Source organism: Gopherus evgoodei, chromosome 1 (genome assembly GCF_007399415.2).
Source record: "Gopherus evgoodei ecotype Sinaloan lineage chromosome 1, rGopEvg1_v1.p, whole genome shotgun sequence".
NCBI classification, from domain to species: Eukaryota; Metazoa; Chordata; order Testudines; family Testudinidae; genus Gopherus; species Gopherus evgoodei.
Window position 1 is genome coordinate 313,869,881 of NC_044322.1, and position 72,089 is coordinate 313,941,969.

The window sequence follows — 72,089 nt, forward strand, 5'->3', positions numbered from 1 at the left end:
CGGTCGATGATCAGAACCTCTAGTATCTCTTCCGGATTCTGGGACTCCGTTCGCAACCACTTGCATGCGAGATGGATGAGGTCATACAATTGGGACAGTGGGGTTTTGTTTTCCTGGTACCTCCACTTGTGATACCGCTGGGCCGGCACTGCGGTTGTTATCCCAGATCTGGCCAGGATCTCTGCTTTCAGCTGGGGGTTGTCTGCTGTAGCCTCTTCAGGCAGATCATAGTAAGCCTTCTGGACCTCCCCACACAGGAATGGGGCAAGGATGCCAGACCACTCATCTTGAGGCCAGGCATCCCGTAGGGCTGTCCTCTCAAAGGCCAGAAGGTATGCCTCTACATCATCCTCCCGTGTCATTGTCTGCAGCCAATGGCTGGCCCATATGATCTGCATCCCATCATGGCCGCGGTTCAGCTCTGTAAGGATCTTTACCTGATTTACCAGTTCCCGCAACATAGCTCGGTCTTGAGAAGCCTGGTCCATCAGCAGGCAATTAGTCTCTTGCTGCAGCCACACTGCCTCCTGTTCGGTGGCTTCCTGGACACAGGTAGCCTCCTGCTGGGCCGCTGTAGCTTGTATCAATGCCTGTACTGTTATATCCTTGGGGGCAGCCGGTTTAGGAAGAAATCACTTGAGGCCAGACAGCAGACAGCTAACAAAAACTACCATTTATTTACAGAGCTCGCCTAACCGGCCGAAGCTGTCTGGGCTATCCCCTAACAATCTAACTCAGTTGCCATAGGAACAAAAACCATGACAACCAAATACATAACATATTCCTCCCCCCCCATAAGAACATCCCCTAAATAAAACACACACTAGACTAGAGAAGGAGGGTAGACCTGGGGATTATTTTGCCCCATAACTGTGGGTTCGCCCTAGCTAAAGATTCAGCCGATGAGGAGGCCTTCTGTCTCTAGGTGGATTACGGCGAACTTCAGGTGTTATTGCACCCGAAAGTACCATGGGCTTAGGGTCCGCAGCACGAACAGGTGAGGAGGTGGTATCAGCTCGTGCTGGGCAAAGGGGTATCTCAGCTGCCAGCAGTAATGGAGGAGAACAGTCAGGAACAGGTGATTCGTGAGTTGGTGTCTCACCGGAAGAGGTGAAGTCAGACCACTCAACTGCAGATGTGTCCTGAGGACTGGCATGACCTGGCAACAGCTGATCTACATGTTGCCACCAGGTAAAATTCTCTGCAGTCCGGACTGTGTAGGAAACAGGTCCTGTTTGAGTGATGATCGTGGCAGGGACCCGTTTACCTCTGGAAGTATAATTCCGAGCCAAAACTGGCTGTCCTGGGCTAAAGGTTCGGTCTTTTGCTCTGGGTGCCCGTCTGATGACTTGATATTGCTGCTGATGTTGCACAATTTGTCGGAGTTCAGAAGGTTTCAGCAGATCAAAGCAAGTGTGCAGCTGTCGTCCCATTATTAGAAAGGCCGAGGAAGCCTGGGTCGTAGCATGAGGTGTGTTTCTGTAGGAAAGTTAGAAGCTATCCAGATGCTTTTGAATGGAGTGTTGTCCCCTTGCTGATTTCAAAGCGTGTTTCATTGTCTGCACAAATCTTTCAGCTAATCCATTGGTGGATGGATGATATGGTGCTGACGTGATGTGGTGTATCCCATTTGCCTTCATAAAATTTTGAAACTCCTGGGAGACGAACTGTGGTCCGTTGTCGCTGGCAGACCGAAACGACTAAAGAGTCCCCGTAGTTTTTGGATAGTACTCTCTGCAGTAGTGGACTGCATTATAGAGACTTCTGGCCATTTAGAATGGGCATCTACTGCCACCAAGAACATGCTTCCTTCAAGGGGGCCAGCGAAGTCAATGTGAATAAGTTGCCACGGGTTTTCAGGCCAGTCCCATGGGTGTAGGGGTGCCCACTGGGGTGCATTCCTCACACCCTGACATGACATACAAGCTTTTGCCTTCTCATCAATAGCACTGTCCAATCCAGGCCACCAAAAATAGCTTCATGCAATTTCCTTCATGCACACTATTCCACAGTGACCAGAATGTAGCTGTTCTAACATCTGTGATCTCAGTGGTGGTGGAATAATGACACGTCTCCCTCACAACAAACAACCAGATTGGACCGATAGCTCCGTCCTCCTGGACATGTAGGTAACAAGGTCGGGTGAGACCGGAGAGGTTTGTCGAGATTTTCCATGCATCACCAGGTCCATAACTTGGGACAATACTGGATCAACGCAAGTCACCTTCTTTATTTGAGTAGCAGTGATGGGTGTATTCTCTACCTGTTCAAAGTAGAAGATTTCCTTTTGGGCACTATCTTGATGTTTGACCAGCAAAGGCAACCTTGAGAGGCCATCTGCATTGCCGTGCAGAGTGGATTTCCGATATTTGATTTCATATGTGTGTGCTGAAAGTAACAATGCCCAGCGTTGCATACGACTAGCAGCTAATGGGGGGAATGCTGTGTAGGGTCCAAAAACTGATGTCAGAGGTCGATGGTCTGTGAGAAGAGTAAACTTTCGCCCAAACAGGTACTGATGAAACTGCCGAATTCAAAAAACAATTCCTAATGCCTCACGTTCGATTTGGGCATAGTTAGTTTCTGCTTTGCTTAGAGAGGCAAAAGCAATAGGTCTCTCTTCTCCCGAAGGCATAATGTGTGACACGACTGCTCCCACTCTATAGCAGGAGGCATTACGGCCAATTGTAGGGGTAAGGATGGATCAAAGTGCATTAGAACTTCAGAATTTAGCAATGCATCCTTAGCGTTGTTAAATGCAACATCACAGGCTTCAGTCCACTTTCAGGCCTTGTTCTGCCCCAGGAGCTCATGAAGTGGTTTTAGCAGTGTGGCTAACTGTGAGATGAACTTTCCATAATAGTTCAGTAGTCCTAGAAACGAGCGCAGCTGGCTTACATTTTGAGGTGGGGGAGCCTCCACAATAGCTTAACTTTTGCAGGGGCCTTATGAAGACCTGCAGAATCAATGATGTGTCCCAAATATTCAACAGAGGGCTTGAAGAATTCACACTTGTCTTTGCAAACTCGTAGGCCATACTCTTCCAGTCTTTGTAGGGTAGCTTCTAAATTCTTTAAGTGATCCTCTTCATTCCTTCCAGTGACCAGGATATCATCCAGATAGCACTGAACTCCTGACAAGCCACACAAGATCTGGTCCATAGCCCTCTGGAACAGGGTGGGAGCAGACATTATTCCGAAGGGTAGGCGACAGTATCGATAAAGTCCCTTATGAGTCACAATAGTAAACAGCTCTTGGGACTTTTCATTAACGTGCATCTGTAAATATGCTTGACTCAGATCAATCTTACTGAACTTTTGTCTCCCAGCCAGGCCTGCGAAGAGGTCATCGATGCAGGGAAGCGGGTATTGCTCTGCACACAACACTGGGTTGACAGTGACTTTAAAATCACTGCAAATCTGGAGAGAGCCATCTTTCTTCGCTATTGGAACGATAGGAGTGGCCCATGAGCTATGGGTAACTGGTATTAGGACTCCATTGGTGACCAGGCGCTCCAGGTCTGCTTCAACTTTTGGCCTGTTGGCATATGACACAGTTCGGGCTTTCAGATATTTTGGTGGACTGTCAGATTTAATGTTCAATGTCACAGTGATTCCCTTCATACTTCCCAAATCATCTCCAAAAACAGCAGCATGTTTCCTTAGTATAGGGGTTAGACTGGTTTCTTCTTTAGTCATCCGGTGCACTTCTGCCCAGTTCAGCTGAATCTTCTCAAGCCAAGACCTACCCATTAAGGCTGGGTAGTTACCTCTCACCACAAACAGTGGCAATTTAGCAGCCTGTCCATTGAGCTCCACCGTAACATCAATAGTGCCTAACATGGGCAAAGCTTCTCCCGTATACGTCTTCAGAACAGTTTTTGTTGCCTTAAGAGGAAGATGCTGTAGCTTTTCTTTATACACAGTCTCGGAGACCAGCGAGACAGCTGCACTGGTGTCCAGTTCCATGTGTATAGGTTTGCCATCCAACAACGGGGTTACCCAGTATTCATGTGAGCCCACCGCCAAAGGCAAAACATGCAGTGGCACTTCCTCTTGGGATGAGGTGTCACCTTGATCATCCTGGGTCTGCTCTAGGGTATGCAGGGTTCCTCTTTTTGTCAGCCAGATCACAGGCCTCTTTTTCTCTTGTTTACAGGCACACTCAATGTGTCCCTTTTTGCCACAGTGTCGACACACCAGGTCCTTACACCAGCATCCTGATGCCTGGTGACCTGGCTTACCACAGTGGTAACATTCTTGACTCTGCACAGTTTTGTGGGTAGGTTCTTGTGACACCTTTTGCACCCTAGGGGATGCACCGATGTATTGCGTCTCCCTTGTAGCCAGTTCCATGGAGACAGCAATATCAACAGCCTTCTGTAATGTAAGCTGAACCTCTTGTCAGTAGGCGCTTCTGTATAGCTTCACTGTACAGGCCACACACTAAGCTGTCACGCAGGGCATCATTTAACATCTCTTTAAATTCACAGTGTTCTGCTAGCTTTTTTAAAATTGCTACAAATTGTAGAACTGTTTCATCTTCTTTTTGGTCTCTTTTGTGGAACAGATATCTTTCAGCAATTACCAGTGGTTTTGGGGAAAAATGGGACCCCAGGATTTCCACAATGTCACTGTAAGATTTAGTCTCAGGCTTAACAGGGTGTAGTAAGCTGCGTAACAGGGAGTAGGTTTTAGCCCCTACAACACTTAAGAATATTGGCACCTTCTTCGCTTCTGTAATGTCATTTGCAATAACAAAAAGCTCAAAATGCTCAGTATACATATGCCATTGCATTAGATTCTCATCAAAAGGTTCCAGTGGCTCGGTCAGAGCAGCCATGATTTTTAGTTTCACTTTCACAGTTAGTGCAGAAAAGCATTTTTGTTTGTTTGTTTGTTCTTTACCTTGACTTCTACTTCCTTCTTTTACTGGAGTAGCACCCGAATCCCACCTTTGTCGCCACTGTTATATCCTTGGGGGCAGCCAGTTTAGGAAGAAATCACTTGAGGCCAGACAGCAGACAGCTAACAAAACTACCATTTATTTACAGACATAGAGCTCACCTAACCAGCCGAAGCTGGCTGGGCTATCCCCTAATAATCTATATTAGGAACCATAGGAACAAAAACCATGACAACCAAATACATAACATGTACTAAGTCATCCTTTGTGGTGGAAGAAAAAAATCAACCCTCTACCTTTTTTTTTTCTTTTAAATCACCCTCCTTCTTCTGCCGTGCTGTGCACACCAAATCCCACCTCTGAGACCAGTTGTGACAAAGTTCCTCCTCTACCTTGGTGGGTCTTGCGCTTATTTGGCAGATTTGCTCACCTCAGTGATCTTCCCCACACTCTGGGTCAACTTCTCCTGTGTCTGATCAGGAGTTGGGAGGTTTGGGGGGAACCGGGCCCACCCTCTACTCTGGGTTCCAGCCCAGGGCCCTGTGGATTGCAGCTGTCTATAGTGCCGCCTGTAACAGCTGCATGACAGCTACAACTCCCTAGGCTACTTCCCCATGGCCTCCTCCAAACACCTTCTGTATCCTCACCACAGGACCTTCCTCCTGGTGTCTGATAACGCTTGTACTCCTTAGTCCTCCAGCAGCACAGCCTCTTACTCTGAGCTCCTTGCACCTCTTGCTCCCAGCTCCTCACACACACTTCCTCTCCTCTGGCTCCCCCTCGCCTGACTGGAGTGAGCTCCTTTTTAAACCCGGGTGCCCTGATTAGCCTGCCTTGATTGGCTGCAGGTGTTCTAATCAGCCTGTCTGCCTTAACTGGTTCTAGCCAGTTCCTGATTACTCTATTGCAACCCCTGCTCTGGTCACTCAGGGAACAGAAAACTAGTCATCCAGTGACCAGTATATTTGCCCTCTACCAGACTCCTGTACCCCACTGGTTTGGATCTGTCACAATGGAGACAGAGAAATATATCACCTTCACAATATCCTTTGCATAGCTGTAATTTCCCAAACCAGATAGCTCAAAAATAGCTTTGAAAGGAAGCATTGATTGTACGTGAGTCAAAACAAATCACTGGAGAACACCACAGGAAGGGTATGTCTGCACTACGGGATTATTCCGATTTTACAGAAACCAGTTTTTTAAAACAGATTGTATAAAGTCGAGTGCACGTGGCCACACTAAGCACATTAATTCGGCGGTGTGTGTCCATGTACCGAGGCTACTGTCGATTTCCGGAGCGTTGCATTGTGGGTAGCTATCCCAAAGTTCCCGCAGTCTCCCCTGCCCATTGGAATTCTGGGTTGAGATCCCAGTGCCTGATGGGGCAAAAAACATTGTCGCCGGTGGTTCTGGGTACAGCCTCACCCCTCCCTCCATGCAAGTAGCAGACAACTGTTTCGCGCCTTTTTCCCTGGGTGAACTGCGCAGTCGCCATAGCACAGCAAGCATGGACCCTGCTCTGCTCAAGACAGCACTCATGGATGTTGTCAACACCTCGCGCATTCTCGTGCAGTCAATGCTGAACCAGGACCTGCAAAACCAGTCGAGGAGGAGGTGGCTACGGCAGCGCGGCGACAAGAGTGATGAGGGCATGGACACAGACTTCTCTCAAAGTGCGGGCCCCTGCGCTTTGGAGATCATGCTGGTAATGGGGCAGGTTCTAGCCACTGAACACCGATTTTGGGCCCGGGAAACAAGCACAGACTGATGGGACCGCATAGTGTTGCAGGTGTGGGACGATTCCCAGTGGCTGCAAAACTTTCGCATGCATAAGGGCACTTTCATGGAACTTTGTGACTTGCTTTCCCCTTCCCTGAAACGCCAGAATACCAAGATGAGAGCAGCCCTCACAGTTGAGAAGTGAGTGGCGATAGCCCTCTGGAAGCTTGCAATGCTAGACAGCTACCAGTCAGTCGGGAATCAATTTGGAGTGGGAAAATCTACTGTGGGGGCTGCTGTGATGCAAGTAGCCAAAGCAATCGTTAAGCTGCTGCTACGAAAGGTTGGGACTCTGGGAAATGTGCAGGTCATAGTGGATGGCTTTGCTGCAATGGGATTCCCTAACTGTGGTGGGGCAATAGATGGAACCCATATCCCTATCTTGGCACCGGAGCACCAGGGTACCCAGTACATAAACCGCAATGGGGTACTTTTCCATGGTGCTGCCAGCACTGGTGGATCACAAGGGATGTTTCACCAACATCCACGTGGGATGGCCGGGAAGGGTTCATGACGCTCGCGTCTTCAGGAACAGTACTCTGTTTAAACGGCTGCAGCAAGGGAATTACTTCCCAGACCAGAAAATAACAGTTGGGGATGTTGAAATGCCTGTAGTTATCCTGGGGGACCCAGCCTACCCCTTGATGCCATGGCTCATGAAGTCATGCACAGGCAGCCTGGACAGTAGTCAGGAGTTGTTCAACTACAGGCTGAGCAAGTGCAGAATGGTGGTAGAATGTGCATTTGGCTGTTTAAAGGTGCGCTGGCGCACATTCCTGACTCACTCAGACCTCAGCCAAAGCAATGTCCCCTTTGTTATTGCTGCTTGCTGTGTGCTCCACAATCTCTGTGAGAGTAAGAGGGAGACCTTTATGGCGGGGTGGGAGGCTGAGGCAAATCACCTGGCTGCTGATTACGCGCAGCCAGACACCAGAGCGATTAGAAGAGCACACTACGAAGTGGTGCGCATCAGAGAAGCTTTGAAAACCAGTTTCATCACAGGCCAGGGTACAGTGTGACTGTTGTGTTTGTTTCTCCTTGATGAAGCCCCTCTCCCCCTTGATTGACTCATTCTCTGTAAGCCACCCACTCTCCCCCTTCGATTACTGCTTGCTTCCTAAGGAAATAAAATCACTCTTGTTTAAAAATCATGTATTCTTTATTAATTAATTATAAAAAGAGGGCGAGAACTCGACAAGGTAGTCCAGGTGGAGTTTGGGAGGAGGATAGAAGGGAAGGAAAAGGCCACTAAAAAAAATTCAAAATAATGACAGACTTTTGGTTGGGCTGTCCACTGGGGTGGAATGGGCGGGTGTACGGAGCCTCCCCCCACGCGTTCTTAGTCGTCTGGCGGGTGAGAAGGCTAAGGAACATGGTGATGGGGGAGGGCGGTTATACAGGGGCTGCAGCGGCACTCTGTGATCCTGATGCCATTCCTGAAGCTCCACCAGATTCTGGAGCATGTCCGTTTGATCACGCAGCAGCCCCAGAGTTGCATCCCGACACCTCAGATCTTCCTGCCACCTCTCATCTCGAGCAGTCTCTTCTCTCCTCACGTTGGTCCCTCCTATCCTCACGTTGGTCCCTCCTGTCCTCATGGTCACTGGCATCTTTCCTGTACTTGATACTACGTCCTTCCACTCATTCAGATGAGCTCTTTCATTGTGGGTCACTTCCATGATTTCTGAGAACATTTAGTCTCGCGTCTTTTTTTTCTGCCGCCTTATCTGAGATAGCCTTTGGGACGGAGGAGGGAGACTTGAAAAATTTGCAGCTGCAGGAGGGAGGGAAAAAAGGGAGAGAAGTATTTAAAAGATACATTTTACAGAACAATGGTTATACTCTTTCACGGTGAACAACACTATTCACCTTACATAGCACATGTGATCTCACTACAAGGTCGCATTTTGCATCTTAATATTGAGTGCCTGCGACTTTGGTGTTAGAGATCACAGACACAGGTCCGGGCATCAGAATTCGGCTTGCGTTGAGTGCTGCTTCTTTCCCGTTAACATGCAGCACCAGAAACACCCCCATCCAATTCTCTGGGATGATCACTTTACCCCTCCTCCCACCGTGTGGCTGGTAGCAGGGAAGATCCCAGCTAGCCAAACATGAAAAAGCTCAGTGCCGGTCTCCCCCCCGACCTTGGCTTAATGCAGGGAACGATTTCCTTTAAGCCACAGGCAAACAGCCCAACCATCTCTGTCCCCTTAATTACATTCCTGAATTTCAACCAGGTTACCATGAACGGTATCACTCTCCTGAGGATAACACAGCGAGATAAAGAACAGATGTTGCTTGAATGCCAGCAAACACCGGGACCATACGCAGCTACACTTTGTCATGCAATGATACCAGATTACTTGCTACATGCATGGCGTAGTCAAGTATCCTACCATGGAGGACGGAATAAGGCTGCCCTGCTCAGAAATCTTCAGCAAAGACTTTTGGAATACCTCCAGGAGAGCTTCATGGAGATGTCCCTGGAGGATTTCTGCTCCATCCCCAGACATGTTAACAGACTTTTCCAGTAACTTTTCTGGCCGCGAAAGAATCCCAAGTCCTCAGGGCAAATTAATCATTAAAAAATGCTTGCTTTTAAACCATGATTTATATTTACAAAGGTACACTCACCAGAGGTCCCTTCCATGGCTTCATTGTCTGGGATAGTGGCTTGGGAGGGCTGGGAGGGTAATTCCGTCAGGGTGAGAAAAAGCTCCTGGCTGTTGGGGAGAACGCAGTGCTGTGTGCTCTCTGCAAGCTCGTCCTCCTTTTCCTCCTCCTCATCTTCCCCATCCGCAGAATCCTCAGGCATGGCTGAGATTACCACCCCCACCTTGGAAACCATGGACAGGGGTGGGGTAGTGGTGGCGGACCCCTTTAGAATTGCATGCAGCTCAGCGCAGAAGCGGCATGTTTTTGGCCCTGTCCCAGACTTTCCGTTTGCTTCTTTGGTTTTCTGGTAGGCTTGTCTGAGCTCCTTAACTTTCGCATAGCACTGTACTGAGTCCCTGGTGTGACCTTTCTGCATCATGGCCTTGGACATTTTTTCAAATGTTTTTTCATTTTGTCTTTTGGAACGGAGTTCTGTTAGCATGGAATCCTCTTCCCCATACGTGATCAGGTCCAATACCTCCCATGCGGTCCATGCTGGAGCTCTTTTTTGATTCTCAGGAGACTGCATTCTTACCTGTGCTGATGAGCTCTGCGTGGTCACCTGTGCTGGTGAGCTCTCCAGGATGGCCAAACAGGAAGTGAAATTCAAAAGTTCACTTTTCCTGTCTACCTGGCCAGTGCATCCGAGTTCAGATGGCTTTCCAGAGCAGTCACAATAGTGCACTGTGAGATAGCCCCCAGAGGCCAATACCATCGAATTGTGGCCACACTAACCCTAATCCAACATGACAATACTGATTTCAGCGCTACTCCCCTCGTCAGGAAGGAGTACAGAAATCGGTTTTAAGAGCCCTTTATATCGATATAAAGGGCTTCGTTGTGTGGACGGGTGCAGGGTTAAATCGGTTTAATGCTTCTGAATTCGGTATAAACGCGTAGTGTAGACCAGGCTTAAATCACTGTAGAAGCTGATGGGAATTCACCCACCATTATTAGTTGAAACTGCTTTGTTGAGTATAACCAGAGCTATGATCCTAATTACAGCCAAATAGCCAACAGTTCTCTAGGTAATTTAGCAGAGACCAATGATCCATTTTGTTAAATACTACAGAGATCTCAACTCATCCCCTAAGATTCATGGTGGCTAGCAGATCACTGAGTCTGATCGGGATAGTCTCCGTAGAGGAATTTATCAGACAAAAATGAGGGCCTGGATGTTTGGCAACTTTTATCCCCAATAGTAATTTTGGTAATTTTAAATGAGTGCAAAGAAGAATATTTTATTTATATTTAACAATTTCAGAGCATCTTTTAACCCTGCAGTATAACTACACGGCTCAAACACTGATAAGGCTTATAGAATGTGAGCTGAAGAATTAACAGCAAGAACAAGATTATCTATAATTAACTGTGCTGTTAGGGTTCAGTCCTTGAAAACGCTATACGCTAGATCCCCGGCTGATGTAAATTAGCTTCATTGGCATTACATGGCTTCAAGCCAGCTGAAGCTCAAGTCTTAAATTAGCCAAAAACCTCAAGTTAAATACAGGAGAGCAAAATTACTAAGGCAAAGTCTGCTGCCGCTCCTTCTTTATACTGAACAGACAGTTACAAAATCCAAGAAAAGATCCTTTATTTTAGTGGAAAATGCAAAAGCAACCTTTTCTACACTTAATCAAACCCTGCTGCTCCATCTTTGGTTACATGCCATTAAATTTTCACTCACAGCACATTTATTGTGCTGCATTTTGAGCTACAGATGGCTTTGTTAATGATAAAGGAAGCCTACTCACTGCAAGAAATACGGAGCTATAAATTTTTTTACTGTTCTTAATTTCCTCCAATGATGTAAATCTTAAATTATCCTGATGAACAATAATAATATTAATAGCATACTAAGCCATTGCTAATTGAGATGTGCACATAATAAAATATCCACTGAGAGCCACCAGCAAATCTCTTTCACTTGACTGAAATTCAAGGCACAAATAACTGACTTTGTGAGAGGCACTAAGCAGGGGCAGGAGAGATGGAATTTACCTACACAATTTGCTGTTATACCAATACATGCCCCCTGTGGGTGCTTCACCAGCCCAGAGGTTGGAATGGCAACTGGAGCCACTCCATTACCCCCTTCATGGTACTGGAGCCACTGGATTTTCATAGTCATTATTCCATGACATTTTTGCTGCCCTACTCAGCATCAGGGTTCATCTTGTCATATTGTGGAGTGTATTTCTTAGCAGCAAGCTGTATTCTTACAGCATAATACACAGCAACTATGTCTGTCTACAGATAGCAAAAGATAACCACATCATCGTCAAAAAAAATCATGTAGAACTGCTTATTTTGCTTTCTCCTGTTTTTCCCTCACAAACATTTGGCTGCATTCATGTGATGCTGCTTGAAATAATTGCTTTGAATTAACTTTGCCTTTTTTTCCCCTTCACATGGCTGAATGGAGAAGTAATTTACAGCAAATATTTCCATTGCCACTATACGTCATCTGATCCTACCCACTTTTTTTGCATTTTATAATCCATTTTATAATCCATTTAAGTAGCAAACTAAGTAACCATGGTTACCAAAACATCTATGGGAAGGCAGCTGGGAAAACCCACCTGATGAGCATGATGGATGCTGCTTTAATTTTTTTTTTGTAGCATTCCAAGAGTGATTTGGTTTTTATTCACATATGTAACTATCGTGTCCTCATGGCCAAAATGGAGACTCCTCTGCAGGTGGCTCAGGCCAAGAAAAAGAGTGCAGCGGGGAAACTCCCTTGCAAGAGCACCTGTTCCCCTTCCCCCCCCCCCCCCGGCATAAACATACACACATACATACATTGGACTAGTACAACAAATATAGGAAAGGAAAATATTTATTCAGAGAGGGATGAGTGGAGGAAAAACAAGAGAGGGAGAATCTGGAGCGAGCAGTAAAACATGGTTACATATACAAAGATCCACAGGCCAAGTAGTACCACAATACAATAGAGCAGACACAGAACACTGTTTAGGAATCCTGGGCAGAGTTCCAGTTCGGCAGGGAGTCGTGGGTGCTCCTGGTCATCTTTGGCACTAGTAAACTTTCCCCAACAAACTCCTCTGGTGCTCTCTTCTGCCACTTTCTGCAAACCTACACAGTGTGACAACCTCCTACTTAACTAGCTACAGCCTCCCTCCATATTCCCATTGCAAAGTCACAAGCTCCAGTACTCACTCCCCAGACAGCTCTGGATGACACTGATTCCTTCCTGGCATGGTACTTCTCCTGCCTCCCATTCTGGGATGTCCTTGGTTGGCTGCTCTATCCCTCCCAGGCTTCAGGCTGGTTCTCGGTTGCTCCACTTTGTGAGGATCTGAGTGCTGTAGGCACTTGTCTGGAGTGCCAGATACACACCCTATTGCTCTTAACTCTCTTCACCATAGGTGCTGGAACTAGGGGTGCTGGGGGGGCTGCAGCGCCTGTTGGCTTGAAGTGGATGTCATTATAAACAGGGTTTCCAGTTTGCTTCAATGGCTCTCAGCACACCCACTATACAAATAGTTCCAGCGCCCCTGCTCTCCTTTCCCCTGGAACAATCAGCACTTCCTCTACCTCAGAATGAAGCATTAAAGGGCCATGCTCTCTTAAATCCAGGGAGATTTCATGCACTTAAGTTTAATAGAGAAAGCTACATGGAAATGCTGCTTTGTGTCACCCTTTTTTATTTCCTGTCACAGTTCAGTATCTTCAAAGGTGAAAAAAGCATTTGTGCTCACTCTTTTCTGTTTACTACTCTGAGGACTTGTCCACACTAGCACTTACCTCAGTATAAATTAAGTGGCTCAGGGGTGTGGAAAAGCCACCTCCTGGAGCAACATAACTTACACCGAACTAAGCACCTTTGTGCAAAGTGTTGTCAGGAGGAGAAGCTTTCCTGTGGACATAGCTACTGCTGCTTGGGGAGGTAGAGTAATTATGTTGATGGGAGAGCTCTCCCTCATTGACGTAGAGCGTCTGCAATAGCTGTGCTACAGCAGTGAAGCTACATCAGTACAGCTGCACCACTATAGTGATTCTAGTGTAGACTAGCTCTGAGTCTTGATCCTTTTTGGATACAGCAAGGAATGCAAATGATTGCTTAATTATTCACTCCAAAATTTTTTGGGGTACTGAAGTTAAGCTGACTGGTCTGTAATTCCCTGGGTAGTCCTTATTCCCCTTTTTATAGATTGACACTATATTTATATTTATATATATATGGGAAAATCAAGGAACAGGTCCTTAAGGAATCCGTTTTGAAGCACTTGGAGGAGAGAAAGTATCAGAAACAGTCAACATGGATTCCTCAAGGGCAAGTCATGCCTGACCTACCTGATTGCCTTCTATGATGAGATAACTAGCTCTGTGGATATGAGGAAATTGGTGGACATGATATATCTTGACTTTAGCAAAGCTTTTGATATGGTCTCCCATAGTATTCTTGCCAGCAAATTAAAGAAGCATGGATTGGATGAATGGACTATATGGTGGATAGAAAGCTGGCAAGATCATCGGGCTCAACAGGTAGTGATCAATGGCTCGATGTCTAGTTGGCATCTGGTATCAAACAGAGTGCCCTAGGGGTTGGTCCTGGGGCCGGTTTTGTTCGACATAGAATTGTAGATTATTAGGGTTGGACGAGACCTCAGGAGGTCATCGAGTCCAGTCCCCTGCCCAAAGCAAGACCAGCACCAACTCAATCATCCCAACCAGGGCTTTGTCAAACTGGGCCTTAAAAACCTCTAAGAATGGAGATTCCTCCACCTCCCTAGGTAACCCATTCCAGTGCTGCACCACCCTCCTAGTGAAATAGTGTTTTCTAATATCCAACCTAGACCTCCACCACTGCAACTTGAGACTACTGATTCTTGTTCTGTCATCTGCCACTGCTGAGAACAGCCGAGCTCCATCCTCTTTGGAACGCCTCTTTCAGGTAGTTGAAGGCTGCTATCAAATTCCCCATCACTCTTCTCTTCTGTAGACTAAATAAACCCAGTTCCCTAAGCCTCTCTTCATAAGTCATGAGCCCTAGCCATCTGATCACTTCTGTTGCCTTCTGCTGGACTCTCTCTAATTTGTTCACTTCCCTGCTGTAATGGGGGGACCAAAACTGGATGCAGTACTCCAGGTGTGGCCTCACCAGTGCTGAATAGAGATGAATAATCATTTCCTTGATCTGCTGGCAATGCTCATACTTATGCAGTCCAATATTGGTTGGCCTTCTTGGCAATGAGGGCACACTGCTGACTTATATCCAGCTTCTTGTCCACTGTAATCCTCAGGTCCTTTTCTGCAGAACTGCTGCTTAGCCAGTCGGTCCCCAGCCTGTAGCAGTGCATGAGATTCTTCCTGCCTAAGTGTAGGACTCTGCACTTGTTCTTGTTGAACTGCATCAGATTTCTTTTGGCTCAATCCTCCAATTTGTCTAGGTCACTCTGGACCCTATCCCTGCCCTCCAGTGTATCTACCTCTCCCCCCAGCTTAGTGTCATCTGAAAACTTGACAAGGGTGCAATTAATCCCATCATCCAGATCATTAATAAAGATGTTGAACAAAACCGGCTCCAGGACTGACCCTTGGGACACTCCACTTGGTACCAGCTGCCAACTAGACATCGATCTGTTGAGCACTACCTGTTGAGTCCGACAATCTAGCCAGCTTTCTATCCACCTTACAGTCCATTCATCCAATCCATACTTTTTTAACTTGCTGGCAAGAATACTTTGGGGACTGTATCAAAAGCTTTGCTAAAGTCAAGCTATATCACATCCACTGCTTTCCCCATATCTACAGAGCCAGTTATCTCATCATAGAAGGCAATCAGCTCGATCAGGCATGACGTGCCCTTGGTGACTCCATGTTGACTGTTTTTGACCACCTTCCTCTCCTCCAAGTGCTTCAAAATGAATTCCCTGAGTACCATGATTTGGCCAGGGACTGAAGTGAGGCTGACTGGTCTGTAGTTCCCCAGGTTCTCTTTCTTCCTTTTTTTTAAAAATATGGGCACTATATCTGCCTTTTTCCAATTGTCTGGGACCTCCCCCGATCACCATGAGTTTTCAAAGATAATGGCCAATGGCTCTTCAATCACATCAGCCAACTCCTTCAGCACGCTCGGATGCATTAGATCTGGACCCATGGACTTGTGCATGTCCAGCTTTTCTAAATAGTCCTTAACCTGTTCTTTTACTACTGAGGGCTGCTCACCTCCTCCCCATACTGTGTTGCCCATTGCATTAATGATCTGGATGATGGGATGGATTACACCCTCAGCAAGTTCGCAGATGACACTAACCTGGGGGGAGAGGTAGATATGCTAGTGAGGTAGTGACCTAGACAAATTGGAGGATTGGGCCAAAATAACTCTGAGGTTAAACAAGGACAAGTGCAGATTCCTGCACTTAGGATGGAAGAATCCCATGCACTGTTACAGGCTGGGAACTGACTGGCTAAGCAGCAGTTCTGCAGAAAAGGACCTGAGGATTACAGTGGATGAGAAGCTGGATTTGAGTCAACAGTGTGCCCTTATTGCCAAGAAGACTAATGGCATATTGGGCTGCATTAGTAGAAGCATTGTCAGCAGATCGAGAGAAGTGATTATTCCCCTCCACTCAGCACTGCTGATGCCACATCTGGAGTATTGCGTCCAGTTTTGCCCCCCACACACACTACAGAAAAGATGTGAACAAATTGGAGAGAGTCCAGTGGAGGGAAATGAAAATGATGAGGGGGCTGGGTCATACGACTTATGAGGAGAGGCTGAGGGAACTGGGTTTATTTAATCTGAAGAAGAGAAGAGTGATGGGGGATCTGATAGCAGCCTTCAACTGCCTCAAGGGGGGTTCCAAAGAGGATGGAGCTCAGCTGTTCTCAGTGGTGGCAGATAACAGACCAAGAAGCAATGGTCTCAAGTTGCAGTGGTGGACATCTTGGTTGAATATTAGGAAAAACTATTTCACTAGGAGGGCGGTAAAGCACTGGAATGGGTAACCTAGGGAGGTGGTGGTATCTCCATTCTTAGAGGTTTTTAAGGCCAGTTTGACAAAGCCCTGGCTGGGATGATTTAGTTGGGGTTGGTCCTGCTTTGAGCAGGGGGTTGGACTAGATGACCTCCTGAGGTCTCTTCCAACAGTAATCTTCTATGATTTGCCCTTTTCCAGAACTCTGGAATCTCACCCATTTTCCATGACTTTTCAAAGATAATCGCTAATAGCTCAGATATCTCCTCCTTAGGTCCTTAATTTCTTTTTTAAGCACCTAAACATGGTTCAGGAGTCTCAATTTAGGTTACTGTTTTTTAAAGTCTTGCCCATAGTACCCACCCCCATAGCAGCTAGGTGCTGTTATTGTCTTCTCACTGTCTTGCTCTCTGATACCTAATACTTTTTCATGCTCTAGGGAAAAAAAAACCCTATGTATTTTGCAACATTGCATTAATCAATTAAATCTCTACCCATTGAAACCAGTTGTTCCCTCTTTTGGAGACCTTGTGTGCCTTGGCCACTAAGCAAATCATTCAATCACACTGTGTCCAAGTTTTCTCATCTGTAAAACAGAGGTATTATTATCTGCTTAAATATCCACAGTCACACAATCCTGTTGCTCAGTGTGAAGCTAGCACATCTGTTGATTTAGGGAATTGTGGGGGAAAGCTAGCCCATCTCATAATGAATATGCTGACCAGGTGTCAGACCACTAACTCTATATCCTGCACTTTCAAAAGTGTCCACTAATTTTCAGAGCTCAACTTGGGATTTTTAGGGCCTGATTATCAGATGTGCAGAACAGACATGTGACCCTTCCTTTGCTCCACCCCCTCTTAGATCAGGCTGATTTTTAAAAAGGGATGCAGAGATTATCCTGGCAGAAAAAGGCTAATGGACCTAATATCAGTACTAGGCAAATTGGTAGAAAATATAGTCAAGAACAGAATTATCAGACACACACATGAACATGATTTGTTGGGGAAAACTCAACATGGTTTATATAAAAGGAAGGCGTGCCTCACCAATCTATTAGAATTCTCTGAGGGTGTCTACAAACAGATGGATAAAGGTGATCCAGTCAACATAGTGCACTTGGATTTTTAGAAAGCCTTTGACAAGGTTTCTTATCAAAGTCTCTTAAGCAAGCTAAGCAATCATGGGATAAGGGGGAAGGTCCTCTCATGGATCAGTAATTGGTTAAAAGACAGGAAGCAAAGGGTAGGAATAAATGGTCCATTTTCACAATGGAGAGAGGTGAACAGTGGCGTCCTCCAAGAATCTGTATTGGTACCTTCGCTGTTCAACATATTCATTAGTAATCTGGAAAAGGGAGCAAAAAATGAAGTAGCAAAGTTTGCAGATGATACAAAATTATTCAAGTTAGTTAAGTCCAAAGATGACTACGATATATTAAAGGGGGATTCCACAAAGCTGGGTGACTAGGCAACAAAATGGTAGATGAAATTCAACATTGATAAATGCAAAGTAATGTACATTAGAAAAAATAACCTCAATTCCACATGTAGAATGATGAGTTCTAAATTAGCTGTTACCACTCAAGAAAGAGATCTTGGAATCATCATGGATAGTTTTCTGAAAAACTCCAGCTCAATGTACTGCAGTGGTCAAAAAAGGTTAAAAGAACATTAGGAACTATTAGGAACGGGATAGAAAATAACACAGAAAATACCATAATATCATTATATAAATCCATGGTGCAATCACATGTTGAATACTGCATCTAGTTCTGGTTTCTCCATCTCAAAAAGGATATAATGGAAGTAGAAAAGTTTCAGAGAAGGGCAGCAAAGATGTTCAGTGATATGGAAGAGCTTCAATACAAGGAGAGACTAAAAAGATTAGGGTTGTTCAGCTTAGAAAAGAGATGATTAAAGGGTGATATGATAGATATATATAAAATCATGAATAATGTGGACAAACATGTTATCTACCCTTTTCCACAATACAAAGACCAGGGGTCACTTGATTAAATTAATAGGCAGCAAGTTTAATACAAACAAAAGGAAGTTCTTTTCCAGACAACTAAAATTACCTGTGGAACTCATTTAAATGGGATGTTTTGATGGCAAAAAAACATAACTGGGTTCAAGGAAGAACTAGAATAGGTCAATCAATGACTATTAGCCAGGATGGTCAGGATGTAACCCCATACTCAGGGTGACCCTAAACCTCTGACTGACAGAAGTTGGAAGGGAAAGACAGGATAGGATCTCCTCAAAATTGCCTTGTTCTGTAAACTCCTCCTGAAGCTCTGATACTTGCCATTGTCAGAGACATGATTCTGGACCAGAAGGACGATATGTCTGACCCAGCATGTCAGTTCTTATGTTCTTAAATATATAATTCAATCTACAATGTCTTTTACAACTATACAGAGTATATCCAGACATTGCCTTAATTTATGTTTGAATCAATCTATAAAACAAGCCATTTTTTAGGAAAATCAGTCTGAAAGATTTAAAATTCTGAACATTTAAAAAGTCCAGAGTTTTAGACAGTCTAAGTTTGAGATTGAAAAGAAGTAAAATCTTTATTGTTTGTGGCACCAATATTTTGGTGACTGCTTAATCTTGAAAACCAATTCTAAATGATTAATTATCTTACCATGTTTGTTGGACAATTTCTTTCCTTGGAATAATTTATTGTCCAGGTGTGTGTCCAGGAGATATCTTTTGAACAGTACAATAAAGGTTAGATCAAACAGAAAACCTAAACATATTTTCTTAGAGTATCTGTTGGAAAGAGTGTCACAATTTTCCATTAAAAAGTTGTCTGGTTAGGTCTATAAAGAGTTCCAGCTATCTGAAGTTAAGATGATAGTCATAAATGTGGCAGTCCTAATTGAAAATGTCATCTGTCTTTTAGGTAATGTGAATATTGACTGACAAATATAACAGTGGCTTTATGTAAGGAATAGTGCCTATGAAGCACTGCTAGCACGTACTGAAAGCATCTGTCTGTAACAATAATAGTGCTTTTATGTATGGTAATAATGAAAATTTAAAGTACAGTACTGCAGTGACAGAATAAGATAAGGAAGAAATGTTCCTTCTATTCCCTCATTTTTGTCCAGTGAAAATGAGTCATGTTTCCAGATACCACAGAATATCTTGCTGCAAAATCTTCATTACATGGGATGCATATCTTGCTGCAAGATACAACAGTACTGTATACTTCTACACATTAATTGTAAATAAACGAAGAATAAGAGAAGAAATAACTGCTTGATTTTACTCCAGAGTAGATAGTAAAGCACCGCCAAGAACAAAATTACAGCACATTTACCAGTAATATTCTTTTTGAGGTGTTACATGGAACTATTCTGAGCTCCTTTGATCACTAGAATTGAAGTAAACCCTAAGGCCACTTTTTACCTTGAATTGTGGAATTTCGCATAGTGAGTTCGAGCTGCTAAATTGCCTTGCAGAGCAAGGAATCTTGAGAAATGCAGACTGGGGAGACAAACCATGCAGTAAATGAACAAAAAATAAAATGCTGCAGATCCAGAAGTGGTTAGATAGGTGCAGAAAGAACATTGCTGAATAACACTTTGGTGTGCATCAGCACTAATGATAATATGCCTCCAATTTAACAGAGCAGCCTGGAGACCTTAAAATGTTAAACAGCCAAGTCAGTACTGCTCCATAATCCATTTTGAATGAGACACTATCTGTACAATATATAGAACCTGCTTTTCAGCCTGTGCAGTGCAAAACAGCTGGAGTGAGTGCTGAGGATCTGGTTCCCTACCTTTTTCATGTGGTTCTCAGTCAGGAGCACAGGTGACCAAGCGATCGCACCATTATTTTTCTGGGTTAAGTGGAGTATCCCTTCCTTTCCTTCCATCCTGTCTGTGTAAGGACAGTAGCTTGGGAGAAAACAAAAGGGACTCACAATTCTCCCTTGTGGGGGAAAGACAAACAAAATAATGGACATAGAGCAACAGGAATAGAAGAGAGACTAGCACTGGATTATTTTTTTTAAATGAGGGATGAATTTTGAAATATTCATTAATTTTGCAAACAGGATAACTAACCTGTCATTGCATGTCTGGGTGGATCTTGAGTACTGGGCAGATGGAGATGGTGTCATGTTTTGGAGAGAACAAATAAAACAGTGGCTATTTTGAAGCAAAGTACAACTGTTGGTGACTTTGTGATACTCAAGGGGCCTTGACTATTCAGACCCCAGTCAGAGTAGCATTTCAGTGCTGGAAGTCTGAAGATGAAACTAAAGCTGCAGAAAGATCTGAACTCTGTTGAATAAGCCTTTTTGGTTCTGTTGAAATAATATGCAAACTTGCTGTCTTTGCACCCAGTTGGCTCAGGATGAAAAGGCAAAGCTGATAGCTATGGGTAGGTATACATGTCCAGTGGGACATCAGTTGTTTTCAGACCATGTCAAAGGAAAAAAAGTCTTTGTAAACCCCGGATAAAGATACCTTTATAAAAGCAGTTATTTTCCTTTGAGATTCCTTCACTGACTTCAGTTAAACTTTTTCTAGGCTCACAAATTTGGAGAGCTTTTTAAACCAAAAGAAGTTGTATGCCTAATTTCCCCAAGATTTTGTAAATTCTGCTGTGTTAAAAGGAAACTGTAGTACAACTCATGCCCTGAGTTTTAAATTTTGTTTCCATGTTTTGGAAGATTTTTTTCTTGACTTATGTTTGTGTTAAGATCTCCTATGGGTCTTTTCTGATTCTCTAAATATCGTGCATTATTTAGCAATGTTGTTAACTTTAGACTAGCTGAGTTACAGAATCTGTTATTTAACACCGATACTGCAGTAGAATCCAGAGATCTCAGTCAGGATTTTTGTAGGGACCATATTAAGATATGGTCTTTGTCTGGGTGATCTTACACTTTAAGATGACAATTAAAATATAAAGTGGGAATATATTCAGTTTTTATATATTGTGTTTTGTCTGAATGTAAACAAAATAGATAAAGCAAGTATTGGCCATCCTTATTTGCCCTTCAACCAAGCTGTCATTACTTTGCTGATTTTTTACATAGATTGTGGCTGTATCAGTCTCGAGGAGGGATATGATGGAGGGTAGTAGTTTTACAGATTAGTTGGTGAGCTGGGTTGAACAGTAACACCCCAAGTAAGGTTCTACTGGGATAGGTTTAATCCCTTATCTAAAAAAGTGTATCTGCTGAAGCTGCCAGTATTACAGTAGAATGGAACCATCAGAAAACATAGACATCTGTAATTGTCTACTAAGGATTAGTCAAACAGCATGCTTTCCTTTCAGGAATGAGAAAAAAAAACACCTCCTTGTCCTACAAGATTATAAACCAGAGCAGGATGTTCAGAGTTATTATTTGGATGAGAATGATGTATTAGTTACTCTTGTTCTCTGAATAAGTAGGTCTAAAACTAACAAAGCTAATATTCTCCAGGCTTTGAGTTTGGACTTCAGTTAGCACAAGCCTTAACGTTTTTATGTTGGACTATGGCTGAGAAATGCCTTTTGCATTGGATACTTTGGGCAGAGAGGCAGGATATTTGTTTTATCATATATATTGTCACTTCCCAGTGCCTGGACTCCACCCTATCACACAGAATCCTTTATTTAGCCACAGTGAGTCTAGTCGGCCTGTCATTGTGAGTCTGAGGGGCAAAACACCTAGATACAGCATTATGATTTCAATTCACACATATGAATTACAATTTTGACTGAATGCATCCAAAGAAACATTTTCATATGGAAATATCCCATACATAACAGACAGTGGACTGAAATTGCTGCTTTTATTCATTAATTCTTTTTTGCAGTATTTTAAAGCTGTAATATTTGCCTATCTGAAAGATCTATTGTGAGGTTTCACTCACTAATGCCAGTAAATCACTGGCAGAGCCTCGTATCAGAGGAGGTATATCAGTACAAAGTATTATTAATTAGTGTGCTTAATACACACAGATTGTGAATAATGCCTGCAAACCCACTTCCAGAGTTGCTAATAGCCATTGGAAGCTGGAAAGAGTCCATAAGGTTGCAGAAAGTCACTTTCTTTTAAATGTTGGTCTTGTCAGTTTTTCTTCACTGACATTTTCACATGTACTTTTCATGTTTGCTTGATGACTTTCTAAATTACGAAATATTGATAACATTTCATCTTATGCATTTTATTGAAAGCAGAAAGGCATATGACACTAACTACAGCTGCTGACAATTGGCTTATTAGTGTATTATTTCTAGAGTGCTAGCACCCAAAGGCCCCAGTGAGGATTAGTGCCTCATTTTACAGAGAGCTGTGCAAACATATAGAAAGAAATGGCCCCCACCTTAGACAGCTTACAAATAAAGGGAAGAAATTAAATTTATACTTTCTAACAGTCAAAGTTGTTTTGCTTTTCAAATACAAAATAAACATTACAAGGAAGTAAATCTAGAAATAAACTATAGAACAAGTGACAGTCAGCTAACAGTTTCACAATTGCAGCTAAGATATTTTTAAACCGCTTTGAATCATAGAATCATGGAATATTAGGATTGGAGGAGACCTCAGGAGGTCATCTAGTCCAATCCCCTGCACAAAACTGGACCAACACCAACTCAATCACCTCAGCCAAGGCTTTATCAAGCCAGGTCTTAAAAACCTCTAAGAATGGAGATTCCACCACCTCCCTAGGTAACCCATTTCAGTGCTTCACCATCCTCCTAGTGAAAGTGTTTCCTAATATCCAATTTAGACCTCCCCCACTGCAATTTGAGACCATTGCTTCTTGTTCTGTCATCTGCCACAACTGAGAACAGCCTATCACTAGCCTTGGCTATCAAGGCTAGTACCGACAATTACAGTGTGGGTTTGTGGGGAAATACTCTTAATTAATAGGTGTGAGGCTTTGTATTCCCTTGAAAAGTCACCTCCTTAGATGCTGAAGCCTGAAGTTGAAATCATGTGTTGGGGGATTCATTATATTTTTTTTATTTCTTCTTTAAGCCTGGCAATTGGACTTCTATAAATGATATTTCAAAGGCACTCTTTACGTGGACAATTAAAAATGCATTGCAAATGAGAGCACAGTTTAAAAGTCAGTTCAGATAAATATGTCTTAAGTGCATTTAAATTCTAGTAATGATCTCTGAGGACCAAATTGTTTTATGCCTCATAGTACACTCAAATCCATCTGCACTAAAGTCTGTTTTTGCAAGCAAGTTGGATAATTGCACATAGAAGTGGATACTTAGGTGTCTCTTTATTTACACATGCCGTTTCTCAATTTTCTCTCTTTGATGTGTGTTGTATATGCACCAATAGATGCATCTATTATTATTTATCGTTTGTATTACTGTAGCACCTAGAAGCCCTAGCCATGGACCTCTATGAATCAGGGCTCCCCAGAGGATTCAGGGGGCTTGGGGCAAAGCAATTTCAGGGCCCCTTCCATAAAATAAAATTGCAATACGATACAATACTATATTCTCGTGGGGGCCCCTGCAGGGCCCGGCGCAAATTGCCACACTTGCTCCCCTTCCACAGGCAGCCGTAGGAAAAATAAACCTTCTGCATCTTGGCACAAACCCAGTTTTGAGAAAACTTCTTTACAAGGTATCACCGGTTCTCAGCATCAGATAGTGCTAAAAGGCACTAAAGCTCATTAAAAGGGTTGGACAAATTGTGGAAGTACAGAAAGAACTGACATGGATTTGTAGAGAATCTTAATGCATGACAGTCTCTGTTAGCCAGAGTTAGGCTAGCTGTAACCCTAATAATGGGAGATTTGTAAAAACAGGGATTGTGTGAGACAAGTGGAAAAGAACTGTGTGAGAAGTTGTTTTTCGACTTTGTGTAGATAATACAATATGTAGACTGGCATCTCTTAAGTCAGAAAAACAAGATATCAGGATGACCTATGTATAAACAAAATGCAGCTGTTGCTTATTATTGTCTATAACAAAAGAATAAATGTTTGCTGTAATTGTTTACCTGTTGAGAGACCTGTCTAGGAAGGGGAGACCTTATGTCCTAGTGCACTCTCGTCCTGTTGTAGCTGCTAAACAGAATAAAGTATCTGACTCTGCTGCACCCAAACAAAAAGCGAGCACTGAGTTTTTCTCCGACAAAATATTTCCGTCAAAACTTTTTTTGGATCGAAAACTAAGGGTTTTTGAAAAGCAGAAAAAAATCACAGACAATGTCTGCTTTCCTTCAAAATTTGTTGTGGTTTTTTTAATTGAAAAGCTGAAATTAGTCTGCCAAAACCTGAATATGGTTTGGGGTTTCAGAAGTGTGCATCCAAATATTTGCTGATTGCTGTGTTTGATTGTTTAAAGAAACAATAAAAAAATTCTGCTTAAAAACGCCTGAAACCATCCAGTCAGAGATTTCTCCAGGTTTCTGATACTCTGCTGGCTTCCTTGACTCATATCTGTCTCCATAACTTTGGGTTCATTTAGGTTAGAACATAAGAACAGCTATACTGGGTCAAACCAAAGGTCCATCCAGCCCCGTTTCATGTCTACCGCCAATGGCCAATGCCAAGTACCCCAGAGGGAGTAAACCTAACAGGTAATGATCAAGTGATCTCTCTCCTGCCATCCATCTCCACCCTCGGACAAACAGAGGCTAGGGACACCATTCCTTACCCATCCTGGCTAATAGCCATTAATGGACTTAACCTCCATGCATTTATCTGTTTCCTAGAGACTGGCTCCATGGGGTCCCTCACAAACTGGAGACGGTTACTGTGGGTTTTCTTTAGTATAGACTATATACATACTCCACGAACTGAGCATTTGAGCTTGTTCCAGAATCTGGGATGAGCCTATGTTGTGAAAACTGAAATGCTCAAAATAGCACATGCATGTGAATGGACACAAGGTGCTAAAATTAAATTAACTCAGGGGTTCTCAAACTAGGGGTTGGCACCCCTCAGGGGGTCACGAGGTTATTACTGGGGCTCGCGAGCTGTCAGCCTCCACCTCAAACCCTGCTTTGCCTCCAGCATTTATAATAGTGTTAAATATATAAAAAAGTGCTTTTAATTTATGGGGGGGAGTCACACTCAGAGGTTTGCTGTGTGAAAGGGATCACCAGTATCAAAGTTTGAGAACCACTGAATTAACCCCTCTGGAGCCTCAGGGAATGCAGGGGAGAGAGGTCTCCCTTGGTAGGGTTGGGCAGGATATTGCTCTTCTCATGTGATCCCTCCCCTAGTGGCTAATTTTAAATGAAGCTACCCTTCCCTGACATGAATCTCCCTATGGCACTGAAATTAAATATAGACTAGAATTTGGCATTTGAGAAGTGAAAGGGATGGTAGCCCTAATGGAAAAGCTAACAGCTTGGCTCTTCTGCAAGCCTCAAACTGCTGAATAAGCTTTAGGGTAGGGAAGGCTGTGCCTCCCAGACAGCCTGGCCCTGCCCCCATCTGACCCTCACCACTTCCTGCCCCCCGACTGCCTCCCCCCTCAGACTCCCTGACCCATCCTGCTCCTTGTCCCCTCACCGTCCCCCAGAGATCCCACCCTCCACCACCCCCCCGGAACCCTACCCCTGCTCCCTGTCCCGACTGCCCCGACCCCTATCCACCCTGACAAACCCCTGGAACACCCACAAGCCAGCCTCCCCATTCTCTGTCCCCTGACCGCCCGCTAACCTCTGCCCCCTCTCTGTCCCTGGGACTTCCTGCCCTGCAGCCAACACCCCGTGTTCCCTGGCCACCCCCCCAACCTCTTCCCCCTCCCTTCCCTGGGACTTCCTGCCCTGCAGCCAACACCCCGTGTTCCCTGGCCACCCCCTAACCTCTTCCCCCTCCCTTCCCTGGGACTTCCTGCCCCGTAGCCAACACCCCTGGCCCCTTACCCCTGGCTCCCCCTCACCTGGAACTTCCGCGCATCAAGGACCTTCCCTCGACAGAGGCAGCGTGGCTCCAGTGGAGCCCCTGAGCTCCGCCCCGCTCAGAGCCGCATGGTAAGGGGGCGGGGCTGAGAGCTCCAGGCCGAGTGGAGGGAGCTCAGGCCCCGCTGGAGCTCGCAGCCCCGCCCCCTTATCATGCGGCTCTGAGTGGGGCGGAGCTCAGGGGCCCTGTCGGAGCCACGCTGCGCCACTGTCCAGGGACGCTGCTGGATGCACTAAGGCTCTGGGAGGGGGCAGAGACTGGGTCGGGCTGGGGCCGGGGATTGAGCCTCAGCCATTCTCATGGGGGCCTATGCGGAGCCCAGGGCCTGGGGAAAATTGCCCCACTTGCCTCCCCTCCCCCCCGGCAGCCCTACTATGAATGAAAGTCCAGTCAAAATTTGTACTAGGGAGCCTAATCCTTTTAAGACAAGAATTCCACAGTTTGGAAAGAATGTAAAAAGAGTGTTCTAAAAATGACGCAGTTCTATCTTCTGGAATGATACAGAAGCTCTTAGGAATAGAGAAGAGTCTATGGGCTTGTCTACACAGTGTTGCAATGTGTGCTATAAGGTTGTGATTTCTAAAGTGCACTAATATGTTGCACACTGATCCATGTGGATCTTTCACTTGTGCACTAAAAGTTGCTATGTGAAAGTGCACTAGGGAACTTTTAGTGCAACCTGCAGGGTCAGTGTGGACCAATTAGTGTGCAACACTTTAAAGATCACACCCACATAGTGCGCATTGCAGCACTCTGTAGATAAGCCCCATGTAGTGTAATGTAGTGTGCAGTAAACAAGTCATAAAGTGAAAAAGATCAAGACAGTAAGAAAAACAATATCATGCTCATAGGAAAGGAAAATTACCTCATATATCACATATATTTCTAGTGGGTCTGAGAAGTTTAGGAATTTGTGATTTGAATATTTATTGGTGGGGGGCATTCATATCTGAACCTCTAAAACTTGTTTGCAGAGATAAAGAAGACCATCTTATCAAGCGATTATGGTGTTATGCAGAAACTTTAACATGCTATTCAGTTTCTCAATCTCTTCAATTCAAGAGCTGATCAGACCCTATTGGAGTTCCTTATGCTTTAAGAAGAAACATGAAAACTTGCTGCCTAATTGCTCAATGGCTCCATACATGTAAAGCTTACAGTAAGATCCTCCCACCAGTGACTCACTTACAAAGGGCATATAAATTGATAGTTACAGCAGGTTTTCTATTAGCTCAAGTGTAAGAGACCTATGGTTGCTGATGCAAAAGGTTATGAGTTCTGTTCCCTGTGCTCATTAACTAGCAAATGCAGTGACTGTTTCTGAACTGCGTTAAATATGGCCCTGAATTCATTACATGGAAAGAAGCAATATATTACAGAAATATGTAAAGCTGGTAACTGTGAGGGGTACATGCTGGAAGTATGATATGAGCAATTCTTGGGTACTATCTGATTTGCTGTATACCTACCAATAGTGGAAGTTGTTCACTGCTTTCGCTGAAGCATTGATTAAGGTAAAGTGTTACAAAGGAATCTTACAAAAGTGGATGACTGGGCAACAACATGGAAGATGAAATTCAGTTGCTGATAAGTGCAAAGTAATGCATATCGGAAAACATAATTCCAATTATACATACAAAATGATGGGGTCTACTGTAGCTGTTACCACTCAAGAAAGAGATCTTGGAGTCATTATGGACAGTTCTCTGAAAACATCTGCTCAATGTGCAGTGGCAGTCAAAAAAGCTAACAGAATGTTAGCAACCTTTAGGGAAGGGATAGTTAAGACAGAAAATATCATAATACCACTATATAAATCCATGGTATGCCCACACTTGGTGCTGTTCGGTTACCCCATCTCAAAAATTATATTTTCGAATTAGAAAAGATACAAAGGGCAAAAAAAAAATGATTACGGGTATGAAACAGCTTCCGTATGAGGAGAAATTAAGAAGACTGAGGCTTTTCGTCTTGGAAAAAAGATGACTAAGAAGGGATATGCTAGAAGTCTATAAAATTGTGACTGGTGTGCAGAAAGTGAATAAGGAAGTGGTATTTACTCCTTCACATAATACAAGAACCAGGGTCAACCAATTAAATTAATAGGCAGAAGATTTTAAACAAACAAAAGTATGTACTTCTTCACGCAGCTTGTGGAACTCATTGCCAAGGGATGTTGTGAAGGCAAAAACTATATCAGGGTTCAAAATTTAAAATTTTGCATGAATAAATCTAACTTATCTTTAAATATTATTTCTCATTTCTTAGTTTCCTTTTTCCCCTTCTTCCTCCTTCCCCCCTGTCGCTCTCTGTGGTATTTTCTCTCCTTGCTTCCCTCTCACCCCTTTCCTTGATGTTCACATATCTGAGAAAAGAAGTGTTAGAAAATATAACTAGAATATAAATCTGCCATGGGGTTTTCACAAGATCCTAAAAGACTTAAGTACACAAATCTCATTGGGATTCAATAGGGCTTGGGCACTTAACTGTCCTTTGAAAATCCCAGCTGCAGTTAATAGGAATTTCAAGTCTTAACATGTCCAAATTAAAATGCATATAATTTTTTACATCAGTTGGTGTCTCCATAATTAATGTAAAGTAAAAGACGAGAGACCCCTTTAAAGCTCTGCTTGATGAGCAACATTAATGATATTTTCTTAATACGTGTAATTAAAACTGATATTAGCCAAGATGGTCAGGGATGCACCTCCCCATACTCTGGGTGTCCCTAGCCTCTGATTGCCAGAAGCTGGGAGTGGACAACAGGGGATGGATTACTTGATTGCATTTTCTGTTCATTTCCTCTGAAGCACCTGGCATTGGAAGACAGGGTACTGGGCTAGATGGACCATTGGTCTGATTCACTGTGGACATTCTCATATTCTTAAGGATTTTTTCCATTTTGCAAAACTTGTGTACGTGTCTTTTGGATGAGAAATTAAAGCTGGAGACAGCTTGTTCAGGAGAGAGCATGATGAAAAGGTAATTTTTGGATATTTTAATGTGAATGGTGTAATCTGGGTTTCAAAATAGGAGCAGACTGTTTGGTATTCAAAGGGTAGTTTGAGGCGAGTTGTGCTACATCACTTTAAAAAAAAGCTATGGCTCTAAAATATAATGAATGTATAACATGGGATTCTGTTCTGTGAAGAAGGTTTATTGGGAAGAGACGGGGGTCCCCCTGACCAAGAAGGAGCAGAGCATCTTTGAGCACTGACTCACCAGCCTAGAAGGGAAACTAGGTTCAAAAGGGGCAGGTAACAAAAGCAGACCTTAGCAGAGGGTGGATGTTGGGGAGGGACATGGAAATGTCTAGTAGGGCCACAAGAACAACAGGAGGGAAATCAGTGCAGGAATCTGCTCAATGTCTTAGATGTCTATGCATGGATGCAAGGAGTATGGAGAATAAATATGAAGAACTACATGTATTAGTCCATAAGCAAATTATGACTTAATTGGCATCACAGAGATTTGGTGGAATAAGCCTCATGACTAAAATATTGATATAGAGGGCTATAACTTGTTCAGGAAGGACAGGCAGGATAAAAAGAGAGGAGGTGTTGCATTATACATCAAGAATATACACACTATATTCTGAGTCCCAGAAGGAAGTCAGAAGCACACCAGTTGAAAATCTCAGAGTAACAATAAAAGCGGTAAAAAATATAGGGTCAACATCCTGGTATGGGTGTACTATAGACAGCCAAATCAGAAAGATGAGGTGGATGAGGCACGTCTAGAACAAATAGCAGAAATATCCAAAAAGACAAGACCTGGTAGTAATAGGATACTTTAGTAATGGGTGCTGTTAGTCTTTAAGGTGCCACCAGACTCCTTGTTGTTTTTGTGGATACAGACTAACATGGCTACCCACTGATACTTTAACTAATTAGACACCTGTTAGAAAACTAATATGTCAAAACACAAAATTTCCAATAAATTCTTGGAATGTTTTAGGGACGACTTTTGTTTAAAAAAATAGATAAAGTAACCAGTGGGACAGCCATTTTAGACTTAATTCTGACCGACAGGAAGGAATTGGTTGTGAATTTGAAGGTTGAAGGGAATTTGTGTGATAATTTTCATGATTCTAAGGAAAGGAAGGAGTGGTAGAAGTAGAATGAAGATAATAGTTAATCAGGTCAGAGAACTAGTAAGTATTGTCCTATGAGAAGAAAATCTAAGAGGAAAAAGGTGTTCAGGAAAGCTGGTAGTTTTTCAAAGGGATAATATTAATGGCAAAACTGCAAACTACCTAACGAGAAGGAAAGATAGGAAGAACAGAAGGAAGTCAATATGGCTCCATCAGAAGCTAATTAATGAACTGGGTGCCACAGTTTAAGAAATATGTGGATAAACTGGAGAAAATCCAGAAAAAGAAACAAAAAAGATAAAACATTTAGGAAACCTGACCTGTGGAAAAAGGTTTAAAGTATTAGGCATGTTTAGTCTTGAGAAAAGAAGACTGAGGGAGGATCTGACGATAGTCTTCAAATATGTTAAGGGCTATTATAAAGAAAACTGTGATCAAAATGTTCTCCATGTCCATTGAAAGTAGGACAGGAAAGAATGGACTTAATGTGCAGCAAGAGAGACTTAAGTTAGCTTTTTTTTTCCCCAATATCTTTCTAATTATCAGGGTATTTAAGGAATAGGCTTTCGATGGAGATTGTGGAAATCCCTTCACTGGAGGTTTTTAAGAACAAGTTGGACAAACATCTGTCAGGGATGCTGTAGGTTTACTTGGTCCTACCCCTGCGCAGGAGGCTGGACTTGGTGATTTTTTGAGGTCCCTTCCAGCTGTACATTTCTATGATTCTACCAATTTTAATTAAATGTCTTAAGAAGAAGTCATTGATAGTGTTCATTAAGCAGAGCTTCTGAAGATGCAATAGTCAGAAGGCTCTCTCTCTCTGTGTCTATATTACATTAATTCTGGAGACACTAACTGACGTAAAAATATATATTTTAATTTGGACATGACAAGGCTTGGAATTCCTATTAACTGAGGCTGGGCTTTTCAAAGAACAGTTAAGTGTCCAACTCCTATTAAAACCCAATAGGATTTGTGAACTTAAGTCTTTTAGGATCTTGTGAAAAACCCAGAGTGGGTTTTTTAAAAAAGGGTTTATACTGTAGTTATATTTACTCCCTCTTTTTTTCTCAGATATGTCAACATCAAGGAAAAGTGTGGGAAGGAAGTAAGGAGAGAAAATGCCAGAGACAGTGTGTTTGTGTGGAAACAGGAAGAAGAAGAAAAATATAGGAAACTAAGAAATGAGAAATAATAATAATAAAATAATATAATAAAGATATATTTGTTCATGGTACATTTTTATTGTACTTCATTTAAAAAATTGCATAGGAGAATCATAGACTATTAGGGTTAGAAGGGACCTCAGGAGGTCATCTAGTCCAACCCCCTGCTCCAAGCAGGACCATCCCCAGATTTTTACCCCAGTTCCCTTAATGGCCCCCTCAGGGATTGAACTCACAACCCTGGGTTTAGTAGGCCAATGCTCAAACCCCTGAGCTATCCCTTACATTAACAATGTTAATGTTCAATGGTTCTTCACTAGAAGTGACTATATATGCACTACTACTCTACTCCCGTGTGTGTGTGTGACTGCACATGTGCATTCTGGTAGTCTTTATTACATGATCACACACATAGTTCCCTAATTGTCAGTGAAATATACAGTGAGTAACCTCAAAAGAGTGGCCATCTTGAATTAAACACTGGAAACCTTAGAACCTTTCAATGGGTAGAATTCTTAAAATATGCTCAATGTAACATCATACACATCTTTCAATGCATGATGCTTAAAAGTTATGCACAAGGTACAACATTTCCCTTAAGATTTTCTTTTTAAGTGGCTCTCCTGGCACCCAAGCTTCCAAGCTCCTTGAGATAAATAAAAGAACACCCTGCACATGTATAGCATGCAATTTTAAAAGGTTCATAGGTCAGTAAAATAAAAGTCATTTTCACCAGAACACTCAAAGGTTCTATTCAGCAAAATCTATTTTGATGTCTACGTTTTAACATCCTACCCTCCACACTGTTTCAACCCTAGAGATGTTCAAAAACTATTGTCAAGTATTACTTTTTTAAACCTAGAAGGCTATATATTTTTCACTCTGAACTGCTGAATCATTTTTGATCAAACTTTCTGAAATAAAATACCTTTTGGAAGAATGTTACCTAGGGTTTTCAGAACCCAAAGCAGTGGTAACTTAACTGTTTCACTCCAGGTGGTGTCAGGAATTAATCAATGGGAACACAGAGCTCCAGCTGATGAAAAACTTATACAAGTAAGCGTGCTCTTATCTAAAACTACAATTTATTAGATTTAAGCACACATAGACATAAGCAATAGGTTTAAAACATACCAAATAATTACCTACAATCTGAGATGGTATTGAGTGATTAACAGCAGGTCAGCGATGGGTGGTTGCTTTATGCCCAAGGAGTATGATGTCAAGAAAAAGTCTCTAAGGATAGCTTCAAAGAACTGTCCCAAACAACACTCTATTATCTAGTCTTTTTGTAACGAACTTGTACAAAAGACACAGCTCACGGTGACCTGTACTGGGTCATCACCTCTCCTGACTTCAATATACTACTTATCGGCAAACATTCCTAACAATCTTAGCCATAATAAGCTTCTGTAATAAAGGCTCTCAAACTCAAGGTCTCCATCCTCTTCTTTTCTTTCCGTCTCAATTTGTTGACTCTTTTCTCCCCTCCTCCCAGTCTGATTAGCAGAACTGCAGGCCTACAGCTAATTTTGACCTTGCCTCTAGAAGCCATGCTTGTTCAAATTAACCATTTACTAGGTAGTATTCTATTTTATTCATTCATGGTGGCTGAATGCACATAATATGATTACAATTAGCTTGATCAAAATCTGGGGTACACACACACGTCAACTCCAAGGGAACAAGAGAACACCTGGAAGTGAAAAGTTCTGTGAATTACTGAAATGGTTACACAATCTTAACTATAGCTGTCACTCTGGTTTCTGTTTGAATTTCTCTTAAAAATATGCCAAAGTGTTATTAGGTTCTGGAGAGAAGAAAGGAGAGGATGGCAGAATGTCATTGCTAATGATTGGTTTGGGGTAAGGCTTTTTGTATCTGTTAAACATTTAACAGAATAACATGGCAAGTCTTAAAAAATCTCCAACACTTTGACAAAAAAATGTGTAGGCCATGTCAAGGTATGAACCCCCACTCTGAACCATAGTGTCCAAAACATGGGGTACCTGCATGAACCCCCCTAAGCTTAATTACTAGCTTAGAAATGGTAGAGCTGCCACCACCCAAAAATATAGTGTTTGGGGGCACTTTCTGGCCCCCAAACCCTTCCCTGGGGATGCCAAGACCCAAAGCCCCTTGGGTCTCCAAACAAAGGGAAATAAACCATTCCCCTCTTCTCTTCCTCCCAGATCCTCCCTTCCCTGGGTTACACTAGGAGATCGCTGTGATTCAACTCCTTGAATCTTAAAACAGAGAGGAAATCCACCTTCCCCCCCTTCTTCACTCCCCCTCCCAGACTCTCCCTGAGAGAGAGACAGTGATACTAACACAGAGAGAAATCAGATTTTTTCACCTCCCCCTCCTTTCTCCCACCAATTCCTTGGTGAGTGCAGACTCCCTCCCCTTGGTCTCACACAAGAATAAAAAACAATCAGGTTCTTAAAAAGGAAAAATTTTAATAAAAGAAAAAAAAAAGTAAAAATTGTCTCTGTAAAATCAAGATGGAAAATGTTACAGGGTCTTCCAGCTTATAGACACTAGAGAGAATCCTCCCCCCAGCACAAATACAAGTTGCAGCAAAGAGAGATACAATCCTTCCAGCAAAATACACATTTGCAAAATAAGAAAACAAAAGACTAAACCGCCTTTCTAACTGGTACTTACTAAATTGAACAGAAGAGGCTGTTTCAGAAACTTGGAGATATCTGCTTACATGTCTGGTCCCTCTCAGAACCCAGAGAGAACAAAGAAAAAACCCAGAAAGCACAAACAAAGGCTTCCCTCTACTGAGATTTGAAAGTATCTTGTCTCCTGATTGGTCCTCTGGTCAGGTGTTCCAGGTTTACTGCTAGTTAACCCTATACAGGAAAAGAGACATTAACCCTTAACCATCTGTTCATGACAGGCCATAATTACAAATCTTACACTGCTCTGAGAAAAACAAATCTAGTCTAACTCATATAACAAAAATCACATATTTCATCACAACAACCTTAGCTTTGCTCCCCTCTCTGGTCCTGGATCGAGCACAGACCAGAAAATATGGCACTCCAAATGTAAAACTAGTGGAGCAGTTTGTGTTTTGGGACACTAACTTCCAGGACCTGTGTTATGCAGGAAGTCAGAACTGTCCTTTCTGGCCTTACAACTTGTGGATTGAGTTACTTTGAATTTAGGCCCTAATCCAAAAGTCATTGATATGAGTGGAAAGACTCCTATTAAGTGACTTCAATTAGCTTTGAATTAGGAGCTTACAGTGGTATAAATGAGAGCAGAATTAGGCTCTGTATATCTAATAATTATCTGTAGGGCATTATTTGATGTACAGTCATCCTTTTCATGGACTCTTCAGGAACTGGGTACCATTTGATTTTTAAATCCCCTTTGACCAATTTTCCATTTTATTCACTATTGAATTTCTCTTCTGAGGTTGTAATTTTGACTTTGCTGGGAGGACCTGGAAATGGGCCACATGGACATCCTGGAAATATACAAATAGGGCCATTTCTCAATTCTTCAGGGAAAATGCATTTAAAGGGATACTTTGTCAAATGTTTATGTATTGTTATTGTAGGCAGCCAGAATCCATTAAATGAAAGATGTCTGAGATTTTTTTCTAGTTTATTTTATATTTTTGAAAAATACTTTGGGGATAGTCACTTTCATTATTTCCCTTGTAAATTTCACACGTTGTGGTAGGTCTTTCACACAAACAGAGGGAAACAGTCTAAAGAAATCTACTTCTAAGAGGAAAACAAGACTATAAAATCACAAAGATTCGCAGGACATTCCAGGGCAGTTGTAGTCCCTGAATTTTCTTTGAATTAATTTTTTTAAAGCTGATTAGATTTCTAGTGCATTGTGTCTCTTTAACCCCTCTTTCTAAAGAATAAATCTCATCCCAGGATCTACAAATGTTTAGAGATGGTCTTGTCTGATATTATATATATATGTATCATTTCTTCAAGTCCTAAAATGTTTTCTGTGTTCCCAACTGAATCCAAGATGCAGTGTTCCATATTGCCTTCACTTCTCTCTCCTCCAAAAAAAGAGCAAGGCTTCAGACAAATAAACGTTTCTGACCAAATCTAACTAAACAAGTTTTGTCCAGAAGTCAGTTTATGCTGCTCATGTACCCTCTTGGCTTCAATAGAATCTGCACTCTCCTGTCTGACATGGGGGTCCAGCTAGTGGATCCATGAAGTCAAAGATATTCAGATCCCAGTTGTCCTTCAACATGTGTGATGACACAGGGTATAAATGCTCTGTGTAGGTTTTCCATAAATTGCTCCCCACTCGCAGAACCACACCTGTTCAACTGTACCTCTAAGCCCATGGAGTGTTGGCCATGACTTGTCCCATAATGTATACCATACTTCGGTCAATGAAGAAATTTATTTTGCCTTTCCTGCCATCAAACAGCTGAAGAAACCACAGGAGATTATAAAAAAAATGGATAAACTGAGGACGTTGATTCTGATTCTATCTAGTTACCCTGTGTAAATAGAACTCCACAAAAGTTCTCCTGGCCTAACGCTAGTGTGAGACTGAAATGAGGCTTCAATCCAATTTGCACTGAAACCAACAGAAAAGATGCTTATTGGACTCGGTGGGAGTTGGCTCAATCCTTTTGTCTGTTGTGTGTAATATATTATGAAGAAATTGCTTAGTCTAAAATCTGAGTAGTTAAGGGTTGCTTACTGAATTTAAATATTTAACTCAAACAATTTTTACTTAAAAATTGAATTTTCTGGGCAGCCTCAAGCAGTATTGTTTTTAATACTACATAATAAAGTCACTGTGATACATTTCCCACAGAAATGACTATTTTACTTATTAAAAGAATTATATAGAATGTTCAATATATGAAATCGATATGATGGAACTCGGAGAGGCAAACTGTTCTAATGTTCTGACTCCTGAATGTCTATGCACCACTACAGGACAGTCAGATCTATCCATATTTATCATTTTGTCATCACTTGAGCCTGAAGAAAGTGCTCCTATTGCTTGTGGCTGAAGAAGATTCTCCTTTGGAGCCGAAAGTTATGATCTAAAAACCTATAGGAGTGGAAATCTTAGTTCAGGGATTCCTGGTATTATTATCCAATAGCATCTACAATCTGCTAAACCCTGTCCTCATAAATGGGGAGACAAATCTGATCTCTGAGAGAGCCTACAACCTAAGAAGACAATGAAATAAAGAGAATGATAATGCAAAAATCTATGCACAATTTTTGTAAACATTTTTAAATTTATTTTTGAGGTTGGGTCTATGATCTCAGTCATGATAATCATTGTACAAGAAACTTCTGATACAAGAATGGGAGCAGATGCACATGTGATATCCTGGCACATCATTTATTGGAAAAGATGCTTTATATCAATAAGGCTTGGAAAATGCAAACTGCTGAGGATTCTTTCAGTTTGTCTAGTTTGCATACTTTGTTTGTAAAAACTAGGATAAAATGTGCATTTATAATATCAGATACATAATGCTGGATTCCCATGATACAGTTTGTGGATATTTTATAAAAATGTGCTTAGCAGCAATAAAAGAAGTTGAATTTAAAAGGTAATGATAATTTTTAATGCTCTTGCCTAACATCTGGTATTAACTGTAAGAATGAAGCCAAGTAGAACAGATGGAGCTGGAACTATAGACAAAGCAGGAGAAAGGGAGGTGGAGTATGGACAGGTATAAGGCTGTGAAGGTTGGATCTTGCTAGATAAGGCTGTCAAGGTGGATCTTGCAACTACTAAGGTGACTTCCCTCATTCCTTGGCCAGATCATAGATGGTTTGGAAGGCAACTCCTCCCCAAGAGTCTTCACATGAAGAATCCACAATGGCCCTTTTTTTCCTCTCTCTTTTTTAAAAAATGTATGAGATACTAATTTGAAAGGTTGTCAGATCCCTCAGGCTCCATTGCCACCAATGCGCTGACAATGAGCTTTAAGGTTTTTTTCCCCCCAAAAGCCAGCCAACACTGTCACAGTGAATGAGAGAGAGAGAGAGAGAGAGAGGTGTATGGTTGTAAAGAAAGAGTCTCAGATTCAATTTAGTCAAAATAGAGTTGATACTAGTAATCAGACAAATATTTCTACTAGTAACATATATAAAGGTATAGATGTGAAGGGTAAGCCTGGATCAGAGGAGGTATCATCAGAGGTGAGAAGGAAGCAAAGAATGAGAAGAACTTTTGCAAAACTGGTGCAATAGAGTTGAGGTAGTGGTACTAGCAGATTGTATTGAAGCTTATCAGAATGACAGGAAGGAGGATGAAGGGGATCAAGTAAAATCACAGCTTTGGATGACAAACTGTGTGATTCTTTGATTTCTGAGAATGTGGCTTCCTTGTTCCAGACTAAGTACCTTTGGGTAGCTCAAGTATTTGGAAAATATTCACCCAGCTCAGCTCATTTTAGCTCTTCTCTTTCATTTATAAAAGGGGCAGGGGCCCAAGAGCTTAATCAGTATTAACAGAGGGTATTTACTTGCTTGACACTTCTACTAATTCTTAGACCTGATAATAGTTTTCCTCCTTATGACACAGAACACTTTTAAAATGATTGACAGTAAATGTTATTATACTGTTAGTGGACTCAGAATTAATTTTAATCAAATGCTGCAGAAAGGCTTTAATTATTTTTGTAGAATGTTACCTAAATGTTGTAACATATTTCAGTGACATAACAAACTAGCAATTTAAGACTTACTGTATATGATCATTGGCGCATTCTATTCTAGTTCTAGTTTTTATCAATAATAAAAAAATTAAGATCTCATTGCATGTGAAATTATAGTTCCTAGTAATGTTAGATAATATATTTTATTTTGAAGTCAGGCCTAAGATTCCTAGAGTCCTTAAATATACTTAAATGTTGAAGTGTTATGGATTAGAAAAATGACAGTTAAATAATCTTTTGGTTTTATAGTCCAGCCAAGCTGTTTTCCATGCAGCACCAGAAAGCAGTGGGGGAAAACTTGGCTTTGATGCCTGAGGGCTTTACCAGTCCCGGGGCAGCTAGGATTGGGCCAGTGCCTGCTGTGATTTAGACCAGCCTTCATGGGACTATTCCAGCAGCTGGGGATCAACTGGATGCAGCAGAATTCTGACCACACCCCATTTTTTCTGGCCACATTCTCTACGCTGGGGTTTAGCACCAGTAAAGGATTTCCACTGCCCTGCCCAGATCTGTCACATTTAAGATTGCTTTACTCAGGTGACCAGCTTGGCTCTCTGAATCTGGCCCAAGTGGTATAGTGCCCTCCAGCCAAAAGGTCTCAAAGTGCTTTCCAAACATTAACGGTGTGCCTCGCAAAAAATGCTGTGACGTAGGCAAGTAGGACCTCCATCTTATATTATTACCTCCATCTTCCCTTAGCTTCTCTGGTCCCTATTAATCTTCGGATCAAATTTGAAACTGCTCTCTTGGTTTTTGAAATACTTCATTGATTTATTCCAACTTCTCAGGCCCCTCCTTTCTGGAGGTGGAACACTCTCTGGTCTCAGTTTCATGTACTTAGCACCACAGCAGCACCTGGCTGCCAGGATGTACAATTGCAGGGCAAATCCTGTACTGTTGGAATCTTTGGAGAATTCAGCCACTCTAACAAGTCTCTAGGGAGTATGTGCTGCTTTGTGGTGCAAAGGTGGTAGAAGGGTGCCTTGAATAGACAGGTGAGGATTCATCTAGCAGCTAATCCACTGCTGTCTGGCCCTTCAATTGAGGGGGTATGACTGACATGCAAACTGTGCTCCTGTGATCCTATGTAGCATAAGAGCCCCTTGGTAGATGTTACAAGCCTGTGTAATTTAGAACAGCTCTATGGCTTTTCTAAAGTGGGCTGGGGACAGGGACAGTAGAAAATTGGCCCTAGGATTATATAACTGCAAACTGTTCTTTTGCGGCTTTCCTCTCAGCACTTATACGCATGGCTTAGAATTCAGGACTATATAAGAGTCTGCTTTATAGTTTTTCTTAAGATGCTTGGAGCCAAAACACTGGATCCAAACAATCCCTGTTCTTGCAGAAGTTCACATCTGAATCTGAATGTCATGCTTGGAGCCCAAGAAATTATTAGGGTGCATTAAGTATATCTTCTGTACGGTTAGCCTAAAATAAACAAGGGTTAGCAAAAACATACCAGTTAAGGATTTCTCATCATCTGCAGTTGTTTTGTCAAAGATTGCTACCCTGTGAAATACAGTGTTCATCTACTCCCAACTACCTGCTTGAAATTCAGCAATTTGAAAATATTAACAGCAAACATTGTAGTTTAAACAAAAAAGAGTTGCAGTATAATGCTCGATTTTTCTGTCTCTAAAGCAATTCATTTGAGGATATTTATGCAGTAAAATCTCTTTATAGGGAAATCTCAACAAACCCTTTCAAATGAAACTAAGGGACAGACACCATATGTTTATTCATTTTTATCTAAATAATAAGCTTTCTGGAGGTAAGTGTCTGAGCAATAGACAATTCTATGGCAAAGCATTTGGCAAATTTAAAAAAAATCCTTTTCTCTGGCATTTAGAAGCAGAAAAAGAGCAAAGGGAATTGGTGAAATGTGAAATCTTCAAAATGGCATATCAGAACATATAAAAGCCTTTTGACATTTGGAACTTTTAAGACCAATCCTCCAGGACTACTCATTGTTTTAAGGAATAAATTAACCACAATAATCCTTATCATAAGTTACAGAAGTCAGTTGAATTGAGTTGTAGTGACTGAACTACAATAATTAATTCAAAAGGAAATTACACTACAAAACAGCAACAATAAAAGACCCAGTTTGACTAAATTACATGCAACAAAACTGAGTTTGCATGAATATAACCTGGCTTCACATAGGTAGAATGTGGGTTTATACAAGGAGTAAGACGGTAGTTGAAATCCATTCTTAAAATGCCTGGTGAGTTAACGGGTAAGAAAACTGATGACATGTCATTCACAGAGGATGTGGGCATACCACAGGTAGTTCAGGTATTGTACTGCTAAACAGGGATGGCTTTAGGTCGATTCCCCGGAATCGGGCCCCGCACCTAAGATGGCCCCTCACCTTAGGCACCTTTTAATTTTTTTTTGGAATTCACCTGGCAGCGGCCCACTCCGGGGGTCTTCGGCAGCATTTCAGCAGTGGGGGGGTCCGCTCCGGGGGGGTTTGGCAGCATTTCGGCAGCGGGGGGTCCTTCGGTGCCACAGAACAGCCAGAGCGAATCCCTCACTGCCGAAGTGCCACCGAAGCCCCAGACCGCCACCGGGTATTCAAATTGGGCCCCGCAGTTCATAAAGCTGGCCCTGCTGCTAAACATGGGGATATGTATATGATTCAGATCCATAAATAAACATTATTTTTGCCTGAGCTCCACTCTGAATAATAAAAACAAAACATGTTTCCCTGACCTCTTGTTCTCCCACTGCATCCTGTCTTTTATCTGTTTTTCTTTTAGACTGCACTCTTCCTGGGGTGGGAGCTGTCTTAGATGTCTGTGCCATCTACAGCAGTGAATACTTAAACTGTTTTTGGCAATCAAATTGCTTAGATGCTCTCATAAAACTGAGACAGTGAGAGTTGTTCACTGAGGAACAGAGGATCAGTCAAAGTATTGGAAATATACAAGTTAAGACTCAATACACTTGAGAGTTAGTCTGTTTTACAAACCTAGGATGACTTAATAAAATCCAATTGAGTTTTGAACCCTTAGCAGAAGCAATTGATTCTGCATACAGTGCAATTCTTGTGAGTAAAAATATTGCCTAGAAATCTTAATATTGCAATATTATCTCATTCAATTAATAGTTTGTGAAATTTTGGGGCCTTTCTGCTTCCATTTGGGCTGGAAATACCAAGAGCACATCATTCCAAACAGTGTGTTTAAGTGTGGCTAGGCATAGGGAGTGCATAAGAGCATAAATAAAAAATGTGTGTGGGGGGGGGGATATCTTTATGAACCTGCAGAAAGGTTTTGTTCAGGTTGCTGTTTCATGGTGACAGCACTCATTTTATTCTTGACTGTTCTTCTTTGGCCATTTGTTCTTCACAAATTGCAGAGTAGTAGCAGCTCAAAAAGGTACAGGTAAATGTAGCTATTACAATTGTCCTTAGGTAGGATTTAGGAGACACTCAGCCATCTTTCAGAGACTGCAGTGAATACAGTTGTTTTGGGAAACATTTGATATTTGAAATTGTCTCCTGATCATGTTAAATACTATTGAATGTGTGATATTAAGGGAAAACAAAGAGGGAACTGGAAGGAGTTATGGGGATTAGGTCAGAGATACATTTTTCCTGACACCCAATGGAAATAGAGCTGGTCAGGAATTTTTCAACAAATAATTTTTAATCAAAAATGCAGTTTGTGGAGTCCAAAATTGTTTGTGAAATAGAGTCTGGCTTGACGAATTTCCTAACTTGAGAAAAAATGTAGAGAAAATTTTGAAATTCTCAAAACATTTTGTTTTGACATTTTCTACATGAAAAATTCTGGTTAGAGTAACTATTTATTTAGACATTTAAGCTAATTCGACTGAAAAACAAAACCTTGAAAAGTGAAAACAAGGCCAATCAAAATGAGATACTTCAATTCCATTGACCCAAAATGGAAAAAAATATTTTTTTTGGTTCATGAATATTTTCAAGATTGATTTTTATTCCTGATTTGATGAAGGAAAAAAATTCCAAACTCCCAGGGCAGCATTGCAGCATTGCAGGTGCACCATTATAGTGCTTCAGTGAAGATACTACTATGGGAGATGCTTTCCTGTCAGCATAGTTAATCCACTTCCGCAAGAAGCCCTCCCGTCAGCATAGTTTTGTCTACACCGGCAATAAGGTCAGTTTAACTACTTCATCCAGGGGTGTGGATTTTTCACACCCCAGAGTGATGTAGTTATCCAGTGTAAGTTTACAGTGTAGGTATGGCCTCAGATATTCCTGGGACAGGAAAAATGTTGTGCCCAATTCTACATGTACACTCTGCTGAAAAAGTAGTAGGCATCAAGATCTTATACTTTCTGCAGCAGAAACCACTTCAAAGGGGATATTCCTGGTGGCAGCTACTATTTCATGGAGAGGTTCCTGGACAAGGTTGGATTATAGCAGTCTGCGGCCATAGGCACACCACAACCTGGGACCACCAATGGCTCAACTCTGGGACTGCCAGTGGCCCAGCCCCTTTTCTTGGAGTATTGGAGGCAGGGGTTTCCTCCCTCCTTCCCAGAAAGGTTGCAGCAGCTGCATAAGGCCTCCATGCACCCATATGAGTGGGAAAATTGGCCCCTCTGACACCTCCTAGACAGGCAGGAATGGAAGCAGAGTCTCCTTATACTTACCCCTACATCTGCTTGGGTGAATAGGCTGGGCCAGCTGCACTCTTCTCCTGCCACACAGTCAGACATTCTCTGTTAGGCTGCTGTTGGTGAAGACCTCCAAAACACCACACTGTGGCATAAACACCACACTGAGGCAGCTCACACCTCTCAGGTTGTTTCCAAATTCAGGTAGTTATCACTATGTCAGTCACACTAAAGTCACATTTTCAAGCTTTACTTCACAGCCATGAGAGCTAGAAACGTGTGTTAAAAGAAAAAAATGAAATGTTGATATAACATAATTCAAAGAGCTGGGGCCCTAGATATGGAGCTATAGTGTCCTTGCCTCAGTCTAGACCTGTTCCTAAAGGACAGTCTCTTACATGAGAAGAACCTGTGGCACTAAGCTGCCATGGAACAGAGGACAGCCACAGAATGGCATGGTGCCATCAGGGTGGCACAGGATTTTTGGCAACCTGTCCAAAATGCACATGGACCTTGTAGGCTCCAAACCCTGCTCCTGACCCACCTAGCTTCAGCTGACAACACCAGCAGAAACTCTGCAAAGAGGACATTGCAGGCCCTTCAATTGGTTTGCCAGAAGAGGATATAATCTGACCCAATGCTGTCTTCAGAGCTGGATGGGAAACAGTTTTCCCAGTCTGAGTAAAAATGGGAGATTTCAAAAGTTTTTACTGTCCCAAATTAGGCCCCAAAGCCAAAAACTGACAGTTTTGTGTGGAACTGAAATCCCGCTATATTTGATTTTGGAAACACTAAAAGAGATTGCTTCTGAAATGAAGTATGCTCCATGATCTCCTCGGTTACCCAATGAGTGGCTGTTGCTCCAGATTTGAAGGGTTTGTGTATTCCAGGTTTTGATTAAGCAAATTGCAAAAATATTGTGTGCATTCAGCCACCACATATTACTCATAGAATCATAGAATATCAGGAGGTCATCTAGTCCAGGGGTAGGCAACCTATGGCACAGGTGCTGAAGGCGGCACACAAGCTGATTTTCAGTGGCACTCACACTGCCCGGGTCCTGGCCACCAGTCCGGGGGGCTCTGCATTTTAATTTAATTTTAAATGAAGCTTCTTAAACATTTTAAAAACCTTATTTACTTTTAATACAACAATAGTTTAGTTATATATTATAGACTTATAGAAAGAGACCTTCTAAAAACATTAAAATGTATTACCGGCACGCGTAATCCTTAATTTAGAGTGAATAAAAGAAGACTCGGTCCACCACTTCTGAAAGGTTGCCGACCCCTGATCTAGTCCAATCCCCTGCTCAAAGCAGGACATAATAAAATAGAACATCTAGGTAAGAGTTCATTTAAACAAGCAGGGCTTCTGGAGGCAAGGTCAGAACTAGCTGTAGGCCTGCAGTTTCTAATAATCGGAATGGGAGAAGGGGGCAAAACCAACAAACTAAAAAATAAGTAATAAAAACCTTAAGTTTTGGAGCCTTTAATATAAAAGCTTATTATGACTAAAATTATTTGTAATATTGTTAATAAATAATTTTTTTTTAAAACCCAATAAATGTCACTATAAGATGTATGTTTTATACAACATAATTATTACAAAACTAAGTAATAAAATATGCTTTGAAACAGTTCTCTAAAGCTATCCTAAGAAAACTTTCCTAATGCCATAGTCCTTGGCGGGGAAGCGACCAGCCATCATGGACCTGCTGTTAATTATCAGTATCTCTAATTCTAGGTGATTTCTAAAAATGTTCTAAACCTATTGCTTGTGTCTGAGTAGGCTTAAATGTAATAAATTGTAATTTTAAATACAAGCACACTTACTTGTATTAGTCTTTCATCAGCCGAAAGCGCTATGTTCCCATTAATTTATTCCTAACACTGCTTAAAGTAAAACAGTTAACTTACCACTGCTTTAAGTTCTAAAAACCCTGGGTAACAAAGCCAGGGACTCTGAAAGCCCTGCCCTCTTTTGGCAGAAATAAGTATGTTTCCTGCCCATTTCATAGCTGCCTACCACTGAATAGCAGCAGTGACTCTGACCAGACTCCTGTTGTCAAAGATGACATCAATTTCAATCTGTGCTTGCCAGGACTGCAAGGGACCTGGGAAGCCTGAAAGCCCAGGAAGCACTGGGTCCTCAGTAGCCTGCCTAGCAGGCTCAAGGACAGGGGCTGCTCTAGGCATTTTGCCGCCCCAAGTACGGCTGGCAGGCTGCCTTTGACACTTGCCTGCGGGAGGTCCCCGGTCCCGCGAATTCGGCGGCAGCCTGCGGGAGGTCCGCCAAAGCCGCGGGACCAGCAGATCCTCCACAAGCAAGCCACTGAAGGCAGCCTGCCTGCTGCCCTCGTGACAACCGGCAGAGTGCCCCCCGCGGCTTGCCGCCCCAAGCACGCGCTTGGTGGGCTGGTGCTTGGAGCCGCCCTTGCTCAAGGATAATTGAGAGTCTGAAGTCGTGGGTGTGCCAGCTCCCAGCTTAGTAGCTTTAGGGAGATGAGCCAGCAAGAATCCAAGCAGAGTTCCATCAAAACCCTGCCTGGAGTCTGTAAGAAGTTCATTGAAATCAAACTGTTCCCCTTAAATGGTTCAATTTAGACAAATCAGCAAATTCCAATGGAAAAAAATGTTTTGCCAGAATTTTCCCAGCCAGTTCTACTGTTCATACTGAATCATTTGCAGTTTCCTGTTTTGCATGATTTCATTCTGTTAAGCACTTTGGGGTAACTTTGCATGAAAGACACTGTACTCCAAAAAAAGTTGCATTGTCAGTTTATAGTTTTGTTACACAATGAAACATTTTATTTACAATTGACCTTTTTGTCTTTCTATAATTCTGCTTCCTGCTGGTTTTCAACTAGTTTTCATGTCCCTGCAATTGCCAACTTCAAATTGAAAATATATGCATATTGATATCACAGAAATAAGAAAACAATTACATTAAAAAGCTAAGATATTTTCATTGCACATTATATTTTCCCTGATGTATAGCTGAAAGGGAAATATTTATATTTTCAGTGCTTGAAAAATCCAGGCATCATTCCAAAAGGAATTAAATCACCAAGATGCGATGTTTTCCATTTATTTGATGGCATTAGTACAATTTTTGCTTGACTAAAAAAAAATGGGCTTTTTACATCACATGGAGGTTGCATAAAAATTCCCTATTTTTTTCCATTGAATTACTAACCACGGCTTATTATAAAACTGACAGGAACACTACATGCAGTATAATAGCATTATATTAAAACGAAATATAACTACTGTTACTACCTATTCCTTCTGTGGTCAGAAACAAGCAATATTATTTAGGGTTATCCTGAGCTGTTTGCTACAGCTCTAGTCACAAACCCTTTTTGGATTTGCATGATAAACCATGGGTTTACCTTTCCCTTCACTTATTTGGCTCACTCCTACAGTAGCTCCTTTTATTTGCTAATTACTTAGCAATGAGGCCAGTCTGAATCTAATGCTATGTCCAGGCTTCCACTCTCAAAGCACATGAGAAGATATTGTTTTTCCTGAAAGAAGATTTTGGCACTAAAGGAGAATAATTGGATTGCAGTGTTAGTCTCAGTCCTCCAAAGGATTTAATTTTGAACACTGGGCCAGATTTGACCCTGCTTTATAACAGCTTCTGCCACCATAAGGCAAGAGCCCTGGTGTCTGAAAGTCTGGTGGAGCTAGAGCCACTTCAGGCCCGAAAGAGGGCAGTGCTATCTGGGTAGAGGGCAGAGCTAGTGCAGTCAGGTGAGGCATTAATTCTAGCTTTCCTTAATGCAGCTTCCATTAGCTCAGTACCTATGGGGTGGGTTCCAGGTGGAGTTAAAGCTGCTGTCCCCTAGAATGATACCTTAAGGTACAGTGGGGATGGAAACTTTATTTGCTCTTCCCCACTGGTAAATCCTTGCAGAGCAAAGTGGACCTTATTGGTGCAGAGGAAATTTCACCATGGACTGCACTAGCTGGGCTGAATTTAAAAACTCAGTCTTTTAAAATTGTCACTCTGCCTGATTTTCTAACCTCCAGTAGTACCAAAAAAAAAACCCCAGTGATCAAGGTGAATTACTATGAGAGAGATGAGCTGTAGCCCCTAGAATCCAATGAGTAATAACACACATTAAACTGAAGAACAAAGTGAGGTTGGGAGTTCTGTATAACTCCAGGATGTTGTAAGCCTGGCTTAACAGAGTGTGGGAGAGGCCTACAAGATGGATAGCAATTCACTCCATTCTGAGCAATGTCAGAGGATCAGTGGATATTTCTACCTTCAGCCTGCTTTCAGAGCTGACACAAGCTCAAAAACATCCAGTTTGCACAGTGAAAGGGCCAGGAAGAATCACAGCCTTAGTTATAAAAGGTGTGACAAGACGTAATTCCTGTTTTTTCTCACATCAAAATTTCACCTTCACTCTGCTGAAAGCTCTCTACAGGGATAACAGTGACTTGGGTGTAAGATAGCATGAACATTATAATACAAACACCTGCCACTGATAAAGCCAGTCTCCTTCAAGTAAACAAGCTGCCTTTTTGCAACAATGCTATTAAAGATTTTGCTGAGATAGTTATGGTGCTTAGGGCTATAGATCATAAGATACACACTTTCTTTCTTTGGGATAATTCTTGCTGTTATTGCAGCCATTGGCAAAATGCATGTGGTTCTCAATGGGACGAGAATTTGGCCCTTTACCATTGATATAAGACCATTCCATGCCTCTAGCTTTTCTTGTGGGAGTTAACTGGTGACCTGAAGCATTTAACATGATTATTCAATTGACCCAGAGGATGATTAAAATCTGCCGAAACCCTGTCTCACTAACATATCTTCTTTAGTTATATACCAAGTGTAATTTCTGTTATTTCAGCAGGGAGACACCAAGAATTCAGGGAAGACTATTCCTCAATAGCAATGATTTAAGAGACAAAAAACTAAGAGGTTATGTTCTGGGGAAGACTTAACATCCCCACAGAATAGATGTAAACAACAGAATTGGAATAAGAACATAAGAATGGCCATACTGGTTCAGACCAAAGGACCATGTAGCCCAGTGTTCTGTTTTCTGACAGTAGCCAATGCAAGGTGCCCCAGAGGGAATGAACAGAACAGGTAATCATCAAGTGATCCATCCCTGGTCACCCATTCCCAGCTTCTGGCAAACAGATGCTTAGGGACACCATCCCTACCTGCCCCAGCTAATAGCCATTGATTGACTTAGCCTCTGTGAACTTATCTAGTTCTCTTATAGTCTTGGCTTCACAACATCCTCCAGCAAGGAGTTCCACAGGTTGACTGTGTGCTGTGTGAAAAAATACTTCCTTTTGTTTAATCTTATGGTGATTTGCCTGTCTGTACCAAGGCAGTTTAGAATAGCAATTATATTAGCTGTTCCAGGAGTCATGCCCAGCCCACCACCTTCAGTTAATCAACATGAGCAAAATTGATTATCAACAATATCATTTTTGGTTATCTTGCCTATTACAATGATGTGGAGCAGAGACTCTAGGAGAAACATTCCTTCTAGTAAAAGAGTAAGACCAAATCTTGAGCAGACTCTTCAGCTCCCATAGATGTCAGTGGGATTTCTAGGTTCTCAGCACCTTTCAAGTTTTGGTCTCTAGAGCAGCTAGGAAAACAAAACTCAGTCATGAGAATGAATAAGTCTTCCGGCATCAATCTCATGAAAGGCTGAATGGCTAAATTTCATCTTCTCATTACTGCTTTTTTCCTATGGAGTTAGGTTTGAAAGCTTTGTAAGAGATAATAGCTCTCCATGCTCTAGACATATTTGTTACGTGCCCACAGAGCCATTTGAAAAATGGCTAGCTAAAATCTGGAACATACTGGGAAAATGAATGGTAAAATTGTGAAAAAGACTGAAGCAGAATAAGAGTTCAATACATGCCTTGGTTAGCACTATAGCATCCTGTGAATGCTAGGACAAAAATAGCAACTAATCACCAAAGAGTTCTCTCATGTCATTTGTGAATCTGAAAATCACACAGACTTCTCAAATAGCTTTATCGGATAGCAGCCAATCAATTCTTAGGGGAAGAAAAAATGGAAGCTGGTCTTCAGGCCAAATGGGCATTAGAGTGCTACTTGAAGAGGCCTAGCCCCCAGGCCCCAGGATCCTCAACAGGTTATGAGAGACCTCAATGAGCCATCACCTTCCTGCTGGGTTCCACATTAGAACTAGCAGGTTCCAACAAGGCTATATTTGGATACCTGATGAGTCTAGATAGGGTAATCAAGAGAATGGCAATCCTATCTAGCCTTTGAGCTGGCTGATTATCCAATTTTAACATAATCTAACATGTTTTAAGAGGCTGCTTGGCTCCTAAAGTGTATCCTATGGATCCCTGGGATGGAGAAGTTTCCTTCTGGTTTCTTAAGCCTTGTGGGGCATCCTCATGAACCTCCCCCTACTTGTGGGTGATTTCCCAACAAATCTCCTTACAGTGGAGCCCTACTGCTAGGCATCGCCTAAAAACTGCAAGAGTGGAACTTCCCCCATATTGATCTCCAGAGATCTACCTGGAAAAGGATGGAAGAATGTATTGCAGATGCCCTTGTTTGCCCCATTCTCCTACTCTCCTGTAGACTTCATACAAAGGATCTCCTTTCCTGTGCAACTCTTAGAAGTCTGTAGGAAAATAGGCTACCCTCCTGCAGTTCTTAGGAAGTATATAGGACTGGGGAATCCACTCCTCTAAACACTGATAAGTCATCAGTAAGGAGGAAATGCCCCCCAAGTCATCTGCGTTCCAAATTTTCAAGTTAGGCCGGTTTAAAAAACAAAACTAAGGTAATTCACACCCAAACTTTAAGATGAAGTTAGGTCATCAGTGTGCATCAGTGATTTGCGCACACATTATTTTTCAACATTTGTTTACATTGAAAACAAAACCAGCCATGTTACGTACCCAGGAAACTGAGTATGTAACATGAAGGTTGCACTTCCCCAACAAGTGAAGCCAACCCAAACAGAACCTTTGATTGGCTAAGAATTATGCACAGTTTATTAATTTTGTAGGCTGGACTTCCCTGCCTCTCACCCCAGCACACTTTTGTGTCTCATCTACCTTTTGCACCTTGACTTTTAGACTAAGTTCTCTGGTGCAATGACTGTAATTTTCTATATTGGTACAGTGTTCAGCACAATGGGGGCTTGGCCTCCTTTGCTTCTAGGTGCTTCCACAATACAAATGTTAATAATAGTAATAATTCTGCCCTGATACAGTTGTCACAATGTAACATTGTCTTATTGATTTAGAAATTATTGCACAAAGCTGCTTTTATACTTTAAATGAAGGAAGTCCTCCTCTTCATTTGGATACATTTAAGGGAGAGAAAATCAGTTCAGAGTATCCGCTCAGGAGGTTATTTGAAGTTGTTCTCTTGAATTGTTTGCAATCACACTAGTGGGAGTAAAAATGAGCGCAAGACTAACATGAGCAATCAGCAGATTCTCATGAAATGTGCCAATATTCCTGCTAGTTATCTTTGTAAGCACACATCATCTTAAAAGAATCCTTAATTGTATCACTCACATGCTCCCCCTACAGTCATATAGTATTAGTAGGTGTATTTTAACTATCCTAGTATTTGATTTGCCTTACAGTAGTTTCATTTTAGCCTTTCAAAGAGTATTTTCAGTCCCATGTGTTGCATTTGTGGTACATATTCTTGTTTCAATCCTTTGAGCTTAAGTGTTCCTCATGACCCTAGACAGTACAGTACTATTCACACATAGCAAAAACTGTAAGATTCAGATGGGTTTCCAGTTCTACTTCCCTTTTCCTCAAGCAGATTCTTTTTCTACTGAAGTTTTCTGGTTTTGGTGATTTTATTTTTTAATCTTGATCAAAAAGCACATTAAGTATTTCAGTTTGGGGTGCATGAAAAAATGGTACTTTTCTGGAATGGTCCAATGGAAGAGGTCACTGTCATAATTCAAAAAGAGCTAGAGCTGGAACCTTCAAACTTAAACCCCAATCGTGATTGGATCAGCTAGTATGGACCGTTGTGTGGAACCTCACTGAAGTCAGCCGTGGTGGATCATATTACAAGATCAAGGCTCTAGGTCTGTTTTATAATGATCAATGAGGAAGTACATTTCAGTATGTAAGTTAAGTATTTAAGTTTATGGATTTATAAATGCATCATTTTTATTCGTGCATGTTAGAAATGTCTATTCATTCTCTCCCACTCCCCCAATATAACTAACTTGAAGGAAGCGTTTGTCAGGGATGCAATTTTAAGGATACCTTCAGGAAAAGGGTGCCTAATTAAGAGCTCCTGAGATACAGAGAGCTAATAAAAGCCTCTTGTGTTAGATATTTTGTTAAGGACTCCCTCAGTTAAGGATATCTCAGTTTAAGACACTTGAACTAATGAAGTAGGCAGCCTCATTTGGGGAATTATCAGTGAAATGTGCACTGCTAAAGTGATTTAGCAATGCTGAGGTGACTCTGAAGTTGAGGCTTATCCAAATCACTCATTCCCAATTAAATACATTTTCAGAATAATTTTACAATGTGTTTCTTGTTTAGAAAATAGCAGAGGTTAAATGATGGAGAGAACACTGTTACATTAAATGTTCATAACTCAGGAAATTCAAAAAATTTAAAGGGCCTGATTCAGATTCTCATTTACCCTTGTGTCAATCAGACGTAACTCAGCTGAAGCTGATGGAATTACACTGGTGTAGAACTATCTACTAGCACTGCATATTGCACTCCTTGAATGCCTTTAGGACCTGCTGGACATGGTATGGGTGTGGCAGTGATCCCATTTCTCTTCTGCACTAGCGGGCTGATGCAGAGCAGCACTGAATGACGTACACATGTTGTAGGTGTTGCAGGTAAGTGTGTTCTTCCCAGCAACCTTGGAGGCATTATATGCATTCTTTATCACCAGAGGCATTAAGTCTCTAGAGTCCTCATGAATGGGCTTCTTTTCCCCCTTCTCAGTACAGCTCAGGTTCTTAAGCCCTCTATGTACAATGGCTCCCATTAAAAACTCAATTGTCAAAAATAGTTTTCTGAGACACTGCTCTACAGCCAAAATGCTTCTGAAATAAATGTAGTCTAACTTTACTAATTCTGGGTCACTGAGAATGAAAATGATGCTTAAAATTGTTGATTGGCTCTAGTTTTCAAGATATGCTATTGGGTCAGTATATACGACCCTTGACTTGGGAATGGTGGAGGATAAGTGAGTTATAAAGGGAAGGGATCTCAATTTAAACCAGAAATGACTAAAATATATCTTTGACTGGATCTATGAATAAATCTATGACTGGGTTTGGACAGTACTTGCTTTTTAGGCAAAACAATGAATGATGCAATCTGAAGCTGGTATTGCGTCATACATGATATGAATTGCATCCTGTTATTCCTAGAAGTCATGGATGATGCAATCATAATGAAGCTTACATCACTCTGCTGAAGAAATTGCCCTCTATCAGCTCTAGAAATCATACAGTGTTGTGCTCTCTTATTTGTCAGTGTTTGATTTTGCAAAGGGACACATTTCTGTTTAGCCAAAGTGAGCAGAGATGCCTCGTACTTGTGTGAACAGTGTAGATAACTTCTGTTATGTTTGTGGTGAAGTGACTTTTGCATCACAAAAGCGCAGTCTAACCACTATGGTTAAGAAAGCCTATCACCTTTATTTTGGCTGCAAAATTGGAGATCAGGACAAGAGATGGGCCCCACACATATGCTGCAACATTTGTGCAACAAATCTTCGCCAGTGGATGAACAGGAAAAGGAAATCTCTGCCTTTTGCAGTGCCAATGATTTGGAGAGAGCCAACAGATCATACCAGCAATTGTTACTTCTGCATGGTGCCTCCAGTTGGGAAAGGTGTGTCAAAGAAGAAAAAGTGGACTGTGCATTATCCAAACATTCCATCAGCTATACGCCCAGTATCCCACAGAGAAGGACTGCCGGTTTCTGATGCACCAGAATCATTCTCACTTGAGTCAGACAAGGAAGAGGAAGAGGATGAAACTTCTGGTCCTGAACCATCAGTGTCGCAGGACCCACATTTTCTCCCATCCTCCTCCTCTGAACAACACCTCATAACACAAGGTGAACAGAATGACCTTGTCAGGGATTTGGAACTACCCAGGAGTAAGGCAGAGCTGTTGGGCTCCAGACTACAGCAGTGGAATCTCCTGGCAGGCTATCAGGGCAAATGGAGCCCATCAATGCTTGAAGACTATTGCTGGACAGTGACAAGAGATGCTCCATTTAATGAATACAAGAGACAAGCCAAGAAGCACTGAGTAGACACTGAATAGGACTAAACTATGTACATACTAGTTTTTTGCCTTTTGTTTCATAATAAATTTTACTTATATAACCCTTTTGCTGATTTTTAAAGTGTTACATAAACAGGACAGGTGAAATATTATCATGTAAAGCAACCATAAACACATGAAAAGACCTAGGTTTACAATTGATGATTAAAACTCTACTATCTACACAATATACATAGACATAAAATGTAAAAACTTAAATATCTTAGAAACAGTAGCCAATCAGTTGTTTTAATTGTCATATTTGAATTCAGCACATCAAAATACATAATAAATATCACATTTTATCTCTGAAGCAGACGACTTCTCAAAAATTGTAGACCAGTGATATACAGTCATATCTTCCTATACTCTGAATACTGCAGTGTGCCAGATACCATTATGATGTAGCTGTTAGTGAATAGTGATTAGCAGTGAACACAGTGTAAATGCACACATTCTCCCTGCTGTGCAGTACTTATTTTTTTTATAACACTACAGTGTTATAAAATAATGTTTGCTAATATACTAATTGATGTTCTATCTAGATATTTCTAATGCACCAGTCACTTTAGCCTCGGCGCCAACAGATTTACATAGAGAAACAGTCTGTAAAAGTATACTCACCCCCATTAAATTTGAAATGCTTCTGTGTGGGGTGGGGTGGGGGGATAAAGGAAGCAAAGTCAGAGGGGTACCTGGAATATTTTATTCCAGTATGTCTTGGATAACAAACTTGGTCAATTCTTTAGGGAATATACAGTACTGGTTAAAACTTTTACAAAGAGAGATTTTGCAAAAGAGATTGTATATACATGCATCACAGAACTATGTCCCTAATGACCCCACTCAGCAAATATCATTATTTTGAAGTTGCAACTTTATCTAGTGCTTTTTGTCTTACTGGCCCAAAGAGATAGCATAGCATTAACTGTCTATGCTCACTTTTAAGATGTGAAAGCTTTTTAATGAGGACAAAACTAGATCCATGCAGTAGGTTATTCTCTATTAGAAAAAATCAGTGCAATATTTACATATCCTCTTGCTGGTGAGAACAACATATCCTCATTGGTGATAAAATATCATGTTGTGGTTAACTGGCATGTTCCCTGTCCTTTGCCTCTTTCAGGATTTTGGTATTATGAATTTAAAAAAATGAAATCCAGACATACAATGAATAATCCAGGTAGTAAGGGAGAATAGAGGAGGGTTGAGAGATAAGTTGGTTAGGGCTCTTCAAGGAGCCAAGAGTCCTACTGCCACTCATGATCAACCTGCAGGGCTCTAATTAAAGCTAACTCTTATCCTGGGAGCTGAATATATGGGCTCTTGCAGCATCCCACATCTTTTCTAAGGTGTCAGGAGGTGTTAGAGATCTCCCACAAGGCAATATATCATACTGCCCTATACCAGCCAATAAATAGGTTTCTTGATTTTTATTATAAATTTCGAAAAGGTACCCAGATTAAAACTCAGTTTCAAAAATCTGAAAATCCAAAGTTTAGAGCTGTGGGAGTTTGCAGATACGGGCTTGGCTTCTAGCCCTGGAAACAAGTATTAGACACATCTGGGGTTCTTTCATCCCTAACATTCACAGAGAATTTGTGAGTTAGACATGTATATCATTGTTCTATTGTAGTCTCATGTAAATGGCAGTTATCTTCAATTTCACAGAATTAGGTGGCTATTTACAGCCAAACATATTAGTCTGTTTTATAGTGTTAATAAATATAGAAACCCATTATCTTCTGATTTATCATGGTGCTAAACATTGTTGTTGTATAGTTTATGACAGTTCACTTAGCAAATAAAGCATGCATATTGTTTTCAATTCCTTTGCATTCCCAGGAGAGTAGTAAAACTATTTTAGGTAGTAGATTAGTAACAATAATAGAGTCAAAGCTAGAGGGTTTTCTGAAATATCTGGAGAAATGTATTTCAGCTTGTACTGCAACAGTCACCCAAGGCATAAATTTGTTAATGTGACATTTATAGACTACATGGGTCATTTAAAATGTTATCTGAAACAATAAAGCATTGATATTTGAATAAACTAGGAAAAGAACACACAAATATACATCCCTGGGCATTTAAATTCAGAACCCAAAGTGTTTGGATTTTCTGTCCTTTCTATAGAACGTGGGTCAGTAGAACACAGTCAAAATAAAGAGATAATAAGAAAAAAGCCTTTTGCTTTTCTATAATTCATATTATAAAATGTACATGAGTGTATTACATGTATCATTCATTTTTGTAACTATCTCCAGCATTTTCTTAGTCCTGTGAGCTTGCAAAACAACAACAACAAAACAAAAAACAAACACTTACCTTTCTATTCCGTATACTGTTGAGTTCTTACTATCATTCTTAAACATGTGCAAGAAAATGTGTCTCTTACTTTTTTTTATTGTAGAACTCCTGGAGTGTTACAGTACTTTGATCGGAGCAGGCCACCTTATTTCCTACCCTTAGCTCCATCTCCCTGCTTCCTGGCTGCTATAAATCCTCCTCTAAGCCATTTTTTGCCAGGCCTTCAAAATATTTTGCCACCAAGCTCCTCCTCCCTCCCATTTCCCCATTAGCTAACCCCTATATCACTCCCCTTCCATTACCTCCAAGCCATGTTGTCCAAGGCTTGCTCCCTAGGATCACACTTTACTGTGCACTAATGAGAAAGAACAACTGGATCTCACCAGGCACTGGGTCAGCCAGAGAGTTTTGGGGGGGATTAATGAGGAGTCTGTCAAACTCTGAATCTAAGTTTAGGCTCTAAAGGCAGAAGAGACCTCCAGATCATGTAGTCTCACTTCCTGTATATCACAGGCCACCAACACCATCCAGCACTCACACACTAAACCCAACAACTGAAATTAGACTATAGTATTACAGTCTAGACAAGTATGCTCCATATGAGGGGTTGATGTACACCAGTGTGTGAGATCCTCACAATGGCAGGGAATGATTAAATTAAAAATACCCAGTGATTAAGTGAAAAATCTACATGCTGCAGAAGAAGGTGAAAAGTTCATTGCCAATCTGACCCGAGGGAAAATTTCTCCCCAACCCCACAAATGGCCATCATTTAGACCCTGAGCTTGTGAGCAAGAACCAGTCAGGTAAGCACCCGAGACACAAAATACTTGGTGCCACCACTGATCCCTGGCCCTCCTTGTTCAATGTTCCTTCTTCAGCTGTGGCTGTCCTGGGTGCTTCAGAGGAAGGAGATTCAAACAAACAAACAAACAACCTAGAATATGTTGTTGGTGATTGATAAAGAAGACTAACCCCAGGCCCAAAAGCCGGGTCTTGATCAAGCTAATAATTACATCAAGGCCATAGGCCTCAATCATACTAACATATAGAAGAGTAAGGAAAATAATCAATTACTAACTCACTTGAGGCTCACTCTCTAATTTTAGTATACGCTATCATAACACTACTATCATAACACTACCATAATATTATTAAATGCTGTTATAAGGGGTTAAACTGACATGAAATCCCTTAAATAACCAATCCATCACTGCCGGAATAGACTAACAGCTGTTAGGTCATTATAGTTTATTAAGTAGCTCATGTAAGCATAAAATATAACTCATAATAACTTGGCTAACAGAACAAACAATATGTATTTTTGGACGCAAGTTCCTCAAAAAAGCTTAAGTAACAGCTGCATGACCGCAAGTAAAGGGTAACCGAAGTGTCAAGGTCTTGGCAATTGCGAGAACTTCCTATGAGGAAGTAGAAAAGAACAAGCTTTGCAATTTTTAGCTCTTTTTGCAATATATAAAAATAATTAATAGCAATTGTTTTGAAAAGATGTCATATATTAGCCAAATAAGGTAATGACGGATGTATAAGCTCATATGATAATTTGCAGTTTTAGGCTTTATAAGCACAGGTATCCCTGCTGTAAGGTAGAGCGACTTACCCCTTGCTAGGGGACTTGTCGTCTCTCCGTGCATATGCATGTATTCTCTGATTAATCAATAAAGGAGCCTCAGGCTGTCTGATCAACTCAACACGGTGGTGGTCATTTTTCCACGACATGATGATGGGATAATATCCCTTCCTGACCCCTGCCAGTGGCTGGCTAAAAGTCTGAAGCATGAGGGTTTCAGCATTACCCTCATTTGCATTGAACCAGGACTTTTTCAAGGCATGAACTGTGTCTGTTGATCTGTCTGTACAGTGCATAGCTCAATGTGGGTACTCCCATTATGTAAATACATCATAGTAATAATGAATGGAAAATATGTGAGTTGTAATCTTTTCGTCATAGAGCTAGAAAGTCTCTTTTTTTAAACACATGAAAGTTAAGTTTCTCCTATACATTTCGTGCTCCTCCAAACTAGGGAGCAGAGGCAGCAGGCTTTGTAAGAAAAGGAAAACCATCTCTCAGTCTCCACTCCTCCTCCCTCCCTTCCTATAATTGGTTTGCTCTGCAACTGATCCCATCTAGTTGTGTAAGTGTGGGAAGTATCAAATGTTTAGTTTAAAATGAAAATATTTAAAATTCACAGCCAAGTAATAAGCAAAAATCAATGGTAAATGTCATGTTTGTTGTTATGCATGAATGGAGCAGCATAGGGTGCTATTTTCCCATCAACGTTGATATCATATGCTTGTGGCATAAAGATTAATTTTTTTCCCTATCATTTCATAACAAGCCAAAAAATGTTTGCTATTTTTTCTTATCTACAATAAATATGATTTTAGTTTATTTAAAATACATTTCTAAGTGTATAGAAATGAAATAAAATGTGCTTATGTCAAGCAGTCTGCAAATATCTGCAAATATATTCCAATTGCTTATGAAGAGCAGCAGAAACTTGTACCTGAGGCAAAGAAAAACCCATGGCTGGCCTGTGCCAACCAACTCAGGCTACAGGGCAGTTTCATTCATAGACATCTATGCTTGGGCTGGAGACTGAGCTCTGGGATCCTCCCACTCCCAGGGTTCCAGGCCCCAAGCTCCAGGCCAAGCCTGGAAGTCTACACAGCAGTGAAACAGCTCCACAGCCAGTGAAGCTGAGTCAGTTGGCATGGGGCAGTTGTGGGTTTTTCTTTGCTGTGCAGACATACCCTGAGTTACTGGGCACCCTAAGAACAAGATTACATAATGCACATTGCTACTTATATGTAAAACACCTTTTGCCAAGATTTGGATTTACATTATCCAAATGAATTTGCATTATCCAACTTGGCAGTAGCTGAATTTATACTAATACTGTTCCAGTCAAGGGTCAGTTGTTATCATTGACTATCATTAGGTTAAATCAGCTTCTCTGGAGATATCCCAGTAAAACAGCTGTCCCAGTACACAATGTCCCAATATACTAAAATATATTGTTATTAAAATTTACATTTATAGAGCTCCTTTTATGCGCAATTCACAATAAAATCACTAGGATGAAGGGCAGCGATAAATCAACACACAGGATTTGTAGAATAGTTGGGACAGGAGCTGGTACAATGACATAGGGGAAACCTCAGGTCCTGTAAAATGCATCATGAGTTCTTCAACATCCACATGCACAGCCAACAGAAGACTGGTCTGGAAAATCCAAATGAACTTAGTGGCCCTGAATCACCTCAGTTGTCTAAACATCATGCTTGAACTGCTGACCTATTACCAGTTCACAACTGTTTCATCCTGATGGGTGTACTTCTCCTCTCACTTACCATATAGCAGGGGTGGCCAAACTTACTGGCTCTCCGAGCCGCATACGACAATCTTCAGAAGTTTGAGAGCCAAAGCGCACCTGCTGGGAGCCAGGGGTCAGGCCTTCAGCCCCACTTCTGCTGAAGTCCTGGCAGGAGTTTCCTGCAGGGTTGAAGCCCCAAGACGCTCCTCCCCACTGGACAGAAGCTCCTCACCACCCACTGCAAAGTAGAGGTCCTCAGCCTCCCGCTCCCCACCAGTCTGGTAGGTGGGGAATAGGGGGGCAGTGGAGGCTTGTGAGATGCACTTTAACGGTAAAAGAGACGCATGTGGCTCTCAAGCCACAGTTTGGCCACCCCTGCTATATAGTGTTGTAAATCAGTAGTAACACCACATAATTCCACTGAATTCAACCAGTGTAAAACTGGTATAAGTAATGGAGTAATATTCCCAGAAGGAAGGAGGTCTAAGCCAGACCTGCACTTCAGGGGGAGTACATGGATCAAATTCAAACCTAATGTAAGCAGGTGCAGTGCCCCATTGGGTCTGAATTTGGACTAATATTTTAAACATGATATTCAGACTACTAAATTATCTGCTCCAGTGGAGGCCGAAAACTCCATTCATACTCCAAGCATCTTCATTCCTTTTCTTTCTTAAAACAGTTTCTTATTCTGTAGGAAGTGTTTTTAACAAACATTGCCCCACATTTCTTGGACTTCCGTCTCTACTTTTCATGGAACAGAAGTGTAGTGAATACCAAAGTGGGGGCATGGTGTAGGTTTTGGCATTTTCAAAGCTTAAAGGAACAGGAATCAAAATATCCAGCCCGCTTATATTTAGAAGTGGGATGTAGGTCATTGTCAGGTTACATCATGCAATTGGCTGGCTGTGTTTTTTGAAATCATGTGGCATCAATTATTCCATGCATATAATTTTTTAGTAATAACCTTGGAAAAGCCTTAAAACTTGACAGTTGTATCTTTGTGTCATGGCAACAAGCAAAACAAACAGTTCCCTATTGTCTTCATTGTAAGTAATAATTAATCCTTTTACCTTGGGACAAAGGTAAAATCTTCACCAGATCAGTCTAGTAATCTCCTTTCAGTTTGACTGAATGTATGATCATCTGTTGCTCTTGTTTCTTCCTGTTGTGCTGGTCCCTTGGGATAATCAACCACACCTGGCAACTTACCTCTGTTTCTAGCCTCAGACCATCAATATCAAGCATGGCCCATTCTACTTCCTTAGTACAACAAAGGAATTTTACCTTTTTGCCACCACGCTTTGTGTAACTACATGCACCCATTCCTAGGAAGCAATGCCAGTGATTCCTAAATGTCTGCCTCCAGATGGCATTTCTAGGAATAATGTTACAATTGTGGTAATGTTGACAATGACAGTGCCTACAGGTAAGAATTATGTTATTGCCCCTGTAGTATTAGAAATTCTGGGCTTGATCTTCAGTCACAGCATCTTAGATGTCCACTAGAACCATACTGACCTTGCTTTAGAAACACTGGTGCTCAGTATGTATATTTCTATATATCAGTTTGAAATACTGTTGTGTTGTCCCTAATTAGAATATGTTGTGGTTTACATAAGCAAATTAATCTGTTCTCATGCTATACCTTAACAAATGGCCATCATAGATCACTTTACAGTCCATGACAATTGCTTATGAGTTATTGTCATGTTCTCTGCTGCATCCCATTTAGCTTAATGAAACAGTATCACCTTTATTAGAATGCACCTAGGAAAGTATCGGTGTGGTCAGGGTTTCCAAAATGGTTGAGAGAAATTAATATTGTCAAACCCAAGAGAGAGATTATAAATTCCCTTTTATGCTGCGTTTATATTTTTCAAGGACAATTTATCTTCTGCAGATTAATCTGATCTTTCAAATGCCTTCCTTGGTGATCCCACAAAATGCTTGATGCACTGTTTAAGCTTAGATGCTCTCAATTGTTTAATAATTCCTTACACCCACCGACAAAAATGGAATCTCCATTCGTAAGACATTGGAATAGAAAAGACATATTCACACTTTAATTAATGTGGGTCTTACATTGCAGAGAACAGTAAGTAATTTAGTGATATACATTCCATTGTTCAAATTACTCTACATACAGGCTCAGCTTCATTTCAAAGAAAAGTGTCTGAAGCATTGAATGACCACTGAGTGTAAATATTTATTTCACTTAAACATTTATTCATTTCAAGTTCAACAGAGGAAACATAAAAGGATATGCATCTAAGGTTCAAGGTTAAAAATGCAGTCCAAGAAGATGCCGAACACCGGTAGCAAACCAACAAACTTTCTCAGCACAAAAGGAGCCACTCTGCAAAACTGTATCTTCCTCACTTCAGTTCATAACAAACTCTGAAGATATGTCTACAAAGCCCACAGTAGTAAGACTCCCAGCGCAGGTCAACAGACTTAGGCTCTCAGAGCTCCTGCTAGTGTTCTAAAAATAGTTATGTAGACAGTGCATAGAAGTTGCAGCTCAGGCTCTGAAGCCCACATCTTGCCAAAGCTCAGCTCTTCTCATACATCTCCCCAAACAAGGGGCTTTGTAACATGCTGAAAGGTCAACTGTTCCTCCCTGGGTTACCCAGCCTTCTGAATTGGGGAATGACCACTGCAGTATCTTTGCTCACCTCTTCCAGCAGGAACTCCATTTCTCAGCATCTGTAAGCCAGCCTACTCCATTTTGGCTCTTCCTGATTGTAGCTGTGACATCTGCCTGGTACACCCTACTTCTGTTTGTTGGCATGAGTTTGTTTTACAGTATTGCCAACCCCAACAGTTCAAAAGTCATGTCAGGCCCAAATAACCATGAGATTGGTTTAAAAAAAATAAAATTTTCTGTGTTGGAATGGAAATTTGATTTTTAAAGTGTTTTTGGTTCAAAATTTACATTATAAATTATAATATAGCATTTTAAAAAGTCAAAATCTGAATAAAACATTTAGATTGATCCAAACCAATTTGTTTTCAGAAATTTCATTTTGGGGAAGTTTTTGAATTTTTTTGGTTCCAATTAAAAGAAAAAAAATTCAAAGTATCAGAATTTCCCACAGAACAGAAGTTTTAACTAGCTCTACTTGTGTTTAAGTGGTAAGAGTTGGGAACACCTGGTTTCACCACTATGCCATGATTCTGGCACCAGTGTAACATCAGGGATATGGAATGAGGAGGGATCACATTGTCTGAAAAGTAAAAACAAACAAAACAAACAAACAAACAATCTCCCTTTAATGTAGCTTTACAGCCATTCATACTGCAATGCCTGGCTCCCCCCAAGCGCTAGTGAGAGATGGCACCATCCACTGTAAGAATACTTTATTTCAATACCCATTCCCCAAACCTCTGTCATAAAGCTCACTTGCCTGCAGTCCAACCCATTACAATATATACTTGCTTAAAGGTGGGTGAATTTATAACAGAGGATAATGGAATGAAGAACCCAGTAGAATAATCCCACACAAAATGTAACCTTAAAGTGAGGGAACACTTTCATTTAGTTGCAGTGTTGCCCAAATTTCTGTTCTTTATATTCATAAACAACCTCAATATATTTAAATCCTGGTGTCAAGATGACTTTTTTTTTAGTCTCCCATTTCATAGATGAAATATAGTTCTCTAACTTTAACCTTCCTTTGTCTATGCATCCCCTGCTACTTGAGCCATGAAAAACAAAGAATCTCATAAATAAATCACCATTACTATTAAGATTATTTCAAAACAATTTTGATTATGTTTACCTTGTTTCCAAGGAGACATTCAACTAATTTTACTGTCATCCTAATCTTCAAATGGAGCAGTTCTAATGTACTTTGCATTAATGTGTTTAAATCCAAAATTAAAACAAGACTGACAAGCTCAATAGAAAGAGAAAATATCTTTAGCCTCAGAAATTCGTCTTCTGTCAAGAAAGATTCTGTACTATTTAAGTATTAATAATATCAAAGGAGTAATTTGTTTAAGAGAAGTGACATTTTGATAACAGGTATTAAAAATAAAGTACAATGATATTAGTGGAGGTGTAATATTTTGGGCCATATTTGGTTTTCACATCAACATTATGGCATAAATTATCCTTTCTGTTGCATATTCTGGTGCATGTTTGTGCTTCACAAAGTTTCAGTGACTCCATACAAACATATACTATGTGATATAATTGTAGCTGACAAAAGAATCAGATTAGTGGAACAAAACATCCTTTATTAACAAAATAGAAAAAGAGTAAAAGAAAACAAAAGAACATATATGGGTAATATGTTTAACATGTAAAAAGTTTGTTGTAGTTACAAATCAGACAGCTGATCCATGTAGCCATTAAAGCCAATGAGAGTCCTTTAATGGACATTGGATTGGCCCTAGAAATACCAAAGATCCAGATTTAGATATAAAAATGTTTTGTTTATTTACAAGAAAAACAGTGGGATAGATTCCCTGTGTGGCTCATGGCTACCTAGAAGAAACTGTCTGGCCTTTTACAGAACCAGATGGAGGTAAAAGAAGAGATAGTCTCTTAAAGAGACTGGTATCTTAAACAGTATATATGTTAGATAATCACTACATTTAGACACTTTTATTGCAGGAAGTTCTAAATTAAGAATGTAGGAATAATGATCCTTATTGATCTGAATGGAGAGTTGTGATTAAAATGGATAATATAGTATGCCCCATTGTGCGTGATATCCTCACCCATCTAATTTGCAGTAATAATGGTAATTGTGACTAGATGCATGCTGCAGAAGCCCAAACTTGCTCCCATTCTGAGGTTCAGTTTATTGGTAAGTCAAATAATAACAGAGCCCAAACTGAGCCTAAATTTTGTCCCAAACTTGCCTTTTTCTCAAGTTTCTAGCCAGATAGTTTCTCTGTCAGTTTCTCATGTCTTTTATCCTAAATAAGACCCTAGACTGGAAGGATGGTCCTGTGGTTAGGGTATTAGCCTGTGAACTGGGAGAACTTGGTTTGAATTCTGGTGTCCCACAAACTTCCTGTGAGACTTCAGATAAGTCACTGAATCTCAGTTCATAAATTCTGACACCAAAAAGGACTACTGAAGAACATAGGCCATAGAACTTCTGAGTTAATTCCTATTTGAAACAGAACATATATTTTAGAAAAACACTCAATCATTATTTGAAAATTGACAATGATGGAGAATCCACCACAACCCTTATTGGGTTGTTTCAATGATTAATTATCCTGACTGTGAAAAATGTGTACCTTATAGACAGTTGAATTTGTCTAGCTTCAACTTCCAGCCATTGCATTGTGTTATATCTTCCTCTGCTAGACTGAAGTCCCATTGTCAGTTTTTATTCCCCAACTAGGTACTTATGGACTTTAATCAAGTCACCTCTTAATCTTGTTTTTGCTAAAATAAATAGAATGAGCTCCTTGATTCTATCATTAGAAGGCATGTTTTCTAATTCTTCATTCGTTCTCATGGCTTTTCTCTGAATCCTCTCTAATTTGTCAACATCCTACTTGAATTATGGAGACCAGAACAGGACACAGTATTCCAGCAACAGTCACACCAGTGCCAAATACAGAGATAAAATAACCTCCCAACTCCTACTTGAGATTACCCTGCTCATGCAGCCAAGGACCACATAAGCACTTTTAACCACAGCATTGCATAGAAAGCTCATATTCAGCTGCTTATCTACCATAATCTCCAAATCTTTTTCAGAGTCACTGCTTCCCAGGATAGAATCTGGCCTACACTGTTTTTTCCAAGATGTATAATTTTACACTTGGTCTCATATTCATATTGAATATGCATATTAAATGCATATTTTTGCTTGCATCCAGCTTACCAGGCAATTGAGATTGCTCTGTATCAGTGATCTCTTACCTTCATTATTTACCACCTCTCCAATCTCTGTCAGCTGCAAAGTTTATCACTCATGATTTTATGTTTCTTCCAGGTCATTGATAAAAATGGTAAATAGGCATAGGGACAAGAAGCAGTCCCTGAAGGACCCTGCTAGAAACACACAAGACCAATGATGATTCCACATTTACAATTACATCCCCCACCTGCAAAATGGGGATGGTAGTACTTTACTTTCAAGGTGTGTTTTGAGACTAAATACATTAAAGTTTATAAATTGTTCAGATACCATAGTATTTTAAAATCTCAGAGTTAACATAATGCACCTGGGAAAATGAGAGAGCAGAATTTGGTCAGTAGCTTTATGGAGTGTTCTACCTCCTGTCAATAGAATATGTTAACAGAAGAGCCCTGCATTTCTGTGCAGAGACATAGATCCTGCCACTCTGGTAAACTAATAGTTAACACTTTTTTTGCATCTTCAAAGGGCTTTGCCAACATTAATCTATAGTCATTATACAATGGATGATCAGATCTGATTGCCCTCCTCCAAATGAGTTGATAACCAATGTGGTCTGTTCTGGTGTAATGAGAGCACATTCTCAAGACAGTATGATGCATAATACAACTAAAAATAGTAACTCGGTTATATGTATGGTAGTTTGATGGTCTGAATATTTAAAAGGCAAAATAAATCATATCTGCATTAATCAATCTGTGTGTTGTGTAATCTTTTGTACAATACAAATGAAGCCATTGCTACAATTTGAGAAGTATGGAGAGGTGTCACTTTCCCAAAGGAGGTGTGAATAAGATGGGGTGGAAGCCCCTGGAAGCTCTCTCATGATTGGTTGTAGTGGCTTTACTTGAGGGCGAGCAGGCCTAGTACTTACACTGCAGCCACACAGTATATCCAAGCCTTGAGGCAACTTTTTGAGGCAGTCCGGGGGCCCAGCAGCCTAGCCACAGTTCCCCCACCACAGGCCTCTGGAATCTCTCAGGGGGCCAGGGAAAGAGGAAAGGCTAGAGGGACCCAGGCTCACCCTCTCTACCAGGTCCTAGCCCAGGGCCTAAGGACAAAAAGGTGGGCAGGGTGGCTCAATCCCTTCTGGCTGCCACTCCAGATCAGCCTCCTCTGGGCTCTTTCCTATCTTCCTTGTTTCTCTTGAGTTTGGAGCGTGTCTCCAACCTTCTAATACAGTCTTGGCAATACAGAGTTTTAGCCGAGGACAGGGATGCTTCCCAGCTCACCCTCAGAGTTCATTTGTCACTCCTTAGTCAGGGAGATCTCAGCCAAGTCTTACTCACAGTCCTTGTCCTCCCCCTGTAGATTGCTCTACCTCAGCAGCAGTCTGTTTGCCCTCTTTGAGCCTGTCTCTTCTCCACACTCCCACTTGCGAGAGCTCCCTTTTTAGCAATCTTCCATGAAGAACATGCCTGGCAGCTGCTGACGGATGAGGCCTTCTTGGCCCAATGGTGTTCCACCAGTCCTTTAATGTGGAGTCTGTAAATTCCATCCGTAGTTAGCTTTTCAGATTTGCTCTGCCAATGCACCTCATTTCTGACATGACAGAAACCATAATTGCAATCAGAGTTTGGTGACTGGTGCTGCCAATGGAAGTGATGATTTTTATGTCCATTATGAAGTTGTTGGAGCAAAACAAGCTTATTATTTGACACTTTAGCATCATTAGAGGAGATTTATCCTAAGTACAGAGGCAACAGTGCCAAATCTGTAAGTCCAAAGTAATAAAAGGCAATGATGTTTTTTACACATGGTGGTGCAATTTGGCTGAATAATGATTTCTAACAGAAAACTACCTGCTCAAAGTCTGATTCCTAATAATCATGGATGTATTCAATTATTTCTCTAATCTTTTTCCCTCATTCACTTCACCTGAATCACCAAAATTTATAAAATTGAATTAATCTATTTTAAGACCTCTCAAGTATTGAAGGAGAACTGCAAAGCTCTTCTTTGAAAAGGAAACTTATGCCCACGGACTTTAAAATGATTAATAATTGTATTTAAAAATATTTGAATATTCACTATTCCTCCCTGCAGACAAATATAGTGAATGCATTTTAAAAGGGCTGGATAATTTTATGACCAAGAATAACATTTGTAGTTATGCAAGTTAGATATTTAACTAGGAGTAATGGGAGGAAACTGAGCATAAAAAATTAGACTGAATATCAAGAGAAACTTTCTAGCAGTGAAGTCTATTATAGTGCAATAGTCTCTATGAGCCAATGATTTTCACACCTATTTTACACATAGTTCCCTAGCCCTGTATAGGGTCAAAACCCAACTCCTTCCTGGGATTTGACTTTAATAATAACTAAATGAAAAATAAGACAACATGAAGTCCAGTCCAAACCTTTCCCCCGTGATTGGCAGTTTCTATGCATCCTAATTCAGGGCTGCACAGCTCACCCACTAAGCACTCTCTGGCTCTGAACCAAAACAGCTCTATCAAACCAGCTCTGAAGACTCCATATTCTCTTTTTATTCATCCAGTTAGAAGGTCTTCCCAACGGGTTTGATATTATTGGCAGGTGCTATAGAGACCGTTGAGATAGCAGAGGCTCTCAACCTGGAGTTTTCTCAGTAGAAATGAGGAGTTGCTGACAGGGCATTCTCTACGAGGGGTCCTTGATTTTGGATTTGCTCTCCTACGTTATTTTGCCACAGGCCAGATTTGTTAACTTAAGCTCCCTGAAAAGCCCTACCCTTTCTCCTTTCTACAGTTGTTGAGGAGGTCATGGGCTGACATTGATATACTTATAGGCAGTTCACTGTCTCACAGTACTGAATGGCTGCCTATAGTTGTATTTTAAAAAATCTAAAGAAAACTTTCTGTCAGTGAGTACTCCTTTATTCTTCTCCCATATTCTTCCTTTGTTGCCTTCAAGCCCCCTTATCAAAATGAGTTAGAACTTTTCTCCTTATAACCAAGCACTTCCAGTTAGTTCCCTATTTGACTCCAGAAGGTCTATGTTTGTAAAACTCCCATAAGCTGTAAGCCTCTTACCCATTACTCATCCTGTTTAGTTCATATTCCTTGACTTTCAAATATCTAAGCTCCCATGAGTTCACTTGAGCACTATAACCACATGAGCACAGAGTTCCTAATTCAAAAACTCCTTAAACCTATCAGCAGTCACTATTAGACTTGTTTTTAATCTAAGAGTCCTCAGACAAGCACAGTGTGTTACAGGCCATTTTATCATGCTAATCACAGCCCAAATACCAAGATTTAGTACATACATTAGTGTGTTATTTCTCTCCCTGTAAAAACATTGGAAAAGCATTAGAAATTATTTACTTTCAAAAGCTAACCTGTTACTATATGTTAATGGTTTTGCTGGGTTCAGCACTAATGAGAGATGTGATTTTAATATAGCATGCTCAATGTGTTTTAGTTTCCAGCCAGGCACACATGAAGTATTTGGGGTTAATGCATCAGATAGTAGCTACAGATGGTATATTTTCTGACATTGTTTTTTAAAGCTAAATTATCTTAGCCAATAATAGATAAAAATAGTTTATGAACAGTTCTCATGGCTCTAAGCCCACTATTATTTTGCACTTGGATTGAAGGATTTTAAATACAAAACCTTCACTGTACACTGTCCCTAAAAACCACAGGCTGCATGTTCAGTATACAGCTGTAAACCACTCATTTAAGTGAATGGTTGCATAAGCTTCAGTGGGGTGGAAAAGGTAAACACATAATGTATTGAGCAAGAGGGCCAAACTGTGCTCTGTTTCACCCCAATAGAAGGACTCTTTACTGCAAGCCATCGCAAATCTTGGTATAAAATGTTGAGGACCCTCTTTATGCATTGAGCATGTTACAAGAGGTGTTCAGTTTCTCTCTTTATCTGAAGTTTAATTAAGACTGAACTTATCTCTTTCAGTTGTCAGGAGTTGCAGTCTGTTCTGTTCTGGGCAGACCATCAGAAGGATTTTTGCTTGGCATGCCAGTGGTCTACCAGAAACAAACTCAGATTTTGAAATCCCTGAATTTCTCTTGTAAGGGAACAGTTGGCGCCTTACTAAAACTTTATAGGTTTGTTTAGTTGGTTTCTCCCCATGCCCGGAGAGAGGGAAAGGGTCAAGGAGTTGGGATCCTAGGACTGACAAAGAGCTTCAGACCAGAGTCAACTGGAAGTAGCCAGCCCCACAAATCAGTCTGATTGACTAGGCAGCCAAGCAAATTAGGGAGCCTAGGCTCAGGTCCAGGCCTTCATGTGCATTGGGAGAAGGCAAGTCAGAGGAAGCAGCTCCAGTGGGGTGAGAAGTGGGGCCGGAAGCAGTGATGGGAACAGCAGAGTGAGAGGCCGGAGGGAGCTACCCAAAGATAGTGATACGTATGAGGATCTGGCACATGGGGCAAGGGTCAGCGCAAGGAGCAGGAACCCACCATGCAGCAGTGACAGACCAGCTGCCCCAAATGGAGTCACCACACATTGTAAGCCCCACAACTTCCAGTATGTCAAAATTTCCTCAAGACCTCATGTCAGTGATCTGCTCAGCTACAGATAAGGAGCCCTCTCCCAAGCCAGGGTCAACACCAGATCCTGGATAGCTTGCTTTATATCCAGGGCTGCTTGTATGTTCCACTGGGACCCCCCAGTTAGAGGTACTGTGGCTCTTCATGACTCACCATTATCAGGCCATGTGGGGTGCCTCAAGACCCTCTGTTGGGCTGCCTGTTCCTTCTGGTGGCGTGGCTCCTGTGAGAAATGAGCCATACCAAGACACCATGCTCAAAACTCCTTGGCATCCTAATACTTCTGAGATCCTGACTAGATGCTGGGTGGCCATTACCCTGGACTTCATAGTCGAGCTTCCCATCTTCAGCAGGAACACAGTAATCTTCACTGTGGTCATCCAGTTGACAAAAATATCCCTCTTTGTCCCCATTGTACATCTGCCCTCTGCAACGCCAACCATGTTTCCACTGGGCAGAGTCTGTTCTATGTAAACTGTAGCTTCCATTCCCTTCTCACCTTGCCATACCTGTCAACGCCACCAATCCCATGGCTGCTTACTGGGTGTGGCAGATTCATAAAGCTCAGAAAGTCTCAAAAAGAACCATTTGAACAAGGCCAAGGAGGACTAAAAGTGGTAAGCCAACCACTGGCACAAGGAAGGCCTGGCATTCACCACCGGGTGAAAAGTGTGGCTCTCAGCTCAAAACCTCCCCATCAACTGTCCATGTCATAAACTGGACCACTGATACCTCAGGCCATATTCAATCAGCTAGGTAATGAACCCAGTGACTATGATGCTTCATTTATCCAGATACCTCAAAATATACTCAGTGTTTCATGCATCCTTGCTAAAACCCTAGTTCAACAACACTTTTGCTCATCAGAATCAACCACTGCCACCTCTGGTGTGGATCCAAGGACTCAATGATGTAGGATGTGATATGAAGAATGTATATTTTAGGTGTTGGGACATGTGAAAAGATGCCTGCTTGTCTGGCAAGGAAAGAGAACAGCCAAGTGAAAAGCTGAGCCAGCAACCTGATCAGGTGAACAATTAGTCAACAGTCCAATCAGGTAAACAACCAAATCAGCAAACTAATCTTAGTGTTAAATGGAAAAGTTTATACAATATATAATGAATAACTTTGTAACAATGTATTTAAGACAAGCACCTGAACGTGGGTGTGTGCTTGCATTTCATCCTATGCCATGCCCTGTTTTGGAGGACTGATCACTCACTGAAGCAACAAATAAATGATACATTTCATCAACTCAAGAGTCTATCTGTGAATGTGTGCTCCCTCTGGTACCTTGTGGACTGGGAGGGCTATGGCCTAGAAAAGCAATCCTGGGAGCTATGCGTCCCAATGCCATGCCTCTGACTTTGTGGCAGCCTTCCATAGAGCCCATACAAATAAGCTCAGGCCAGCAGAGGGCATGGGGGATAATGTAAGGCTATATAGATCTAAAACCAAGGCCTGCAGAGTTGTTAGGCCACTGACATCTCCATGATGCTACTCAGCTGCAACTACAACCAGCTTGTGCTTGGCAGTCATGACCCACTGTGGACATAGACCATGAGAAATCCCACCTCCAGAGGTCTGACAGGCAGCAGCCTCATGACTTCTAATTGGCTTCCTGCCTTATGTAAGCCTAAGGGGCATTCCAGGAAGTGTCCAGGCAATAGTATGGCTCTCCTGTAGCTGCCATAATCATTACTGCTCCTTGCTTCTGCACTCGTGGCATCTACCTCCGCTTTGATTTGGAGTTAATCTGCCTCTCAAGCCCTTTCTGCCACCTCCTTTCTGTATAATTGTAAACAGTACTGTTACCCTGCCTGTCACTTAGGCCTGTAACTTGGGCATCATCTTTAATTCAGCCCTATCACTACATCCTCACATCCAGACTATGTCTAAATCTTATCTATTTCTTTCTCCATAAGATGTCTAAGATATGCCCTCTGTTATCTATCTACACAGCTAAAATTCTCAGCAAAACTCTCATTATTTCATGTCTCAATTACTGCAACATCCCTCTGTCAAGGTTTTTCCCCCACTTTGAACTTTAGGGTACAAAAAGTGGGGACCTGCATGAACACCTTTAAGCTTAATTACTAGCTTAAATCTGGTACGCTGCCACCCACCAGAATTTAGTGTCTGGCACACTTTCTGTTCCCCCAAAACCTTCCCCAGACCCAAACCCCTTGGGTCTTAAAACAAGGAAAAATCAATCAGGTTCTTAAAAAGAAAGCTTTTAATTAAAAAAAGAAAAGGTAAAAATTATCTCTGTAAAATCAGGATGGAAAATGCTTTACAGGGTACTCAATTCATATAGACTAGAGGGATCCCCCCCAGATTTAGATTTAAAGTTACAGCAAACAGAGGTAAAAATCCTTCCAGCAAAAAGACACATTTACATGTTGAGAAAACAAACATAAGACTAATCCGCTTTGCCTGGCTACTACTTACAATCTTGAAACATGAAAGACTGATTCAGAAAGATTTGGAGAACCTGGAATGATGTCCCGTCCCGTCTCAGTCCCGAGAGCGAACAAACCAAAACAAAAAACACAAACAAAGATTTCCCTCCACCAAGATTTGAAAGTATCTTGTCCCCCTATTGGTCCTCTGGTCAGGTGTCAGCCAGGTTTACTGAGCTTCTTAACCCTTTACAGGTAAAAGAGACATTAACCCTTAACCATCCATTTATGACACCCTCTCTCTGGCCTTGAAAAATGTAACCTTGTCCTTCCCTGATCCATTCAGAATGCTGCTGCCTATTACCCATTTTTCTAGCTCATTGCTTTGACAATATTACCCTTCTTTTTGAACCCTTCCCCGGCTCCTCCCCTCTCTATTCCATCAAACATAAGCTGGTTGTATTCCTTTTCAAGGCCCTTCACAGTCAATCCCCACCATATCTATTATTTTACATTTACTATCAAGCTGTTGATTGTTGACTCCGGTTGGCTGATAATGCCAGCCTCCACTG